This window comes from Arachis stenosperma, chromosome 10 (genome assembly GCF_014773155.1).
Source record: "Arachis stenosperma cultivar V10309 chromosome 10, arast.V10309.gnm1.PFL2, whole genome shotgun sequence".
In the NCBI taxonomy this organism is placed as follows: Eukaryota; Viridiplantae; Streptophyta; class Magnoliopsida; order Fabales; family Fabaceae; genus Arachis; species Arachis stenosperma.
Genome location: NC_080386.1, coordinates 29974005 through 30046093, shown reverse-complemented (window position 1 = coordinate 30046093; position 72089 = coordinate 29974005). Strand labels below are relative to the sequence as shown.

General features: G+C 36.7%; 3 protein-coding genes across 3 annotated transcripts; 2 read left to right on the top strand and 1 right to left on the bottom strand.

Annotated features, from left to right (window-relative positions):
* Nucleotides 1-31275: 31275 nt before the first annotated feature.
* On the top strand, nt 31276-34661 carry LOC130956947 (uncharacterized). The gene is made up of 6 exons (XM_057883873.1): nt 31276-32213; nt 32383-32449; nt 32629-32830; nt 33361-33460; nt 34406-34424; nt 34539-34661. Exons 1-6 carry the CDS (start codon nt 31276-31278, stop codon nt 34659-34661), a joined length of 1449 nt encoding a protein of 482 aa, XP_057739856.1.
* Nucleotides 34662-39315: 4654 nt separating this feature from the next.
* On the top strand, nt 39316-45985 carry LOC130956055 (anthranilate synthase alpha subunit 1, chloroplastic-like). The gene is made up of 11 exons (XM_057883077.1): nt 39316-39653; nt 41911-42095; nt 42181-42370; nt 43402-43553; nt 43792-43907; nt 43989-44235; nt 44329-44385; nt 44515-44667; nt 44928-45008; nt 45118-45204; nt 45365-45985. The coding sequence occupies exons 1-11, from the start codon at nt 39452-39454 to the stop codon at nt 45686-45688; spliced, it is 1794 nt and encodes a 597-aa protein (XP_057739060.1). The 5' UTR covers nt 39316-39451; the 3' UTR covers nt 45689-45985.
* Nucleotides 45986-46104: 119 nt separating this feature from the next.
* LOC130956054 (uncharacterized) lies at nt 46105-51361 on the bottom strand. The gene is made up of 5 exons (XM_057883076.1): nt 50480-51361; nt 50223-50346; nt 48730-48844; nt 47019-48131; nt 46105-46642 (listed from the first exon to the last, which is right to left on the bottom strand). Exons 1-5 carry the CDS (start codon nt 50679-50681, stop codon nt 46376-46378), a joined length of 1821 nt encoding a protein of 606 aa, XP_057739059.1. The 5' UTR covers nt 50682-51361; the 3' UTR covers nt 46105-46375.
* Between the last annotated feature and the right edge of the window lie 20728 nt (nt 51362-72089).

The window sequence follows — 72089 nt, the reverse complement described above, 5'->3', positions numbered from 1 at the left end:
TGAACCTCACAGCTTTATAGTTTGCAATATCTGCAAACCAAGGAGCTTCCTAAATGGCAAAGAGTTGCTCATCTGGGAAAGTCTCAGAGATCTCAGTAGAAGGGAGGGACGCCCCAGCTACTGGTTCTATTCGGGACAGATGATCAGCTACTTGGTTCTCTGCCCCTTTTCTGTCTCTTATTTCTATATCAAACTCTTGCAGAAGCAACACCCATCTTATTAGCCTGGGTTTTGAATCCTGCTTTGTGAGTAAGTATTTAAGAGCAGCATGGTCAGTGTACACAATCACCTTGGATCCTACTAGGTAAGATCTAAACTTGTCAATGGCATAAACCACTACAAGTAATTCTTTTTCTGTGGTTGTGTAATTCTTCTGTGCATCATTTAGAACACGGCTAGCATAATAAATGACGTGCAGAAGTTTGTTATGCCTCTGTCCCAACACTGCACCAATGGCATGATCACTGGCATCACACATTAATTCAAATGGTAATGTCCAATCTGGTGCAGAGATGACTGGTGCTGTGACCAGCTTAGCTTTCAGGGTCTCAAATGCCTGCTGACACTGTGTGTCAAACACAAATGGTGTGTCAGCAGCTAGCAGGTTACTCAAAGGTTTTGCAATTTTCGAAAAATTCTTTATGAACCTTCTGTAGAATCCTGCATGCCCCAGAAAGCTTCTGATTGCCTTAACATTGGCAGGTGGTGGTAATTTTTCAATTACCTCTACCTTTGCCTTGTCCACCTCTATTCCCCTGCTTGAAATTTTGTGCCCAAGGATAATTCCCTCAGTCACCATAAAGTGACATTTCTCCCAGTTTAAAACCAGGTTAGTCTCTTGGCACCTTTTCAGGACAAGTGCTAGGTGATTAAGACAGGAGCTGAATGAGTCTCCATATACTGAGAAGTCATCCATGAAGACTTCCAGAAATTTTTCTACCATATCTGAGAAGATAGAGAGCATGCACCTCTGAAAGGTTGCAGGTGCATTGCACAGACCAAAGGGCATCCTTCTGTAGGCAAATACGCCAGAAGGGCATGTAAATGCTGTTTTCTCTTGGTCCTGAGGATCTACTGCAATTTGGTTGTAGCCTGAATAGCCATCCAAAAAGCAGTAATAATCATGACCAGCTAGTCTTTCTAGCATTTGGTCTATGAATGGTAAAGGAAAATGATCCTTTCTGGTGGCTGTATTGAGCCTTCTGTAGTCAATACACATACGCCACCCTGTGACTGTTCTTGTAGGAACCAGTTCATTTTTTTCATTATAAACCACTGTCATGCCTCCCTTCTTGGGGACAACTTGGACAGGACTCACCCAGGGGCTATCAGAAATAGGATAAATAATCCCAGCCTCTAGTAATTTAGTGACCTCTTTCTGCACCACCTCCTTCATGGCTGGATTTAGCCTCCTCTGTGGTTGGACCACTGGTTTGGCATTATCCTCCAACAGGATCTTGTGCATGCATCTAGCTGGGCTAATGCCCTTAAGATCACTTATGGACCACCCAAGAGCTGTCTTGTGTGTCCTCAGCACTTGAATCAGTGCTTCCTCTTCCTGTGGATTTAAAGCAGAGCTTATAATCACTGGAAAAGTTTCACCCTCTCCCAGAAATGCATATTTCAGGGATGGTGGTAGTGGTTTGAGTTCAGGTTTGGGAGGTTTATCCCCCTCCTGAGGAATTTTCGAAAATTCCTTTGTTTCCTGTGGTTCTTCTTGATCAGGCTGAGCATCCTTGAAGATGTCTTCAAGCTCTGATTCTAGGCTCTCAGTCATATTGATCTCTTCCACCAAAGAGTCAATAATGTCAGCGCCCATGCAGTCATTTGGTGTGTCTGGATGCTGCATAGCTTTTACAGCATTCAACTTGAACTCATCCTCATTGACTCTCAGGGTTACTTCCCCTTTGTGTACATCAATGAGAGTTCGCCCAGTTGCTAGGAAAGGTCTTCCTAGAATGAGAGTTGCACTCTTGTGCTCCTCCATTTCCAGCACCACAAAGTCAGTTGGAAAGGCAAATGGCCCAACCTTGACAATCATGTCCTCTATTATGCCTGATGGATGTTTAATGGAGCCATCAGCAAGTTGGAGGCATATCCTGGTTGGTTTGACTTCTCCAGTCAACCCAAGCTTTCTGATAGTGGATGCAGGTATTAGATTGATGCTTGCTCCAAGATCACATAGGGCTGTCTTGGTGCAAGCGCCTTCTAATGTGCAAGGTATCATAAAGCTTCCAGGATCTTGAAGCTTTTCTGGTAAGCTTTTCAGAATGACTGCACTGCATTCTTCAGTGAGAAACACTTTTTCAGTTTCTCTCCAATCCTTCTTATGACTTAAGATTTCCTTCATGAACTTAGCATAAGAAGGTATTTGCTCAAGTGCCTCTGCAAACGGAATCTTTATTTCAAGAGTCCTTAGATAGTCTGCAAAGCGGGCAAATTGCTTATCCTGTTCCGCTTTGCGGAGTTTCTGAGGATAAGGCATCTTGGCTTGATATTCTTCAACCTTAGATGCTGCAGGTTTATTCCTTACAGAAGTGGTTGAAGAATCCTTTTTAGAGGGATTACTGTCAGCACTCTCAGGTGTCTGATCCTCTCTTGGCGTCTGAACGCCAGGATTGGGTGGAAAATGGGCGTTTAACGCCAACTTTTCCCCCTTTTCTAGCGTTTGAACGCCAGAACTGGGCAAGGAATGGGCGTTTAACGCCAGCTTTCCTTCCCTTTCTGGCGTTTGAACGCCAATAACATTCCTCTCTGGGCTCTTACTGTCCTCAGAGGGATTTTGAACAGTGGTTTGGTTATCCTCTGTCAATTGTTCCTTGATTGGCTTTTTGCTCTTTTGAGCAGTGTTATTCAGTGTCTTCCCACTCCTCAGTTGAACTGCTTGACATCCTTCTGTTATCTGTTTAGGGATTTGCTATTTTGCTTGATTCAACTGCAGTTCTATGTTCTTGTTAGCAACTTTAGTATCATGGAGCATTTCTTTAAATTCTGCTAACTGTTCTGTCATCAGGAGCAATTGTTGATTAAGCTCAATCATCTGTTCTTGAGGATTAGAATCAGTGACTACTGCCATGACTTCCTCTTTTGGAGAGAACTCATTGCTAGAGTACAAATATTGGTTTCTAGCAACAGTGTCTATAAGCTCTTGAGCTTCTTCAATCGTCTTCCTCATGTGTATAGATCCACCAGATGAGTGGTCTAAAGACATCTGAGCTTTTTCTGTAAGCCCATAGTAGAAGATGTCTAACTGTACCCACTCTGAAAACATTTCAGAGGGGCATTTTCTAAGCATACCTCTATACCTCTCCCAGGCATTATAAAGGGATTCATTATCCTCTTGTTTAAAGCCTTGGATGTCCAGCCTTAGTTGTGTCATCCTCTTTGGAGGGTAAAAATGATTCAGGAATTTGTCTGATAACTGTTTCCATGTCTTTATGCTTGCTGTAGGTTGGTTATTCAACCACCTTTTAGCTTGATCTTTTACAGCAAATGGAAACAGTAATAGTCTGTAGACATCCTGATCTACCTCTTTATCATGTACTGTGTCAGCAATTTGTAAGAACTGTGCCAGAAACTCAGTAGGTTCTTCCTGTGGAAGACCGGAATACTGGCAATTTTGCTGCACTATGATAATGAGTTGAGGATTTAGCTCAAAGCTGCTTGCTTTGATGGGAGGTGTACAGATGCTACTCCCATATGCAGCTGTAATGGGGTTAGCATATGACCCCAGAGTCCTTTTGGACTGATCAATCCCACTTAGGTCCATAATGGACAAAAGGGAAATGATAATGATTGCAAACAGATAAATTTTGTTTTTTTTTTTTTGAATTAACCGAAAAATAAAATAAAAACAAAAGGAAAATAAAATAAAAAAAATTCGAAAATTAAAAGAAAATGAGATCAAAGCAAATTGAAAAGTGAATCAATTAGTTAATCAAAAAGATTTTGAGATTAGCAATTAGAAAGATGTGATTGAAAAAAATTTTTATGAAAAAGATTTGATTTTTGAAAGGAAAGAGAAAAACAACAAAATGACACCAAACTTAAAATTTTAGAAAATCAAACACAATTTTTTTTCGAAAATTTTAAAGGAAAAACACAAAGAGGACACCAAACTTAGAATTTTTACGGATCAAAAAGGGACTAAAGACATGCAAATTCGAAAATTAAAAGAAAAACAAAAAGCATGCAATTGACACCAAACTTAAAATATGAAACTAGACTCAACTACAAGACTCTAAACCAACAAAAATAAAACAGTCATAATCTAAGCAACAAGATAGGCCGTCAGTTGTCCAAACTCGAACAATCCCGGCAACGGCGCCAAAAACTTGGTGCACCAAATTGCAATCACACTTTTGCAACCCCGCACAACTAACCAGCAAGTGCACTGGGTCGTCCAAGTAATACCTTACGTGAGTAAGGGTCGATCCCACGGAGATTGTCGGCTTGAAGCAAGCTATGGTTATCTTGTAAATCTTAGTCAGGATATCAGAAATTATCAGGATTGATTGTGAAAAGCAAAAGAACATGAAATAAGTACTTGTTATGCAGTAATGGAGAATAGGTTGAGGTTTTGGAGATGCTCCATCTTCTGAATCTCTGCTTTCCTACTGTCTTCTTCATCAAACACGCAAGGCTCCTTCCATGGCAAGCTGTATGTAGGGTTTCACCGTTGTCAGTGGCTACCTCCCATCCTCTCAGTGAAAACGTTCCTATGCTCTGTCACAGCATGGCTAATCATCTGTCGGTTCTCGGTCAGGCCGGAATAGAATCCAGTGATTCTTTTGCGTCTGTCACTAACGCCCCGCCTACTAGGAGTTTGAAGCACGTCACAGTCATTCAATCATTGAATCCTACTCAGAATACCACAGACAAGTTTTAGACCTTCCGGATTCTCTTGAATGCCGCCATCAGTTCTAGCTTATACCACGAAGATTCTGGTTAAGGAATCCAAGAGATATCTACTCAATCTAAGGTAGAACGGAGGTGGTTGTCAGGCACACGTTCATAGTTGAGAATATGATTAGTGTCACAGATCATCACATTCATCCGGGTTGAGAACAAGTGATATCTTGGAACGGAAGCAAGCATGATTGAATAAGAAACAGTAGTAATTGCATTAATCCATCAAGACACAGCAGAGCTCCTCATCCCCAACCATGGGGTTTAGAGACTCATGCCGTGGAAGGTACACAAAGAAACGTGTAAAGTGTCATGAGGTACCGATACAATGTCAAAAGATCCTATTAATAGTCAACTAGTAACCTAAGGTTTTACAGAAATAAGTAAATGACAGAAAAATCCACTTCCGGGCCCACTTGGTGTGTGCTTGGGCTGAGCATTGAAGCTTTCATGTGTAGAGACCTTTTCTGGAGTTAAACGCCAGCTTTCATGCCAGTTTGGGCGTTTAACTCCAAGTTTTATGCCAGTTCCAGCGTTAAACGCTGGAAATTCTGATGCTAATTTGCCACGCCGGTTTGGGCCATCAAATCTTGGGCAAAGTATGGACTATCATATATTGCTGGAAAGCCCAGGATGTCTAATTTCCAATGCCGTTGAGAGCGCGCCAATTGGGCTTCTGTAGCTCCAGAAAATCCACTTCGAGTGCAGGGAGGTCAGAATCCAACAGCATCTGCAGTCCTTTTCAGTCTCTGAATCAGATTTTTGCTCAGGACCCTCAATTTCAGCCAGAAAATACCTGAAATCACAGAAAAACACACAAACTCATAGTAAAGTCCAGAAAAGTGAATTTTAGCTAAAAACTAATAAAAATATACTAAAAACTAACTAAATCATACTAAAAACATACTAAAAACAATGCCAAAAAGCGTACAAATTATCCGCTCATCACACTCCAAAGAACTTAATAATCCAAGCAGATCCTAGTACAAAGACACCACAGGCAAATATTCTAAGGTTCAAGCTATTGGTGTCTAGCTTTATTTCTTCTTTCTTTTGTTCTTGCTGCTGCCATTTTTGGCTTTTCTCATTCTACTTTTTCTTTTCTTTTCAACCAAGGACTTTTATTTTTTTTTTGAAATTCATAGACAGTGAACTACTTTCTACTTAAAAAGAGAACAGTCTATTCCTTTTATTCACTAAAAGTAAGTTACCACACAATCACACATACATGCCACCACTTACTATTATTTGACTTCTAGCTAGCAATAAACCATCTTACTTCATGTTTCAAACATTTCTTTTATTGAATTGAAAAGACTTAGGGGACAGAGCATGCATTAGTTAAGTGAAAGTAAACACACAAGCACACTTAGACTAGCTTACTTATTTCAAGAAAGATAAACATAATGCAAAGATTACTAATTAAAATAACCACTAAAGATGCAAAGACTTCTTAAACAGAAAATGATGCATGCTTCTTCTTTAGAGTGATGAACAAGGAGCAGATCCACCTTTCATTTATCTTGCTTTTTCTTTTTCTTTTCATTTGGTTGATTGCTAGTGTTTCCTGTATCCATCTCTGTGTCTGTTGATCCTCGCCAGAACCCAGCTTTGTTCATTGTCTCTTCCACTCTATCTTCAAGTCTCATAGCCTTGGTTACTTCTTGTTCACTCCTCCCCTTGAAGTATTCATCGAAAGTTGGAAATGCTGGCTCCATATTATGTAGATGATCCCTAATATAGTTCAGTTTGATTTGACTATTTATGTTATAGTCGGCTTGGACTTTATACCTTGCATCTTGAAGAGTTGTGAACTCTTTAAGAGCTCTCCTGTTTTCAGCTTGCATTTGTGCCAACTTTCCAAATGATTCATGAGATTGAAAAGCTTGCTCCTCGTGCATCACTACGAATTTTGACTCAAAGTCTCTTTGTTGGTTTATCATTTGCATCTGAAGTTCCTCTTGTCTTTGTTGATATCTCATGTACTGTGAATGGTATTCTTCTTGCCTTTCTTGAATCCCCATGTATTATTGTAACAATCTCTCAATTGCTTCTTGCATCTGGGTCATGTTCATGTTGCTATGTGGTTGAAATTGATGCTGTTCCTCTTGTGACTCTTCTTCCTCCATTGGTTCTTCTCTTTGCCTTCTTCTTTGTGGTCTTCGGCTTTGTTGAGCTTCAGTAACAATCATCATTCTTTCAAAGGTTATAGGTAAGCCCGAATTCACCCATATTGGGTTTGCATCCTCCATTGGCACTTTGGCTTTCATGCATAAACGCATAATGGTGCTTGGGTAGTGTAGCCACCCTTCGGCCGAATTCTTCTCTGCAATCCTTTGAATGTCACTTGCAATGATCTCATGAACCTTCACTTCTCCTCCCATTGTTATACAATATAACATGATAGCTCTCTTCTTATTGACCTCCGAGTTGTTCACTGTGCCTAAGATTGATCTCTTCAATAGCTCATACCAACCTTTTGCTTCAGGGGTGAGATCTCCTCTTCTCAAGTACTTGTACTTGTTTTTAGTAGTTCCTACCCACTCCGTGTTGACCACACATATTTCACTGGCAATCTCATCATAGTCTTGCTCTTCATTTAGCCTTTGATGTTATCCTGGCTCATCAAAATGGGCTGCCCTCAACTTCAATACTTTCATGATAGTATTTGGGCTAAAATCTACTTCAGTCCCCCGTACATAACTCTTGTAAGTTGGAGCTTGATTCATCTCAATCCTTGGGGTATTAGCATAGAATTCCCATATGATGTTCGCATTGATCCTGGCAATTGGTGAAGTGAGCTCTTCCCACCTCCTCTTTCTAATCTTGGCTTTCATTTCTTGGCACTCTTCGTCCGGTAATAGAAGTGGAACTTTCGGATATATCTTTTTATCTCTCATCCATCCCCATTGTGTTTGATGGTACCATGTTCTGAATTTCCACTGATCAAATTCAGGGATGCTTTCTTCAACCATGGGTTCCTTTCCTCTCCTTCGTTTGGTTCTTGAGGAAGAGGCCATGCTTGATCTTTTTGAAGTTAAGGTTGTGTGTGGAAGGTTCAGGGTTTTGGTATGCTTTTGGAAGAAGAGATTTGTGAGTTTGAGATTATATGATGAGTAATGATGAAGGGAATGGAGTTTGAATGGTTGGAATGCAAGGAGTGTATGACTTCTTCATTCATGTGCATGGTTTGAGGGTGGTGCTTTATAATAACTTATTTGAACAATGGAGGGTTGGGATGCAATTGGACATCTTGCAAATCAAAAGTGTGCATGCAAAGTTGAATAAGGACAAAGCTTGTCTCCTTAATGGTTTTCAACATTCTCTTTCCAAGGGTGTGCAGAATCACACCTTGAAGCATGTGATGCATCTTTGTCTTCATTCTATGCCCCTCCTTGTCTTGTCCCTTTCATTGAATATTCCTTTGACCACCTAACCATCATCACAAAACAACAAATATAACTATGTTTAAGTAATGGCAAGAGAGTTTCAAAAAAAAATATATGTAAACTATCATTCCTTATGCTCAATTAACTATGACTTCTTTATGCATGGCCACGGATGACACCAAACTTAATGTTTGGTCATATGGTCCAAAATATCACTTCCTCAAACCATTGTTCTTTGAAGTTCCTACTTTATTTTTGGTTAAATCTTCATAAGGAATGCTTTATTAAATTTCCTTCTAACAATTATAACCATTGTTAGACCTCCATGATATTCAAAACTTAAAAGACCATTAACTTTCATGACTTGTTCCCACAATTTGTTTAGTGTGCCCCATGGGCACACCAAACTTAGAATTCAATCATATGCCCTCCAATGTCATGAATAGTTGTCAATTTTGTCCAAAAAGAGTTGAATTCATATTGGTGCAACAATTATTATTCATATTGAAATATTAAAGACAAGAAAATTAAATCATGGGTTGCCTCCCATGGAGCGCTCGTTTATTGTCACTAGCTTGACATTGATCCTCTTAGGGTGGTTGATGGTTGAAATGTCGCAGCTTATCCCCCCTCACTGTGAGCCTTCTTTGTGTGCCTTGGTGCTCAATTTCAACGTGCTCAAGAGAGAGTACTTAGTTAACAGTGTAGTGATCTTTTGTTCCCAGCTGTTGATATACTAATTGCACCTTGTCACCTTTGGAGAATCCTTTAGTTGCGGTTCTTTTATTCCTCCACCCTTTGTTAGCCTTCTTGTTTTTCTTCCTTTTTCTTGTTAACCTTTCTTCCATGACAGTAGCTTTAGTTGTGGCACTTTCCTTCTTGTTTATCTTCCAAATTTCTTTTTGAGTACCTTCTTTTCCTTGCATATGTTCATTCTTCTGCTTTACTGTATTGTTGATTACTTGCCTTGGGAAGCAGTCATTGATTACTTGGCTTCTTTCTTCAGAATTTTGTTGTTCTGGAAACACTTTCAGAGTAATGCTTTCCTCATGCATCCTGAGAGTTAGTTCTCCTTGCTCTACATCTATGATGGCTCTGGCGGTAGCTAAAAATGGCCTTCCCAAGATAATCAAATTGTTTCCTTCTTCTTCTGTTTCCAAGATTACAAAATCCGCAGGATAAATGAACTTGTCAACCTTAACTAAAAGGTTTTCGATCACTCCTTTGGGATGTACTACTGACTGGTCCACCAATTCCAATGACATCTGTATTGGTTTCACCTTCTCTATGCCAAGCTTTTTCACTAAAGAGGATGGAATCAGATTTATGTTTGCTCCTAAATCACACATCCCCTTGTTGATAAATAGACTTCCAATGGTGCAAGGTAGGAAGAAACTTCCTGGATCTTCCAACTTGGAAGGGAGTCCTTTTCTGATGAGTGCACTGCATTCTTCAGTGAGAAGTACAGTCTCCTTCTCCAGCCAGCTTCTTTTCTTGTTAATGAGTTCCTTCAAGAACTTGGCATATAAGGGCATCTGTTCCAATGCCTCAGCCAGGGGAATGTTGATTTCCAGCTTCTTGAAAGTTTCCAGGAATTTGTGGAAGTGTTGATCTTTGGTTTCTTTGTTGAACCTCTGTGGATATGGCAGCAGTGGAATGAAGGCTTTCTCCTTTTTCTGTGCTTCTTCCTCTCCCTCATGTATATTGATTGGCTGGTCTTCTTTTCTTTTGGGGTTCTTTGTGTTCTTGTTTGGCACCATATTTTGATCATTGGCTTCCTCTGCATCTGTTGGCTTTTTGCTGCTCTCCACTTGTTTCCTTGTAGTGTCATTGTTGCTCATCAATGTTCTCCCACTTCTTAACTGTATTGCCTTACACTCTTCCTTATGATTTGGAATTGTGTCACTTGGTAGTGAACTTGATGGTCTCTCTGTTGCAAAGTGTTTAGAGAGCTGGCCTATTTGTCTTTCCATGTTCTTGATGGAAGCTTCTTGATTCTTAGCCGTCATTTCTTGGTGTTTCCACATTTTGTCTATCAAGGTTTTCAGGTTAGTGATTCTTTGAGATTCTGGTGATGCTTGTGGTTGGTTGTGAGATGTGGGTGGTGGATGATAGGTATTTTGGTTGATGGGTTGGTTATGGGTTGGATAATGGTTAGAGTTGGGGTAAGTATTTTGTGGTTTTCTGAATGAATTTTGGTTGTTGCTTTGCTGGTTGTTCCTTGGGTTATTTTGGGTTGTGTTTCTTTGCCATGGCTGTTGGCCTTGATTATGGTTATCTCCCCATCTAAGGTTGGGGTGATTCTTCCAGGAAGGATTGTAGGTATCACCATAAACTTCATTCTGTCCAGAGTTTTGGTTATGCATGTACTGCACTTGCTCCTGTTGTTGCTCTTCTTGGCTTTCTTCATTCTGCACCCATACAGTTGATGGTTGGCTTGTGTTCACAGCTGCTACTTGAAGGCTGTCAATCTTTTTGGCCATTTGTTCAAACTATTGTTGAATTTGTTGTTGCATCATCTTATTTTGAGCCAAAATGGAGTCCATTCCTTCCAGTTCTAGTACCCCCTTTCTCTGTGATGGTTGGCGGGTTCTTTGATGAGCAAAGAAGTATTGATTGTTGGCCACCATGTCCACAAGATTCTGGGCTTCTTCAGCAGTTTTCATCAGTTGTAATGAACCTCCAGCAGAGTGATCTAATGCCTCTTGAGATTTCAATGTCAAGCCTTCATAGAAATTCTGCAGCACATCCCATTCATTGAACATCTCTGGGGGACACTTTCTGATTAAGGCTTTGTACCTCTCCCATGCTTCATACAAGGATTCAGCATCTAATTGTGTGAATGTCTGCACCTCAGTTTTCAGCCTGATGATCCTTTGGGGTGGGTAGAATTTGGCTAGAAATTTAGTCACCAAATCATCCCAACTAGTGATACTTCCTTGGGGAAAAGTTTCAAGCCATTGTGCAGCCTTGTCCCTTAATGAGAATGGGAACAACAAAAGCTTGTAAGTTTCAGGATTCATGCCATTGGATTTGACAGTGTCACAAATCCTTAAGAAGGTAGATAAATGCTGGTTAGGATCTTCCAATGGGCTGCCTGGTGGACGAAATTGTGATCACTATGTTCTTCTATCTTTTGAGCTTTAGTATGAATATACCCTTAGGGCACTGTTTATTTTCATAACTTGAATTCACAACTCCGTTCAACTAACCAGCAAGTGTACTGGGTCGTCCAAGTAATAACCTTACGTGAGTAAGGGTCGAATCCACAGAGATTGTTGGTATGAAGCAAGCTATGGTCACCTTGTAGATCTCAGTTAGGCAGATTAAAATAGTTTATGGTTTTCGAATATAAAATAAAAAGAAAATAAAAAGGATAGAAATACTTATGCAGATTCTTTGGTGGGAATTTCAGATAAGCGGAATGGAGATGCTGTAGAGCTCTCGGACGCCTGCCTTCCTATGGCTTCCACTCAATCCTTCTTACTCCTTTCCATGGCAAGCTTTGTGTAGGGCATCACCGTTGTCAGTGGCTACATCCCATCCTCGCAGTGAAAGCTAATGCTCACGCACTCTGTCACAGTACGGCCAATCACCGGTTGGTTCCTTCCCCTACTGGAATAGAATCCCTCTTTTGCGTCTGTCACGAACGCCCAGCAGGTTACAGGTTTGAAGCTCGTCACAGTCACTCAATCCTAGAATCCTACTCGGAATACCATAGACAAGGTTTAGACTTTCCGGATCCTCATGAATGCCGCCATCTATCTAACTTATACCACGAAGATTCTGTTGGGGAATCTAAGAGATACACATTCAAGCCTTGTTGCATGTAGAACGGAAGTGGTTGTCAATCACGTGTGTTCATAGGTGAGAATAATAATGAGGGTTATCTAACTCATCATCATTCATCATGTTCTTGAGTATGAATGAATATCTTGAAATAAGAATAAGATAGAGAATTGAATAAGAGAAAATAGAACTTCATTAATCTTTGAGATACAGCAGAGCTCCACACCCTTAATCTATGGTGTGCAGAAACTCCACCATTGTAAATACATAAGTGAAAGAGGTCTAGGCATGGCCGAGAGGCCAGCCCCCTAAAACGTGATCACTAGATCAAAAACACAATCCAGGATGTCTAATACAATAGTAAGAGGTCCTATATATACTAGACTAGCTACTAGGGTTTACATGAGTAAGTAATTGATGCATAAATTCACTTCCGGGGCCCACTTGGTGTATGCTTGGGCTGAGCTTGATCAATCCACGTGTAGAGGCATTTCTTGGCGTCAAACTCCAGGTTATGACGTGTTTTGGGCGTTCAACTCCGGATAATGACGTTTTTCTGGCGTTTAACTCCAGAAAGGAGCATGTACTTGGTGTTCAACGCCAAGTTACGTCGTCATTCTTCGAACAAAGTATGGACTATTATATATTGCTGGAAAGCCCTGGATGTCTACTTTCCAACGCCGTTGAGAGCGCGCCATTTAGAGTTCTGTAGCTCCAGAAAATCCATTTCGAGTGCAGGGAGGTCAGAATCCAACAGCATCAGCAGTCCTTTTGTCAGCCCTTTTCAGAGTTTTGCTCAAATCCCTCAATTTCAGTCAGAATTTACCTGAAATCACAGAAAAACACACAAACTCATAGTAAAGTCCAGAAATGTGAATTTAACATAAAAACTAATGAAAACATCCCTAAAAGTAGCTTGAACTTACTAAAAACTATATAAAAACAATGCCAAAAAGCGTATAAATTATCCGCTCATCACAACACCAAACTTAAATTGTTGCTTGTCCCCAAGCAACTGAAAATCAAATAGGATAAAAGAAGAGAATATACTATAAAGTCCAAAATATCAATGAATATTAATTTAATTAGATGAGCGGGACTTGTAGCTTTTTGCTTCTGAACAGTTTTGGCACCTCACTTTTTCCTTTGAAGTTTAGAATGGTTGGCTTCTCTAGGAACTTAGAATTTCAGATAGTGTTATTGACTTTCCTAGTTAAGCATGTTGATTCTTGAACACAGCTACTTATGAGTCTTGGCCGTGGCCCTAAGCATTTTGTTTTCCAGTATTACCACCGGATACACAAATGCCACAGACACATAACTGGGTGAACCTTTTCAGATTGTGACTCAGCTTTGCTAAAGTCCCCAATTAGTGGTGTCCAGAGCTCTTAAGCACACTCTTTTGCTTTGGATCACGACTTTAACCATTCAGTCTCAAGCTTTTCACTTGGACCTTCATGACACAAGCACATGGTTTAGGGACAGCTTGATTTAGCCGCTTAGGCCTGGATTTTATTTCCTTGGGCCCTCCTATCCATTAATGCTCAAAGCCTTGGATCCTTTTTACCCTTGCCTTTTGGTTTTAAGGGCTATTGGCTTTTTCTATTGCTCCTTCTTTTTCTATATACTCTTTTTAGATATTTTTTTTTTCGCATTTCACTGCTTTTTCTTGCTTCAAGAATCAATTTCATGATTTTTCAGATCTTCAATAACATTTCTCTTTGTTCATCATTCTTTCAAGAGCCAACAATTTTAACATTCATAAACAACAAGATCCAAAGACATATGCACTGTTCAATCATTCATTCAGAAAACAAAAAGCATTGTCACCACATCAATATAATTAAATTAAATCCAATAATAATTTCGAAAATTATGTACTTCTTGTTCTTTTGAGTTAAAACATTTTTCTTTTAAGAGAGGTGAAGGACTAATAGAATTTATTCATAGCTTTAAGGCATGGTTACATACTAATGATCATGAAGTAGAGACACAAAAAATAGATAAACACAATATTAAAAACCGAAAAACAAAAAGAAATAAAGAACAAGGAATGAATCCACCTGAGTGAGGGTGGCGCTTTCTTGAAGGTCCAATGGTGCTCTTTGAGCTCCTCTATGTCTCTTCCTTGCTTCTGTTGAATGATTCATAATAATTTTGGTGCTCCTACCCTTAGTTGCTTCCAGTATTTGTGTGGAGGACAACTTATTCCCTGAGGTATCTCAGGGATCTCTTGATTTGCAGCCACATGTTCTACCACTGAGCTATGATGGCTTATATTTTTCTTTCCATCTCCCATAACTCAGAGGTGGAAGCTTTTTGTCTTCCCTTTTGAGGTTTTTCTGGCCTTAGGTGCCATTAATGGTAATGGAAAAGCAAAAAAGCTATGCTTTTACCACACCAAACTTAAAATATTGCTCGCCCTCGAGCAATGAAAGAAAAGAAGAGTAGAAGAAGAAGAAGAAGAATATGGAGGAGAGTGAGGTTTATGGGAGAGAGTGAGTGGTGAATGAAAAACAGAAAGAATGGCCATGAATGGAGAGAGAGGGCGAGGTGGGTGGGGATCCTGTGAGTTTCACAGATCCTGAGGTGATCCTGTGGGGTCCACAGATCCTGAGGTGTCAAGGAATTCCATCCCTGCACCAAATAGGCATGTAACATGCCTTGGCACATCATTCTGGCGTTCAAACGCCCATTGATGCACGTTCTGGGCGTTAAACGCCCATGTTATGCATGTTTCTGGCGTTGAACGCCAGTTTCAAGCTTGTTTCTGGCGTTCAGCGCCAGATTGTCCTTTCTGTGCGCATCCTGGCGTTTAACGCCAGGATGTAGCTTGTTTTGGGCGTTCAGCGCCAGAATGGTGCACATTCTGGCGTTTAACGCCGGCCAGATGCACCTTCTGGGCGTTGAACGCCAGCCCGTGCGTCCTCCAGGGTGAAAAAAAATTTTTTTTTCTTCTGTTTTTGACTCTGTTTTTAATTCTTTTGATTTTTTCGTGACTCCTCATGATCATGTACCTAATTCAACACAAAAATAACACCAAAACAAAATAAAATAAAATTAGATAAATAAAATTGGGTTGCCTCCCAACAAGCGCTTCTTTAATGTCAGTAGCTTGACAGTGACTCTCATGGAGCCACAAGGTGATCAGGTCAATTTAGTGTGTATTCCCAACACCAAACTTAGAGTTTGGATATGGGGTTTGAACACCAAACTTAGAGTTTGGTTGTGGCCTCACAACATCAAACTTAGAGTTTGACTGTGTGGGCTCTTCTTGACCTTGAACTGAGAGAAGCTCTTCATGCTTACTCTCTTTTGTCACAGAGGGATGGCCATGTGCCTTAAACACAAGGTAGTCCCCATTCAATTGAAGGACTAACTCACCTCTGTTGACATCTATCACAGCTCCTGCTGTGGCTAGGAAAGGTCTTCCTAGGATGATGCATTCATCATCTTCCTTCCTAGTGTCTAGGATTATGAAATCAGCAGGGATGTAAAGGCCTTCAACCTTTACTAGTACGTCTTCTACTAATCCATATGCTTGCCTCACTGACTTATCTGCCAATTGTAATAAGAACAAAGCAGGTTGTACCTCAATGATCCCCAGCTTCTCTATTACAGAGAGTGGCATAAGATTTATCCCTGACCCCAGATCACATAGAGCTTTTTCAAAGCTCATGGTGCCAATGGTACAAGGTATTGAGAACTTGCCAGGATCTTGTTTCTTTTGAGGTAGAGTTCTCTGAATCCAAGTTTCTAATTCACTAATGAGCAAGGGAGGTTCACTTTCCCATGTTTCATTACCAAATAGCTTGGCATTCAGCTTCATGATAGCTCCTAAATATTGAGCAACTTGCTCTTCAGTCACATTTTCATCCTCTTCAGAGGAAGAATATTCTTCAGAGCTCATGAATGGCAGAAGGAGGTTCAATGGAATCTCTATGGTCTCTAGATGAGCCTCAGATTCCTCAGGATCCTTAATAGGAAACTCCTTCTTGCTTGAGGGACGTCCCAGGAGGTCTTCCTCACTAGGATTTTCGTCCTCCTCCTCCTTAGTGCATTCGGCCATTTTGATTAAATCAATGGCCTTGCACTCTCCTTTTGGATTTTCTTCTGTATTGCTTGGGAGAGTACTGGGAGGAGTTTCAGTGACTTTCTTACTCAGCTGGCCCACTTGTGCCTCCAAATTTCTAATGGAGGATCTGGTTTCATTCATGAAACTGAAAGTGGCCTTTGACAGATCAGAGACTATATTGGCTAAATTAGAGTTATTTTGTTCAGAGTTCTCTGTCTGTTGCTGAGAAGATGATGGATATGGCTTATTATTCAGCCTATTACGTCCACCATTGTTAAAACCTTGTTGAGGTTTTTGTTGATCCTTCCAGGAGAAATTTGGATGATTTCTCCATGATGAGTTATAGGTGTTTCCATAAGGTTCACCTAAGTAATTAACCTCTGCCATGGCAGGGTTCTCAGGATCATAAGCTTCTTCAGAAGCTACTTCTCTAGTACTGTTGGATGCATGTTGCAATCCATTCAGATTTTGAGAGATTATGTTGACCTGTTGAGTCAACATTTTGTTCTGAGCCAATATGGCATTCAGAGCATCAATTTCAAGAACTCCTTTCTTCTGAGGTACCCCATTGTTCACGGAATTCCTCTCAGAAGTGTACATGAACTGGTTATTTGCAACCATGTCAATGAGTTCTTGAGCCTCTTCAGGCATTTTCTTCAGGTGAATAGATCCACCTGCAGAATGATCCAATGACATTTTCGAAAATTCAGAGAGACCATAATAGAATATATCTAATATGGTCCATTCTGAAAACATGTCAGATGGACATCTTTTGGTCAGCTGCTTGTATCTTTCCCAAGCTTCATAGAGGGATTCACCATCTTTTTGTTTGAAGGTTTGAACATCCACTCTCAGCTTGCTCAGCTTTTGAGGAGGAAAGAATTTATCCAAGAAGGCAGTGACCAGCTTATCCCATGAGTCCAGGCTATCCTTGGGTTGTGAATCCAACCATACTCTAGCTCTGTCTCTTACAGCAAAAGGGAAAAGCATGAGTCTGTAGACTTCAGGATCAACTCCATTCGTCTTTACAGTCTCACAGATCTGCAAGAATTCAGTTAAAAACTGATAAGGATCTTCAGATGGAAGTCCATAGAACTTGCAGTTTTGTTGCATTAAAGCAACTAGTTGAGGCTTAAGCTCAAAGTTATTGGCTCCAATGGCAAGAATGGAGATGCTTCTTCCATCAAACTTGGACGTTGGTTTTGTGAAGTCACCAAGCATTCTCCTTGCATTATTATTATTATTTTCGGCTGCCATCTCTTCCTCTTGTTCGAAATTTTCTAAAAGGTTGCTTCTGGATTGTTGTAATTTAGCTTCTCTTAATTTTCTTTATTTATTCTTTTTACTTCAATAATCCAAGGTAATGGCTCCCAAGATTTGGTGCACAGAACCTGGTCCAAAATCAACTTCACAGTTTGTTTCAACAAGAGTGCCTTTATCCCTGTTCCTGCTCATATGAAAGAGAAGAAAACAAGAAAAGAAAAGAGGAATCCTCTATGTCACAGTATAGAGATTCCTTTATGTTAGTAGAAAAAGAAGGGGGTAGAAGAATGAAGAGGGAGATTTCGAAATTAATTTTGAAAAAGAAGTTAGTATTTTTCGAAAATTAGAGATAAAATGTAATTAAAATTAAAACATGAAACAATTAATTAATTAAAAAGAATTTTTGAAAAAGAGGGAGATATTTTCGAAAATAGAAGAGGGAGAAGTAGTTAGGTGGTTTTGAAAAAGATAAGAAACAAACAAAAAGTTAGTTAGTTGATTGAAAAAGATTTGAAATCAAAAATTGAAAAAGATAAGAAGATAAAAGGTTAGATAAGATATTTTAAAAAATCAAATTTTGAAAAAGATAAAATTTTTGAAAAAGATAAGATAAAAGATAAGATAAAAAGATATTTTGAAAAAGATTTAATTTTTTAAAATTACTTAACTAACAAGAAACTACAAGATAAGATTCTAGAATTTAAAGAATGAACCTTTCTTAACAAGAAAGTAACAAACTTCAAATTTTTGAACCAATCACATTAATTGTTAGCTAATTTTTGAAAATAAGATATAAAAGATAAGAAAAAGATTTTGAAAAATAATTTGAAAAATTTTTGAAATTTTCGAAAAATAATAAAAAATGAAAAAGATATGATTTTTGAAAAAGATTTTGAAAAGATAAGATTTTTAAAATTGAAATTTTGACTTGACTTGTAAGAAACAACTAATTTTGAAAATTTTTGACCAAGTCAACCCAAAATTTCGAAAATTTGGAGGAAAATAAGGAAAAGATATTTTTGATTTTTAAATTTTTAAAGAAAAACACAAAAATGACCCAAAACATGAAAATTTTGGATCAAGACACAAGATGCATGCAAGAATGCTATGAATGTCAAGATGAACACCAAGAACACTTTGAAGATCATGATGAACATCAAGAACATAATTTTGAAAAATTTTTGATGCAAAGAAAACATGCAAGACACCAAACTTAGAAATCTTTAATGCATAGAAAATATGAATGCAAGAATGCACATGAAAAACAAGAAACAACACAAAACAAGAAATCATCAAGATCAAACAAGAAGACTTGTCAAGAACAACTTGAAGATCATGAAGAACACTATGAATGCATGAGATTTTCGAAAAAATGCAAGAAAAATTTTAAAAGCATGCAATTGACACCAAACTTAAAAATTGACTCAAGACTCAAACAAGAACACAAAATATTTTTGATTTTTATGATTTTCTAAAAATTTTTTGTATTTTTATTTTAATTTTTTCGAAAATAAAGTGAAGAAAAACGAAAAATAAAAGAAAAATTTTGAAAAATATTTTTGAAAAGAAAATTACCTAATCTGAGCAACAAGATGAACCGTCAGTTGTCCATACTCGAACAATCCCCGGCAACGGCGCCAAAAACTTGGTGGACGAAATTGTGATCACTATGTTCTTCTATCTTTTGAGCTTTAGTATGAATATACCCTTAGGGCACTGTTTATTTTCTTAACTTGAATTCACAACTCCGTTCAACTAACCAGCAAGTGTACTGGGTCGTCCAAGTAATAACCTTACGTGAGTAAGGGTCGAATCCACAGAGATTGTTGGTATGAAGCAAGCTATGGTCACCTTGTAGATCTCAGTTAGGCAGATTAAAATAGTTTATGGTTTTCGAATATAAAATAAAAAGAAAATAAAAAGGATAGAAATACTTATGCAGATTCTTTGGTGGGAATTTCAGATAAGCGGAATGGAGATGCTGTAGAGCTCTCGGACGCCTGCCTTCCTATGGCTTCCACTCAATCCTTCTTACTCCTTTCCATGGCAAGCTTTGTGTAGGGCATCACCGTTGTCAGTGGCTACATCCCATCCTCGCAGTGAAAGCTAATGCTCACGCACTCTGTCACAGTACGGCCAATCACCGTTGGTTCCTTCCCCTACTGGAATAGAATCCCTCTTTTGCGTCTGTCACGAACGCCCAGCAGGTTACAGGTTTGAAGCTCGTCACAGTCACTCAATCCTAGAATCCTACTCGGAATACCATAGACAAGGTTTATACTTTCCGGATCCTCATGAATGCCGCCATCTATCTAACTTATACCACGAAGATTCTGTTGGGGAATCTAAGAGATACACATTCAAGCCTTGTTGCATGTAGAACGGAAGTGGTTGTCAATCACGTGTGTTCATAGGTGAGAATAATAATGAGGGTTATCTAACTCATCATCATTCATCATGTTCTTGAGTACGAATGAATATCTTGAAATAAGAATAAGATAGAGAATTGAATAAGAGAAAATAGAACTTCATTAATCTTTGAGATACAGCAGAGCTCCACACCCTTAATCTATGGTGTGCAGAAACTCCACCATTGTAAATACATAAGTGAAAGAGGTCCAGGCATGGCCGAGAGGCCAGCCCCCTAAAACGTGATCACTAGATCAAAAACACAATCCAGGATGTCTAATACAATAGTAAGAGGTCCTATATATACTAGACTAGCTACTAGGGTTTACATGAGTAAGTAATTGATGCATAAATTCACTTCCGGGGCCCACTTGGTGTATGCTTGGGCTGAGCTTGATCAATCCACGTGTAGAGGCATTTCTTGGCGTCAAACTCCAGGTTATGACGTGTTTTGGGCGTTCAACTCCGGATAATGACGTTTTTCTGGCGTTTAACTCCAGAAAGGAGCATGTACTTGGCGTTCAACGCCAAGTTACGTCGTCATTCTTCGAACAAAGTATGGACTATTATATATTGCTGGAAAGCCCTGGATGTCTACTTTCCAACGCCGTTGAGAGCGCGCCATTTAGAGTTCTGTAGCTCCAGAAAATCCATTTCGAGTGCAGGGAGGTCAGAATCCAACAGCATCAGCAGTCCTTTTGTCAGCCCTTTTCAGAGTTTTGCTCAAATCCCTCAATTTCAGTCAGAATTTACCTGAAATCACAGAAAAACACACAAACTCATAGTAAAGTCCAGAAATGTGAATTTAACATAAAAACTAATGAAAACATCCCTAAAAGTAGCTTGAACTTACTAAAAACTATATAAAAACAATGCCAAAAAGCGTATAAATTATCCGCTCATCACTGCCTCCATAGGAACAATTGTTCTGGACAAGTGTAATGAGTTGTGGTTTTAGCTCAAAGTTGTTTGCATTGACATTGGGAGTGAGAATGCTACTCCCACAATGTCTTGGATTTGCAAATGTGTAAGAAGCTAGGACTCTTCTTTGAGGGGGGTTATTGTTGGCTACTCCCCCTGTTGCATTCAGATTTGAGTGGTTCCCTTCCATCTCGTGGTACTCTTCTTCCTCAGAGACTTCTTCTTCTCCAACAACACTTTTTCCTCTAGCTTCTCTTCTCAACCTCCTGAGAGTTCGTTGGTCTTGCTCAGAGAAGTGAGGAGTCTCTCCTCTTACCTGTGTCATACACTCAACCACAAAGAACAAACAGCAGCACTCTTGAGAGTTGAGTGAAATTAGTTGAGACAAAGTCTCAAACAGTTAGTGGGTTAATCAAAATTAAAGAAAAAGTGCTTGATCTAAACTACCACCTCACTTAATTATTGTCCATCTATTCAATCCCCGGCAACGGTGCCAAAAACTTGACGTGCGGAAAACGATCCGACACAAAACTCACCGGCAAGTGTATCGGGTCGCATCAAGTAATAAAACTCACGGGAGTGAGGTCGATCCCACAAGGATTGAAGGATTGAGCAACTTTAGTTTAGTGGTTGAATTAGTCAAGCAAACAAGTGTTGATTGTGTGAAATTGTGTTAGCAGGAATTAAATTGCATAGAATGTAAAGGGGAGTGGGTGATTTGCAGGAAATTAAAGGGAACAAAAAGAAAAAGAGCTGAATCTTAAAGTGCAAGTAATGTAAATTGCAGAAACTTAAAGTGCAAGAAATATAAATGACTTGAAAAATAAAAGGGGAATGGGAATTGGATCTGCAGGAATTAAACAAGGAAAAGCAAAACTCAACAGAACGAAGAGTAGTTGATGGAATTAGTTGAACCGGATCTCAAACTAAAAGGAAAATAAGCTTGGTGTAGTAATTAAACAAGGAAATTAAAATGGAAACCAATAGATCTCAGGACCCAAGAGACTAGATAACTAAGTCTAGATCTCAATGCCTTCCTAGATCTAAATTCAGAGAGCAAATGCAAAATTAAAGAAGAGAGCAATGTAGAAATGTAAATCCAAGTTCAATTTCCAGAAGTTGCAGTAAGAAAAATAGAGAGATCTCAAGGTGAGATTGAGACAGAATTTCCTCAATTCTTCAACACCCAAGACTCAAGACAAGTGCAATTGAAATTGAAAACAAGAAAACTAAGAGGAAGAGAATTCAATTCTCCTTCCTAGGGACTCCAAAATTCTGAAGGCAATAACCAAAAATGTAAAAGCGAGCTCTCTGTAACTATTCTGAAAATTCTAAAAAGAAAAGCTCCCCTAAAACTTCAAATCCTAAGCTATTTATATACTTTCTTCAAATGATCATAGAGCCTTGAATTTGGGCCTTGGCTTTGATGGAATTGGGTTGATAGTAGCCTCCGTTGATTGCTCTTGGTGTTGGGAAGAAATCCACTTGTGAACCGGGCCATGAACCATTCACGTTTGAGTCAACGTTTGAGGCAAACGTTGACTCAAACGTCCCTTGTGTGAGGCATTATGCAGATAGCCCATTTGCTGTCATCCACGTTTGAGCCAACGTTTGAGGTCAAACGTGAGCTCAAACGTGGGTCTTCCCAAGCTCCTTTTTGGCCAATGTTTGGCCTAACGTTTGAGGCAAACGTTGGCGCAAACGTGGCTCATCTAAACCATCAATCAGGGGTGCTCTTTCATGCTCTTTCTTGCCAAAATTTAGCCAACATTTGACCTCACATTTGAGGCAAACGTTGGCTCAAACGTTGCTGTGCCCAGGAGTGCTATTTCTCTTCTTTTTGGCGCCAACGTTTGACCTCACGTTTGAGGCAAACGTTGGCGCAAACGTTGGCTCCTTCCCCTGCTTCTTCTTCAGCCAACGTTTGCCTCAACGTTTGAGGCAAACGTTGGCGCAAACGTTGGCTCCTTCCAGGGTATTCTTCATCTTCTTTTCAACGTTTGAGTTAACGTTTGAGGCAAACGTTAGCTCAAACGTTGATCCCTCTTTTCAAGCCCATTCTTGCAACCTTCTTCCAAGCTTTATTCCTCCTGTCATCAATCAACAATTGTATCAAAGCTATGCCATAATCATGAGAGTTATTCTTCTTCTTGTCATATGAGCAATTATGGCACAAAAACTCATGAAAATGCATCAATTTATCCATGGTTGATTGAATCAAAGGAAACATGAATTTCAACCCAATTGGCTTACTTATGGCTTAAGATAGTGCATAAAACCTATTGAAAACAAAGGAAAAAGACTAGTGAAACTAGGCTAAGATGACTTGTCATCAGTCGCCACTTCTCTCCTCAGATTCTAAAGTCAGTGCATGAGTTCTTGGATGATATGAGCAATGCTTGACCCTGTACCTCTAAACGGTCTCTGACTCGAGGGCATGTGTGAGTTTTGACTGTGACTCGGGGTCGCGCTAGTGTGCATAACACTAGGAATGCACGCACCATTAGCAACTCGATGGATTGGCTGAGGAATGTAGTCCCCTCTATCCTCAACATCATTCGCGAACGGAAGGGGCTTGTCGTCCATCCTATGTTATAGTGTCAGTCCCTACAAACAGTGCCAATGTTCGTAAGCTTATCGATAACAACATGATGGAAATTGGGACTAGCAGCTCTAGCATCAGACGGTTAGACGGTGACCGGAAGATGGTGAGGGTGGTGCCTGCAATGACACTCCGATTCTCAACTCAAAGAATATTCAAAGAGGTGAGGGACATTAGGGTTATGTTCATACCTCAAAGGAGCGGAGTGCCCGCTCTTATATTGATTGGGGGAATCTGTTAGGATCTCCTAATCTTATGGATCATCATGATTTTTTCCATTTTCATTTATGAAAAGTTAGTAATACGGCATCAAAATTGATATTAAGTTATCATTGACCTTCTTTGAGCCTGGCGACCCTTTTGGATGGGCCACAGAGGTAGGTCGACACCGAGAATCCCAAACGAGGCTAAGGTTGAGTCCGAAACACAATCTAAAAGTCCTTCTAAAACAAAGTCTTTCCACCATTTCTAATTTTTCTAAAGATGCCGTTATTGATGTTCTCCTCTATTAGGCTTTGACTTTACTATGTTAGAAATATTCCTCCATGGTTTTATAATAACCCTTAAATATTACCGGATGGCATTCTCAATTCATGCCTTAGATTGATTATTAATACGATTTACTTAATTATTTCTTAGCTGGTCTAGTTGCCTTGGCCATAATATAGACACTTCATCAACTTAAAGGATTTGCTGGTAATAATTTTGTAAACTTACTGATGCATGAGCATCTTTAGTTGTTTTTAGTTATATTTATTTGAATAAAGTTAGTAATTTCCTTGTTTTGATTAAGATTCTTATGATCTTTGTAGGAAAAGATTAAAAAAGGAGGAGCAAAAGCACAAAAACAAGGATCAAGAGAAGTAAAGAAGAAGCTTATGTTTCAAATAACAAGCCTTGGCCACATTTTGAAGCTCAAATTCAAAAAAAATGAAGCCCCTGTCAAAGCTTGCTGTCCAACACCAAATAAGAGCCGTCTAACGTGAGATGCTGGCAGCCCTGATCTCTTCATACACCAAAGGACATAACTTGAGTTAGAGAAGTCCAAAGAAATGGTTCTAATGGAGTTAGAAAGCTAACTTCTAGAGATTTTCAACGATATATAATAGTCCATAGTTGACATTAGTTTAACACAAATTCTCTACCAAATAAAGCCCTATCAAAGATTTTTGTTCAACACCAAATAAGAGCCGTCTAACGTGAGATGCCTGACAACCCTAATCTCTTTATACTCCAAAGGACATATATTGAGTTAGAAAGGTCCAAATTAAGTAGTTTCAATAGCGTTAGAAAGCTAGCTTTCAGAAATTTTCAACAATATATAACAGTCTTTAATTGACATGAGTCCAACACAACTTCCTCATGCATTGAAAGCACGCCACAAACGAGCCAATTTGGACCAATGTTTAGAAGCATGCACATGCCATTTAACGGTACTCCTAGCCGTTCAACGGTGGAATCAAACAAGGGCAATTTTCTAGAATAGAAAACATGTCATTCAATGGCAATTATTGGGCATCCAATGGCAAAATGAGGCAAAGGCTAATTGGGGAGCAAAGTAGCATTGTCGTTCAATGGCTATGATGGGCCGTCCAACACCAACTTTCCACAAAGGCCAATTTTTGGAGCAGGAAGCATGTCATTTAACGGCACTCTTGGGCGTTCAACGGCAAATTCAACAGAGGCCAAAAACTTAGAGAAATGAGATTTCTTTTGGACTTGACTTTCTTGGTGTACAACGGATAACAATAAGCCCAACTTTCAAATGCTCCAAATCCTTCATTAATTCATCAATTCTTCAAGCTTCCCATTGCTTCACTAATTCCTCAACTTCACAAGCCCATGAGATCAAGTTGAATTTAACTTGAATTTACATTTGAATTTGTAATTTAGAATAGGTTATAAATAGAAATTGAGAGAACACTGAAAAAAAAAAGGAAAGAGAGGGAGACACTTCACTACACACACTTTTCTTTTCATTTTTTTTCGCTTTCATTTTCTTTCTATCTTTGTATTTTTGTTTTGTGCTCTCAATTTTGAGGCACTAATTATCCTTTGTTGAGGAAAAAGGCTCTATTATTTCTAATAGATTAATTGTTTTTTCATTTCTATCTTTAATCTATGCATTATTGTTTTTTAAGAGAAAATGTTCATTCTTCATTTCAAGGATTTAAATCTATTGAAAAATAGTTTAAATCTAATTTGAAATTCATGATCACTTAAAAAATTGAATCATGGAAATTGAGCTTGACGATTCTCTCTCTCAATGCTTATGGTTTTGAATCTAGATTTGATAAGTGACATTGAATTAACCAGATTTAGTTCTAAAAAAATTGTGTAGTTATGAAATCAGAGAATGTACTTCATCTCTTCTCATGAGCAATTATTTAAGAAATTAGCAATTGATTAGGTTAAGAGAAATTGAATCACTAAGCAATTGAGATTCAATTACCTATGATTTGTGAGAGATCTATAATTACATGATTGAGATAGAGGTGAGATTCAATGATCTAAAGGATTTAACATTTTTGATCCTTAACATTCTCCCTCATCTTATCTTATTTAGTTAATTATTACTGCTTGTCTTTAATTCATTATTTAATTATGCAATTGAGATTAATTCACTACTTATGTTCTTAATTCCTTTATCAGTTTTATTGTTATTTTATTTCTATTTCCAGTTATTTCATTTCTAGTTCATTTACTTTATTGCCAAGTCATTTAATTTTCTGTTTATGTTCTTTGATTAATCCTCATTCAATTATGAATTATCTAACTAGACTAATCAATTAATCATTGTTGTTTAATCCATTAATTCTTGTAGGAACGATAATTTACTCACCGTAGTATTACTTGATGCGATTCGGTGCACTTGCCGAGTTGTGGATTATCCAGTATAACTTACCTTTCATTTTATTATTTCTTTAGAAAGTGTCTTTTAATTTTTTTTGGTTGGTCGAGTGGTCAGTTCACTCATCTATTTAAGTATGTGTTGGGGTTTCGAATCCTGCTTTGTGTATGCAGCAACTCATTGGCCAGCAACATATTTGGTTGGTCTAGTGGTTAGCTCACTAGTCTGCTTAAGCAAGTGTCGAGGGTTCGAATCCCGCCTTGTGCATGCAGCAACCCATTAGCCAGTGACAAACCTTTAAATGGAGCTTAGTACCGCGACAGATTAATCATTAGCCTGTCGAAAAATATATGTAAAAAAAATTCTTATTAAACATCTTAACTAATATTCTTAAAATATTTATTAATAGGTATTTTATATATATATATATATATATATATATATATATATATTTATGATAGTCAAATAATTTTTTATTTTTATAATTTATATAATTTTTGGGAATCAAAATTTTTTTAAATAAAAAATTGATAAAGTGATAAAATAAAAAATTAATTATTACTAAATTAAAATAATGAGATATATATTTTATAAAAATTATAAAATTAATAATACTTAATTTTTTTTATTATTTAACTAACTTTCTCACGTTCGGAGACAGTGTTTAAATGCCGTAGGTATAAAATAGAAGAGAAAGTATTGGGAACCAATACTAATTATGTACAATGTGTACAATAAATTAAAAAAAAGTAAAATTAAAATTAAAAATTAGATTATTAATTAATTATTTAATTTTAAATTTTAAAATTTAAAAAATTAGGATTAGTATTTAAACTCATTCACACTACGTACGGTTATTTCTAATCTTATCGTAACCTCCAACACACATCCAAAACTCGTCATCATCTTCTCCGGTCCTCACCTCGCATCGCTGAATTCCTCGCCGGCCATACCGACGCCACCGCATCCTCCCGTTGCGCCTTGCCCTCCAACGCTGCTGCCGCTGATTTCGCGCTACTCTTCCAAACCGGCTTCGCTTTCTTCCATTCCTTTAAGCTTCTTCTCACCGATACCACCATGCTCTTATTCTTTTTCGAATCCAAACATGGTTAGATTCTTTCAATTCATGAATTGAGCCCTATGCTTCTCAATAGTGTCGCTTTCGTTATTTGTAGTTCTTTAAACTATGTTTCACCACAAATTCCAACTATAGAATTATTCAACTACTTTCCAGATTGATTATTAGATCTTACTACATACATACAATTTATTCATTAAATGGTTGGATGATCATAGCTGTTTTTTTTCTGTTTATTCATTTTCTTCTTCTATTTTAATGGTCAATTTAATATGGTCATTTTAGTAGGTATGCAGATGGTTATTTTAATTTTTATGTAGATGATTATTTTGATTGGATTGAATTTAGTTATATATAATTAAAATATGTTAGATGTTCAATTCATTAGGTAAGTGGATGATTATTTTTATTCTTAAGTAAATGGTTATTTTTACTAAGGATGAGTGGCGTATGCCAAGCAAGGTTCTGAAAACTGGACCGGACCGGCCGGTTCGACCGGTTTAACCACGAACCGGCGCTTCAAACGGTCCGGTCCTTATATGAAAACCGCTGGGAGAATAACCGGTCAAGAACCGGCGAACCGGTCAAAAACCGGCCGGTTGGACCGAACCGGTGACCGGCCGGTTACGTTAAAACGACGTCGTTTAACGTTTTAGAAAAAAAAAAATACACCCGACCCGACCCGCCCGTGGAGCACCCCCCCTTCTTCCCCCGAGCCCCGACCCCATTCATTCATCAATCATCATCTGAATCATCAATGGAGGAGAACCCTAGTCGCGCTGCCTGAACCATAGCCCCCTGTCGCCACCCTTCGCGCCCGTGGTGTCGCCATCCTTCGCGCCCGTGGTGTCGCCATCCTCAGCTCCATCGTCTTCATCTTCTCAAGTCTCAACACCAGCACGCAGTAGCCTCTCATCGGCGGTCCTCAACAGTCAACACCGGTAGCCTCCATCGACCCCAGGTGAGTGACTCGTCCTCTGCTCATTTCTCTTTGTCCTTCGCCTCTGCTCATGTTCTTCCATGGATGTGAACTGTTCAATTTCTGTGCACTTAGACCTCGGCTTAATTTTCTGTGAACTGAATTGAACTTAGACCTCTGCTCATGTTCTGTTTCTCTTTGTCCTCAATGTGAACTGAACTTAGACCTAGGCTTAATTTTCTGTGAACTTCATTTGTGAATTTCAGTGCTCATCTATTTTTTTTTGGCTGTTTGTTGGTTAGCAATTAGCATAAGAAATATGAATATGATCAATTTCTGTTTGGCTGTTTGTTGGTTAGCAATTAGCATCAGAAATTAATAATCTGAAATGTAAGTGGCTGTGTTTGGTCCTCTGCTCAATTTCTCCTCTATTTTTGCTTTCATGTTGCTTGTATGTAATGTACACAAAAAGGAAAAGTACTATAATGAAAATGGGCTAGGAAGAGTTGAAAGCATTTCTAAACCTTCCTTTCTGTATTTGTAGTGTGCTAAGTTGCTAATTACACACACTCCCCTTCTCTCAATGCTTTCATTTACTAAGCAAAATCTAAGCAAACCTTTCATGTAAAATGTTTATATATTGAAAATGCAAAATACTGGATATACGATACCTTCATTTTGTGAAGACAAATAAATGTATTATAAGTTTATAACTAGTGATATCCTTTTTAACAATCCTAATTTTGTTCCTTGATTTCTTGTGGGTCCTGTGCTGAACTGTTGACTGCCCTGACCAGCACTTCGAGCTGCTGTGCAGGCATATCGGCGTGAAGTGGAGTCACAATTTTACCGGTCATCTAAAAGACGAAGAGAGAGATTTGATCAGGTGTGTTTTTCCATTCTGAACTATGTTTCTGTCTCTGTAGTTGAGAAAATGGGATGAAAGGAGATTAGGATCTTACCTCATTTTTAGGTATATATATATGCTGCTTTGACATTTTCCTTATCTTACCTCAATTTCTGTTTGCTGCTGAGCATAAGAAATAAAAAATCTGAATGTTAAGCTAGCTGGTCTTCTAATTTTCTGTCAATTTCATTTGTGAACTGTTTAATGTAAGTGGCTGTGTTTGGTCCTCTGCTCAATTTCTGCTCTATTTTGCAGCTTAATTCCTCTTTGTTGCACAATTTCTATTTGTTGGTCAATTTGTGTTTGGTCAAAATCTGAATGTTAAGCTGGCTGGTCTTCTATTTTGCAGCTTAACTTTATTTGTGAACTGTTCAATTTCTGTGAACTTGCTTTGTGAACTTGCTCAGTGAACTGTTCAATTTCTGGAACTTCATCTGTGAACTGTTCAATTTCTGGGTATGTTCATTGTGTTGTGTTGTCTTGTGTTGTTTAATTTCATACATGTTTTACTAATTTCAGTTATCCAAGTGGCGGTGGTAGTAGTGGTCTTTATGCTGCATCTCTTTCTTCTGCTGATCAGGGTGTGAATGAAGGTGAAGATCATCCCACCGAAGCAGATTTGCAACAAGTTCTTGTAGATTTTGATAATTGATAAACCATGATGTTGGGATTTAACATTTAGATATGCTTTTATTACTATTTAACTTTTGAGTTTGGATTTTGATAAGATCATATGTATTTGGTTGATGATATTTTATGTAGTGTTTTTAATTTCGAAGATATTTTAATATTTGTATCAGACTATAATTATATTTTAGGATGTGTATTTATAATTTATTTATTATTTTACTCTAAAACGGTTTTTTCGATTGGACCACCGGTTGAACCGGTTAGACCAATGAACCAGTGAACCAGTTACTAGAGTGGTTTGATGACCGGTCCGGTTTTCTGAACCTTGATGCCAAGTCAAGTAATTATGGTGAAATGGGATGGTGAAGGTGGCGGTGGCCACCGATTGAAAAAAAAGAGAGTGAAATGCTCTAGTAAATTAGGATTTCAGATGGTTATTTTTTTTGAAATAACTAATTAGATTTTTTAAAAATTTAAAATTTGAAATTGAGAGATTTAAAATTTAAAATTTAATGTTAAATAATTGAACGAAAATTTTTGAATTTCGATCATCTGTAAAATAATTTTTATTATTTATTTTTATTAAACTAAATAATCAGTCCATTAGACATATTGTTAAAATTTTTTATTGGCTCCCTGATAGAATTTATAGAAGAAATATTTTTCAGACACAAATATTTGCAAAGTGGTACCATTACAACTGTTCATCCACAGCTCGTCATCAATCCTTGCCGGCTCCAGTGCACTGCATTAAACATTTAAACCACCACAATAATAAATTTTCGTACCTGGCTATATACATTCATTTATTTATGCTGCTGAAATCATTCCGTACCAAGGTATTGTCTCATTCGATCTGTTAATTGTAATAAAGAGAAACAAGCATATTAAAATAATAATAATATTACATTAATTTGGGTAATATTTGATCTTATATAATGGTGAATTGTAGCATGATTATGTTTTCTTTGTCTATATTAGTTATATTTGTCTGACAACGTATTTGTTATAGTGTTTAAAAATTTGATGTCTAATTATAAAAAAAAATTAAATAATTAATATTTAAATTAAAAATTAATAAATTTTAAATATTTTATTATAAAAATAAATTTAATAAAAATTTAACACCAAATAATGAGTACCTAAGAATGGAACATTATTGAGACATATAGCAACAATTTAAATGTTTTCTTTTTGTTTAGTTGTATTAAATATAGTATTCAGGTAAGTTAAAAGAATTATGAATTAATTATAGTATTTAGGTGAATTAAAAAGAATCTTCTTAGGGATAATTGGTTACTACAATGTGGTATTTTAAAAGATATATATACTTTTAAAGATTTTTTTGATATCAAATCAAGAAGAATTTGTCATAAGAAATTATAGTTTTTAATATGAAATAGAGTGGATATATATAGGATTTTCAATGAAGACGAAAAATATTTTAATCGAAATAGAAACTAGTAAACCGGTTTTATGAAATTTTACAGTAAGTCAGGGGGAGGCAGTTAGAAATAGCAGAATATCTCCACTAATGGTGGGAATGGATAATGTGGAATTGTCGCATCTCCAGTTTGCAGACGATACCATTTTATTTTGTCCTCAGGAAACGGAAACGCTAGTGAACTACAAGAGGCTCCTGCGTTGTTTTGAGCTAATGTCTGGCCTGAGTATCAACTTTGAAAAATCGAGCCTAATTTCAGTCAACTGTGAGAAGGAATGGGTGACGAATATGTGTGGTCTATTGGGTTGTGGAGAAGCGGTTTTACCTGTTAGGTACTTAGGGATTCCTCTTGGTGCTAATCCTCGATTGGTGAAGACTTGGAAACCTATCATAGACAAGGTTGAAGACAGGCTGAGTTTATGGAAAGCTAAATTCCTCAACAAAGCGGGTAAGTTGGTCCTTATAAAATCTGTCCTCAATAGCCTGCCGGTTTACTACTTAAGCTTGTATAAGATGCCAAAGGGGGTTGCAGACAGGATTATTGGGCTCCAAAGAAGGTTCCAGTGGAGTAAAGAAGATGGGAATAATGGGATACCAATGGTGAAATGGGAGGTAGTTCAGGCTCCGAAAAAACTAGGAGGATTAGGGGTGGGAGATGCTCTAATTAGGAATGCAGCTCTATTGTTCAAATGGTGGTGGCGTTTTTCAAAGGAGGACTGTCCGCTTTGGAAAAAGATTGTCTGCTCTTGTAATCAATTGGACCCAACTGTAATGTTATCAAACCAACCTGTGCGACCAAGAGGGGGGCCGTGGAAAGATATATGCCAGCTTAATATTAAGGACCAACAGGCAAGAGATATGATGATCAGGGGTCTGTTGATGGAGGTGGGAAATGGCAGAAACATTCGCTTTTGGGAGGATGCGTGGCTACAAGATGGCTCCTTGAAAGAATGTTTTCCAAGACTCTTCTCGGTTTCAAATCAACAAGGATCCGTAATAGGGGACTGTGGGTTCTGGGATGGGATAGAGTGGGTGTGGAACTTCTAATGGAGGAGGGAACTCTTCCAATGGGAGTTAGAGTTGCTAAATCAATTACATGACCGGTTGAGGGTCGTGAGGTTATCACTTGATAGAGAGGATTCAGTGAGTTGGAAATTTGATAAAAATGGAGTGTTTTCTACTAATTCTTTTGTGCAGGTGCTACATAATGAGACGCTCCCAGCAGACATCACAAGATACAACTTCACAAGCACCATATGGACAGGTTTGGTTCCACCAAGAGTTGAACTCTTTGCTTGGTTTGTGCTAATAGGAAGGGTAAATACGAAGGAGAGGCTGAGCAGACTTGGAATTATTAATCATCATGACAACATTTGTGTTTTGTGTAAAAAGAATATAGAATTTGTACATCATTTATTTTTTGCATGTGAGTTCACGTGGCAGGTATGGTGTGCTTGGCTGACATTTTCGGATAGAGCTTGGGTCATCCCAGGAACCACTAAAGAGTTCTATGAGAGCTGGATTGAAGCAACAGGTGGGAAGTCAGAGCAAAGAAAATGGCTGATAGGATTTTGTGCGGTTATTTGGAACATCTGGCTGGAGCGAAATAGCAGAGTCTTCCAGCAGGTAGAGACAAGTGTTGAAGGTATTAAGATCATGTCCTTCTTGAGCTACAAGGAGTGGTGTGGAGTTGATCCGTTTGGTTGTTGATGGCAATGCCGGAGATGACAACGGATACCAGCTTTTCAGTTATGTCTGTGTTTATTGGTTATCTTAGTCCCTTTGCTCCACTTTACTGTGTTGAGCCTCTTTTGTTCAAAAAAAAAGTCAAATTAATAACAAGAGAAGATCGAGTAATGCGAAAATTCTGGAAAAAAAGTGTGTACTTTACTAATTTTTTTTTTTTGGGTGTAAATGTTGCAAACAAAACCTCTTTCAAAGGTTATAACCAATTATAGTTCCACCAAAGTTAGGTGCGTTTAAAATCAGCTCAAATGTTTTAAATTTATCTGATATACCATAAACTTTGAAGCATTAGATTATATTGATAAATGATTTAATGGTTTATATTCAATTTATTAATAACTTATTAAAAATTACACTAAAAGATAATAAGATTTTTGATATTTTAAAATTGTCCACATATAAAATTTGAGAATCAAACTCTCATTTCAGCTGCTATCTGCCTCATTATTGGTCTCTTCGCGATGATCCTGCCGCTTCTTCCTCTTCGTGATGACCTTGTCACTTCTTCCTCTACCCTCTTCCTCACCAGGTACCTTCCTACTGTTTCAATTCAATTTCTCGATTTCATCCAAATTCCTTTGAATTTGTTTTAGATGTGGTGCCTCTTCAATTCTTCCGGGATTCTCCTTGGCGCCATGATTCTCCCTTCTCTTCTACTATCCAAGTTGACACAATTATCAAGAGAATTCTCACTGGCACAAATTAATCTTCAAGATTTTATACTTTCGCAATTTTAATTCTGTGTATTTTACAATTAACGTACGTTGATGATGATGATTGTTTTGTTTTGATTTGTGATTTGGTGAATTTTTATTTAATCTACAACCAACTTCGTATTTCTCATGTTTCTCAATTTAGTCTGCTGCACCGCACTCCTCTTCGCGTAAGGATTGGGGTTTAGGATTTGGCTTGTGCACCCATTTTTCACGGTGTCCATTTTTAACTGAAAATTTTTTCTTTTAATTTTCTCTTTTTTCATAATTCAAAGTTTCATCGTATGCTTTTCTCTGCTAATGGCTTGTCGGCTATGATTATTGTTTCCAATGGAGGAAAATAGATTACTTTTGGAATTGAAGTTAGTTTTAGCCATGGCTCTTGATAAGCTCCTAGTTAGAGGAAATTGCATTAAAAGTGTCGACTTCCTCTTTTTTGGAGAGAAAGGAAACTGCAATCCAAAATTGAAGAACTGAAGTACAAGGTTGAGGAATTCAGTCAAAGCATTGCATTACAAAAGGTATATTACTTACAAACATAGAGCAACAATTGAGCAATTTAACAATATTAAAAAAAATTAGCCTTTGTTATGAACTATATAATCTTATTCATGATATGTCTTAGTAGATAAAAGTTTCTTCACATATTTGTTTGGTATCCGGATCATCTTTATAATAGGACACTAAGTAATCTTAAATATTGAACACTCATCTAAATTTATGTCATTGTTTTGTAATGATCTTGAATTAACTGTGAATAGAAACATGGCACTTTTGAAGGTATATGATTTATGATTTCTCTATTTTACATTTTCTTAGGTTCAGGTGGCATTCCTTAGTTAGTACTTGTTTAAATGCGAGAAGCTCGCACTAGAGATTGATTAATTGATGTAGACAGCGCAATGCCAACCAATGAAAAGTTTTAGAAAAGTTTTGTTATATACTAATGACAACGACACTGACTCGCTGAGACCCATGCCACCATTGCTTACTAAGGACGACGCCACTGAGGAGTGAGAACGATGATATTGAGCAGTGAGAATGATGACTCAAGCGGCAATGGAATGATGCAGGTGCCACGACGATAGCAAAGAGAACGACGGCGCTCTGAGGCTGAGAACGAACGACTCAAAGAGAGAAGAGAGATACTAAGAATGAACGATGGGAAGAGAGAGGCTAAAAACGACGCTAGGAGATGGGTTGAGACCGGCAGCAAGTGCTGGACTGGACGGCGACGGCAGAGACCAGAGAAGAGTGGAGTAGGTGATGGTGGTTCTGTGGATAGAGAGGAGAGCGTAGTGAGTTTACAGGGAAAAGAAATTAGGGTTCTACTAGATGAATTTTAAAAATATTTGTGGTAAATATAAAAAAATAATTATTATTATTATTATTATTATTATTATTAAACCCCTATATGGATTATATTTATAAAGTATTCATTATGCACATCAGAAAAGTTCAAAAGACTTGAACTTATTAAAGACACACCCACTAAAGTTATATGAAAAGGACTGGCGTCACTTAGGGGTGTTCATAGATCGAATCATATACGCAGATCCATAGTAAATATCCGCATCCGATCCAAAAAATGCAGATACAATCCGATTGGCATATTGCTCGGATCAGATAGGATCTGATTCGCATCCTTTACGGATCGGATTGCGGATATCTGCTCTACATCCGCATATACGGTCCGCGGATCCGCAGATCCGCACAATAATAATTGAAAATAAATAAATATATATATATATATATATATATATATATATATGTTTGGTATTATATTTACTTGTTTGTATGTTTTAGTTAGTAATTATTATTCATATATTGTATTATTTTATTTTTGTAATTTAAGAAAAGTTTGATTAAAAATATTTTAGGAATAAATAAGTTTAAAAATATGAAAGAAATATTTTTATTGAATTTTTTACATAGAAATATGATTAAAAAGAAAAGGTTCAATTATGCGGATATATCTGATACTCGATACGATCCGATCCACACATTTGCGAATTGGATCGGATCGGATCCAACACTAAAAATCGCGGATATAATATCCGATTCGATTCGATGGAAATTGTGCGGATCGGATCGAATTTTCGACTATATCCGATCCGATCCGATCCACATACACCCCTAGCGTCACCAAGGATTAAATTTTTTACTTGGCTTTTCTTAGTTGACAGAATAAATACTAAAAAAAGATTGTATAGATTAGATGTTATTGAATAAAATGATAATATTTGTGTATTATATAAAAATGATGTTGAAAATTTATATCACCTGTTTTTTTTTGTTGTGAGTGTTCTTGACAGGTATAATGTGTCTAGTTATAATGTGTTTAGTTGAGTGCCTCTAGTAGATTTTTTACTGTTTTAATATAATCAAACAACCATTTAAGAATTGGACAAAATTACCATGTAAAATGGATGAACTCAAGAAATGACTGATTGGTTTCTTTATCATTATTTAAAACATTTGATTAAAAAAGAATCAAAAAATCTTTCAAAACAAAAAATAAAGTGTAACAGATATTATCAACAGATCATCTAGAAACTACCAAGAATAAAATGGTGTTAATCTATTTTATTATTAATGACACTATTAGAGATAATAATGGATTATGTCTTTTAGTTTTGGTTTAATTTGTTTTCCTATCTTTTATAAGATTAATAGTAAAATTAGCCTCTAAAAAATGAGTCGTTTTTTTTTAATTTGTTTTTAAAAAATTTTTATCAGTCAAATTAATCTTTCAAATATTATAAATTAATTTTTTTTATTCTTCAGTCACTTTACTAACAATTTTTATCAATAATTAATAATATAAAATATTAACTAATAACAACATATATAATATTTAAGGGTTAAGTATGATTTTGGTCCCTAACGTAGGGAGTTGAAAATTTTTTTCGTCTCTCGCCTTTTTTTCGTTCCAAAATGGTCCCCAAAGTTTGAGTTTTTTTTTAAAATGGTCCTTCGGACCAAAATGCCCCTATCCCTTCTTCCCCAAAATCATGCCACCACCACCACCACCAGAACCAGAACCAGAACCACCACTCCCCACCCACTGTCACTCCATCACCATCTCCATCACACCAACCAAAACTTAGAAAATCAACATCATCATCGTCATCCTCATCAGAATTCAGATCCAGATTCAAACTCAGACAAACAAAAACTCAACTTAGAAAATCATCATAAAAAATTCAGAACTCAACTCAGATAAACAAAAATTCAGATCCAGAAATTTCACAAAAAAATTCAATTAACAGAATTCACAGAAGAAGAAGAAGAAGCGGCGGGCGGCGGTGGGTGCGGCGGCGAGAAGAAGAAGAAGAAGAAGAAAAAGTGGGGGCGACGGTGGGTGTGGCGGCGGAAGAAGAAGAAGAAGAAGAAGAAGAAGAAGAAGAAGAAGAAGAAGAAGAAGTGGGGGCGGCGGGAGGAAGAGGAAGAAGAAGAAGAAGAAGGCGGTGCAGCGGCGGGCGGGGGCAGCGGCGGTGCATGGGTCTCCTTTCTCTCCCCCTCCCCCCTCCCCCCTTTTCTCCCCACCCACCCCCGCTTCTGTATCCCCCCTTTCTTTCTTTTTTTTCTTTTTTTATTTATTTATTTTATATTTATTTTATTTTATAATTTTTTTAATAAAGGATAATTTGGTAATAAAAAAATATAATTGGTAAAAAGGACGATTTTAAAACAAACTGAAACTTTGAGGACCATTTTGGAGCGAAAAAAAGGCGAGGAACGAAAAAAATTTTCAGCCCTTACGTTAGGGACCACAATCATACTTAACCCTAATATTTAACATATCTAATTAGATATTAACTAAATATATTTATAAAAATTTATCAATTTAATTTTTTTTTTCAATTACATAAACTCTAATTCCAATATATATAACTTAACCACTATATTGATATAGACTATAGTATGTTCTATTTAACACTAAATGGGTTTTTATATATGTATGTTCACATAAGGATAATGACTTGTCATTATTATTTTGAGTAGGCAAAGAGATTTAGATCTAATCGAAGCTTACTGGGGCTCGACAAACACCATACAACTATGCAAACATAAACGAATAACATAAGAAAGAAAAAAAATTAAAACTATTAAAATCCAATACGTTTATTAATATCGATCAGATACGTTTGTCTACTTTTCAAAAATGTCACAATTTCACGTATATACTAAAAATTAATTATTATTAACTATTTATATATAATATCTATTAAAATATAAAATATATATTAAAAATAAATTAATCAATACATATATAAAAGTTTAATAAATAATTTTCTATATATATATATATAAATAAAAGAAGAGAGAGAAAAAAAATCTCGTACTAAAATAAATAATTTTGAACTTTCTCAAATTATGTATAGGAGTGGCAACCAGACGGATAGAGATGAGTTTTTACTTTATCTGACCTCGCTTCGATGTACAACAATTCACATAAAACCTGTTTCGTTTTTACTCGCAAGTAGTAAAACGTTGAACCCTAATCCACTATTGCGGATATCCGTTTTGCCCCTACCCGCTCCTATAATTATTAAAATCTAATAAATAAAATTAAATTTTAAAATTTATATAACCATCATCACATACATAACATAAATTAAAATAAAAATTTAAATATAATATAATATTATTAATCATTTACTAATTATTTTACATATATTATATATATAACGGGACAGGTAGAGGCGAATGTTACCTAAATCCGATCCCGTCCCGTCCCTCCCAAGAACCTGTCCCGCTAAAACTCCGTCCCGGTGTGGGATAAATAATTACCCGTCCCAAATAGATAAAAACAAGGTAAATACGCACAAATTTGAATAATATTGTCATCCCTAATTATGTAGTCAAATACATTTATGAATAACAGTGAAAAGAAACCCAAAAAATTAATTACATAAGATATACATTGAATTTCTCAAATACAGCAAGAAATCGTTTAAACTCTTGAAAAGATGCACGCACCAAATTGAATAATTGATAGAATAAATCGTTTTCCAGGAAAAAAAAAAAGGAAATTAATCTTATGGAAATTATTTTAATGCATTCTCTATTCCTACTTTATTTCTATTTCTAAGAGTAAGAGTCAGCGCCTCACATTTGAAATGTGCCTTCTCTCTCTTTTAACTTTTTCCCGTGGAATAATAACAAACAACAGCAATAATATTATTATTATTATTATTATTATTATTATTATTATTATTATTATTATTATTATTAAGATTTTGCTATCCTATATCTTAAGAGTATAAGTTAAATATATTATAAAAAAAATAATTTTATTGATTACAAAAATAATTTTTTTTACGTTTTTAATACATAAAAATAATAAATATTAAAATTTTTTTATGATATGTTTAATCTATATTTTTAAGGCATAGGATTACATAATAATAATAATAATAATAATAATAATAATAATAATAATAATATTGCTGTTGTTTGTTATTAATGTGTGGAATTAAATATATTTGAAAAATATCATGACTGGAATAGAAAATCACTGAAAAAAATAATAAAGATTCATTACCTAAAAAAGAAATGTGAAAATTCCAATGTACTAATAACTGATAGACCGATAGATATAACTTCTAAATGCTTCCATTGGAACTCTGCAACTGGTACTTGCTCTTCTTCTTTTTTTTTTTTTTTATCATCATATTATAGTTATCTGAACTACCGATCCATTGATTCTTGTATTCTTCAGTGTCATAACTGAAAAGAGAATAACACCACCACCACCACCAACAACAACAACAACAGAAGCCTCAGTTCATTGAAAAAAAATGCTGTCTGCAACAGCTTCTATGTGTCTGAATTTGAAACCACAACCAGTAATATATGCAAATGCCAATTATCCAATGCATTCCCTAAGATTCTCTCGCCGGTTGGTTCTCTCCGGCGGCCGGAGTCTCACTAGGCCACTTCCCTCAGTTTCTCTTACATTGAGGTGTTGTTCTTCACTCTCAAGTTCATCATCATTCTCTGGTAAGTTGGTATTTGCTTCTTATTTTTTCCCCTGTGTTTTTTACCTTCTTGTTGAATTCTCTCTTATTTTTTAACAATAAAAAAATGGGTAGATGATTTGATAGTAAAGTTCTAATATTTACTGCATGTTTAAATAGAATCTTGTGATATATGATATAGCTGGATTTTTATTCTATCACAAAGTTGTCATCTTTATTGCTGCATGAGTGTTTTTTTATTTGAAAAGAAGTAATATCTCAAATCGATGCTTAATAGAGATTTTTATTAGGATCATTTAATTATCAACAAATTTTAACCACCAAAGTAACCTTTTAACATTTTATTTTTTTTAGACAAATTAATTTTTATGTCAAATTTTTATAAAAAAATTAGATAAATTAATCTCTATTATTTAATAAAAATATAATCATCTCAAAAAATTTAAAATTTTTTAGATTAATTTCTCTATATAGACGAATAATATGATATGAAAAATAAATTGTTTAAGAAAATAAAAGTTAGTTTAAAATTGATTTAAAATTTGTTAAAAAATAAAATATGGGACTAAAATTGTTTTAAAAACTGATTTGAAGTATTTGAGGGATGATGGCATGAAAATGGGTGCTGTAAAGTGTTGAGTTTGGAGGCAACGCCAAATTTAAGTATGAACAGTTCTGGATAACTGAATGAATCCCAGCAAATTCGATTTCTTTGGTGTATTTGGTATGGGGTAAAAGAGTAAAAACGCTGTAATTTCTGAAAATTTAACCCGGTTTTCATACATGAAATTTCGTCCGTCGTGATTTTACTGCCATAGCGAAACACGCTATACTTACTATTCAGTTCAGTAAATGGTCAAATTAATTTTTAAAAGATCATTTATTTTTTAAAATGAGTTTTTGAAAAAAAAATTTTAATTAAATTTGTTTTTAAAAATTTTTAATTAGTTATATGAGTCATTTTATCACTTTTTTGTTAATATTGTCAAAATTTATTAATACAATACATTAAATAATATCTCAACACATACTTAGAGTCTTAATTGACTATTAACATAATAAATTTATAAATTTATATCAAATTAACTTCAAATTGAAAGATTTCAATGTCTCAAATTTTTTTTTTAATTAGGTTTTGACTTGATCTAATTTTATAATAAATTTACGAAATTAAATCAAGTCAAAACATAATTAAAAACCTAAAAGTTTTAATTAGCTATTAATATAATAAGTTTATAAATCAAGTCAAAACCTAATTAAAAAAAACTTAAGACATTGAAATCTGTCAATTTAATTTGATCTAATTTTATAAATTTATTATGTTAATAGTCAATTAAGACTTCTAGATGTGTGTTGGGGTGGTACTTAATATGTCACATTAGTAAATTTTGATACCATCAATAATGACTAGTTTAAAATCTTTAAATGACGAATTTGATTAAAAAAATTAGAGATTAATTTGGAGAACATGTAATCTTTTAAGAATTAATTTGATCATTTATCCTTCTTTTAATTAGGATTCGACTCTTCTAAAGTTATATTGTCACTTTAGAAAAAAAAGTACATCATTAATCACCATTAAATTAAGATAGTGAGACTCATAAATAATAAAGAGAAATGCTAGAGACCCAGTAAATTTTGTAATTTATAGTCATCAATTAACTATCATTAGTATTTTTAATGGTGTAAGATTTTATTCAATGGTGTGAGATTATTCACTTTTCTTTTGCTGATTAAGTACAGACAATATTTTAATAAAAATGTTCTCTAAACTTTCTCAATAATAAATAATAAATTTAAAAAGGATTAAAACAATACTTTATTATTTTATTAGTATGGTCACTTTAAAAAAAATTTAATTAATATTGTCAAATGTGACTTTTTATTCTCTTACCTAAACTCACTAAATAGGACAAGAAAGAAAATACACGTAAAAAGATATTGTCACACTTGAAAATTTTGGAGGATTTGTTTCTAAAAATTTGTGTGGATGAACATTATTTTCATCCATAAAAGTTTCTGTCTAATCTTTATCCCAACCAAATACACCAACGCTTATATATAATTATACTAAGTGTACACAAAAAATTTAATAATCGCTATAAGATATATATCAAAATATAATATATATATTTATACTAATTTAGTAATTAATTGTTTATATACACATAGCATTTTTGCGATTGCGAATGACATGTCCAATGGTTTTGGTTTTGTAACTCTTCACATGTACAATTTTAACATTTTAGTATTTGAGTAAGCATGTACTACTTTTGCAGTTGATGAAGCAAGGGAATTTGTTGAAGCTTCAAGAAATGGGAACTTGATTCCTCTCCAGCAATGCATATTCTCCGATCAACTTACTCCGGTTCTTGCCTACCGGCTTTTGGTTAAGGAAGATGATGGCGAGGCTCCCAGCTTTCTTTTCGAGTCTGCAGAGCCTACTCTTGATTCCTCGAATATGGTGAGTGTGTTTTGTCATGTTCATTATTTTTTCTTATAGTTCTAATTTTGTCTATTACGCAAAGTTATGGTTGGATTGAATACAGGGGCGCTATAGCGTTATAGGAGCTCAACCAAGTATGGAAATTGTGGCGAAAGAAAATAGTGTTACAATAATGGACCATGAATTGGGGAAGTTAACAAGAGAGACTGTTGATGATCCTATGACGATTCCTAGAAGACTCTCGCAGGGTTGGAAGCCATGTCTTAGTAATGAACTTCCAGATGCCTTCTGTGGTAAGACAGTCTATACTATCAAATGTGTTATATGATATCATCTTGTTAAGTGTACACCAAAAATTATCTCTCCATATAAAATATATATTGAAATATAAAATATACATTAAAAATAAGTTAAATTAATATATATTTATATCAAATTATATAGTAATTGATTTAGTAGATGATTTTTTTGTGTATATAATATTTTCGTATATTCATTTATTGATTGCATTTAAATTATTAAAATAATATCCTAAAATTTATATTATTGGTAAAAATATCCAGTGAAATACAAAGAATAAATAAATTTGAAAATATTTAAAAACATAAAAAAAATTATAGCAATGCTATGTATAAAATATATATTGAAAATGAGTTAAACAATGAATGTATCTATACATAAATACAAAGTTTCTGATTTTAGTGTATAAATAGTATTTTTATAAAAATAATCTAATATTAAATATATTTTTTCAAAAAAGTTAAAAAATTAAACTTTAATGCAATTTTTTTCCGGCATGATTAGAAAAATGATACCTATTATCATTAAAATTTGATAATTTTAGGTTAAGTTTTTTTTTTTATTTTGAGTAACCGAAAATTTAAAAAAAAAATCAAAGAATAAAATTCTGTTCTAAATTTTTTCATGCACATTTAAATGCAAATATCCTTTGCTAAATATAAAAGTCGTCTTCCACATATAAAACAAAATATTTTTTTCTTTTGTTATTTTTGTCATATTTTAAAAACTTTCTAAGATTTATTTGTCTTTGACATCTGTGGGATTATTTTTGTCACAATATAAACTCGGGATACAATGTTGGTAGTTTATCCTATTTCAACATAGATTGATCCTTTTGAAACCAATGTGTTCTTCCCGGTCTCGGCAAGCGCGGCTATATTTCTTGAAAAAGAATAGAGAGCATTATATCAGGCATTCCTTTCTCTTGGAGAGCTGAAATTGAAATCTTGGTTTATAGACTTTGTTCTACAAATGCTTAAACTGCATCATGTCAATATCTAAACTTCTTAAGCTGCTCTTTTAGGTGGCTGGGCAGGTTATTTCTCCTATGACACAGTTCGTTATGTGGAAAAGAAAAAACTACCATTTTCGAATGCTCCGGAGGACGACAGAAACCTCCCGGACATACATCTCGGCCTCTATGATTCTGTGGTTGTGTTTGATCATGTAGAGAAGGTAGCAGCCTTGTTTGCTTGCTTCACAAGTAATATATCATGTAGCAAAATTTCTTCCTTATCTTTTTGTTAGAATTTTGTGCATTTATTCAAGAAGGTAGAAAAAAGTCTTCAAGTTCATTGTTCTTGTAAATTCCTTTTCATCAGCTAATACTGATGAGAAAGAACATGAAAATACTGATTCATAACTAAAAATTGTTCACTCTTCATTCAATTTTTACTTTTTCTATGCTCAACAGAAAACATATGTGATTGTTTGGGTGAGAGTTGATCAATTCCCTTCGGTGGAGAGTGCTTACAACAAGGGAAAGGAACGGCTTGCGAAATTAGTCGCCAGATTACAGGATAGTAAACCGTAAGTAATTCATTCTTGCATATCATCATGCGCCGGTTTTTATGGTCCAGTAGAAATTAATTTGAAATTTGGATTTGCTAGTCCGAGGCTGGCTTCAGGCTCAGTGAATTTGCATACTCACCATTTCGGTCCTCCTTTAAAAATGTCAACCATGGCACCTGAAGCATACAAGGAGGCAGTCCTTCAGGCAAAAGAACATATTAAGGCAGGGGATATTTTTCAGATTGTGTTAAGCCAGAGATTCGAGCGAAGAACATTTGCTGATCCGTTCGAAGTTTATAGAGCCTTGAGAGTTGTGAATCCAAGTCCATATATGACTTATTTGCAGGTTTATATGCAACATCCTGATATAATTCTTCATGTAATTTAATTTTTTGAAGTTCAGGTCTTTCATGTCGCGCTCTATATATTTATCAAACAGGCTCGGGGATGTATTTTGGTCGCTTCAAGTCCGGAGATTCTTACGCGTATAAAGAAGGTATGTTTTTCACAATACTTGATCACTAAGTTATTTGCTGTAAATCTTAATTGAATCATCTTAGGTTTATTGAATTACACTGTCATTTTATGTTATAGTGGATACTTATTTTGGTCTTGTTATGAACAGAACAAGATTGTGAATCGTCCGTTGGCCGGGACGTGTAGAAGAGGGAAGACACTAGAGGAAGATAAACAGTTAGAAATGAAGCTCCTGAGTGATGAAAAGCAATGTGCAGAGCATGTCATGCTGGTTGATTTGGGACGCAATGATGTTGGAAAGGTTTGCAAAATATATTCACTTTTGTAGTGGAAAAATTCCAGCCTCGTTTCTTGCATTCTCTTAATCTATAATCTCCTCCTCTATTGGAGTTAAAATCTTATTAAACTTCAAAGTTAAATAAACCAATATAACATTATAAAGTATGCATATATGTAACTTCAAGAAAATAACATTTTGTGAATATCAACCTTAGAATATTATCTTGAATCTTGAAGAAGCAATATGTCCGATGGTTCTGATATCGGAAATTCTTTCTTTAGGTATCAAAACCTGGTTCTGTGAAGGTGGAAAAGGTTATGAACATCGAGCGATATTCGCATGTCATGCACATAAGCTCGACGGTGAGAATTGAGAACCATCTCTTGTTAAAGCCAGGATATTATATGATGTTTCATTGCTATTGTGTAGTTTCAACAAATAATATTAACATAAATGCATTATGTATTAAAGGTTTCAGGAGAGTTGCAAGAACATCTTACTTGCTGGGACGCCCTCCGTGCTGCTTTGCCGGTTGGAACTGTCAGTGGGGCACCAAAGGTTCATAGTTTTCTTGATATCTTTGACAATTTACAATTTTTTTTCAAGCCTTGGATGCTCTTGAAATGCATGTTCCAGAAACGTCTACAATTCATGCTTTGGAGGTCCGTTGCTTCTGATGATGCATACTTCATTTTAACTTGATCGCTTGAGCATGCAGGTGAAGGCAATGGAGCTAATTGATAAGTTGGAGGTGGCGAGGCGAGGCCCTTACAGTGGAGGATTCGGATACATATCTTTCACCGACGAAATGGACATCGCTCTAGTTTTGAGGACAATTGTATTTCCAACCACAGCTAGGGATGACACAATGTACTTGTACAAAAACTTGAACCAACGCCACGAGTGGGTCGCTCACCTTCAAGCTGGTGCTGGTATAGTTGCGGACAGTGACCCTGATGATGAGCACCAAGAGTGCCAAAACAAAGCTGCTGGTCTTGCTCGCGCCATCGACTTGGCCGAGTCAGCATTTTTAGACAAATGAGATCTCTGGTGCCTGCTATGACTAGATGTTCTTAGAAATCAAAATTTAATAAACATCCAATAGAAATAGGATTACAGCGTTACAGGGAAGCTCCATACATAATTTTGAAGTTCCTGAACAGTACTATGCATGTTGGATGAGAGCTCTTTCCTTTGTCTTTCTATACAATGCATAGGTGTTTCTTTAAATTAATACCGATAAAATTGCATTACAATTAAGTCATTGCTTTTGATTATTATTTGTATGAAAATTTTGAAGCTCTTAAGAGATGTACGGAATGTTTAAGATTAAAATTAAGAAGTTCGTAAATTCTATTAAAATAAAGTCAAATTTTAAACGCATGGCTATCCAATTCCCTTGCTATCTTAGGCTCTCAGAGAAGTCACCATGCATTTACAAAAGATATAGCTAATGGATTGAAGATAATGAGCCAAATTTCCATAAAATAGAATATTAACCTCAGCTTGTTTCAAAAACTGAGCACTGCCTCCATAACAATGACATACAAGCAATCTACCTAAATCAGAGATACCCATTACATGATGTTACATCACTTTCAATAAGCTTTACATAAGTAGAAGCAATGTTAGCTCCATATGCAAATCCCATATGGCTGAAACTAAGGATACGAACACTGGTACTAATTTGTAGGTATATGCAGTTTCCTATGTGAGAACTTAGAACAGTTTACCTGCCTCTTACACTGGCAGGAGATTGGCCACATCTCTCGCTGCCTATATCATCATCTACTTCACTACTATCTAAACAAAGACCATTTTGGTTTACACTCACTTCAGAACTGGCGTTACTGCTTGTAGCATGAGGAGATCCTGAAATGCCTGAAACACTAATTGTTCGACCACGCTGAGGACCTGACCTCACACTATACAAAGAAGAAGCTGGAATGTTTGTCATTAATGGCCGTAAATTGCCTGGAATTGTTCTCCTTATATCCTATCCAATGAGAAACAAGTAAATTGGTGAGAGAAGGATTATATTGCTAGAAAAAATCTATCCAATTCAATAATTAAGCAAAATCATCATAGAATGGGAAATGGATTCTCTCAATTGTTAAGCATAATCTCTCACTATACACTCTCTTTAAATAAGACTAAGAAAAAACATGAGAGAGAAGATATTATATGGTAAGAAATCGCTTAACAACATCAATTGAGAGAGAATCTATTTCCAAAATAGAATGAAGGTACTTTGATGCCATAAAATCTCTAAATCTTGAAATGCCATGCACTAATTAACTACAGATTGCAGCATTGAAATTTTTAACATAGTTATTTTCATCTAGTGCATAAAATGTTGGGAAGATACATACCATGTGCCTAATAGCCATATCCAAGGACTTCTTTGAAAGTGTTCTTCCAAAGCCCGAGCTATCTGGAGATGAAGTGGACTTGCCAGACAAATTACTAAGGGGAGAGTTTTTGTCATCAGACATTGGTGGTGCTAGTTTTCGCATATTTATTACCCTCTCGACCATTTTGTTCCCTATTACAACAGGACTGACATTATCATTCACTTTGGAATGCCCGCGGCTAACTGCTGGCATAGAATTTCCGCTGATGTGAGCAATTCCATTGGAAGATCGCCCCCTTGAAGGAGAACACGATTGCCGTCTGGGTCTTCCGGTGGAAGCAGGCTCAATAGATGAAGACCGAGAAGTAGGGGCTCCAGGCCTGCCCCTAGTTGCTGACAGTGGCCTATCAGGAAGTGTTGTCCTTAGGTTGGGTGGAGCATCAAGTGAAAAACCTGGCATTTCAGACGGCTTCCATGGTCTAGATCTCACTGTTGGTGAAGTGCCACGTGACGGTACCGGCTTTGATGTCACAGGAGCTGGCTGCCTTGATGTCACAGGGGCTGGCAGCCTTGATGTCACAGTAGCAGGCTGTCTTGATGTTGCAGAAGCTGGCCTGGAGTTTGAAGGAATCTTAATTGAAGACGAAGAAACATTGAGTTCACTTGATGGTGTCAATGGTCGCCGAGTAGGGGTAGATGCTCTTGATGTGGACCTGGAAGGAGGCAAAGTAGGTCGGCTAGTTGGTGTTGATGATCTTGCTGTAGATCTTGACAAAGGGGTAGAGGATCTCGATGGAATGGTGGATTTAGCTGCAGGAGTTGCGATCTTAGTAGCAGAGGTGGAAGTCTTGGTGGCAGAAACTGCCGACCTGTTTGTGGAAATTATAGTCTTGGATGTAGGAACTGTGGTCCTAGATGAAGATAAAGTAGCCCGAGTAGGTGTTGAAGGCCTTGATGGTTTTGAAGTTGTGGTCAAGGTAGGACGGCCAGTAGGAGTTGCAGGCCGTGATCCAGGACCTCCTGACGAAGATGGCCTCCTTGTTCCACCACTTGAAGAGCTCAATGGGGAGGAAGCTGATTGTTTAGATACTAAGTTTGTCCTGCCAGCAGGCTCAGACTGAGGATTTGCCAACTATAAAACCACAAGGAAACAAATATAAGAAAAAAAATACCTGAAACTAAAACAGACAACCAAGCTTTATCCCAGTTCGTGGCATCAGCAAAATAGAAAAATCAATGCAATTGGACTAAAATGTTTCAGCAAATCACTAAAAGAACCCTACTTTATTATTTAAAAAAAAAAAAAACCAGTACAACAATAGAGCATCAACAATTTTCTTATCATTATAAAAGGTAAAAACCAAGACTTATAAATTTACTCGAAGATAACAATGAGATCAATGCATATTTGCCATAGTGCGGCACTCAAAGCAAGGGGTTCTTAGGGAATACATATAATAAGTCATTTCTAGTCAAGCATTTGACTATACGGTAGAAAAACAGAGAAATTCACTTGCACATTTTTAAGCAAATCACCTTTTTCAGCTTAAAGTCAAGTTTGTCAATTGTAAGGATACTGCAAAATAATGACATTCAAACAAAAGTTCACTCAAAATACGAACTTATAAGGAAAATTACAATTTCATTAACAATGTCAAATCAGACACAAATGGTGAATGCCTGCCATTTGATTGATAAGACAATTCACATGATCTGAAGTAGCTGCTTACTCTAGATTTTACTGCTGTGGGACGTGCGGCTGGAGTTCCAAGCTGACTCATAACAGTCTTTCGAGATTCCATCTCCAGAGATGGAAAAAGAGGAGTACCAGGAGGAGTTAAAAGCCTGAAAAGATTAACAATAACCATGATAAGTGTCAATTCAAACAACAATCATCACTAGCATATACATAACTTGAACAGGCGAAGTCAGTTACAAGTGTAGGAGGACAGATACTAAATTACATGTGGTAACAGAAACCAGCAATATTAGTAGCAGGATTACCTATTTAATTTCCAGATAGTTTAACTAATTTTTAAGCTTTTGTTATAAGTGGTAATTTGGTCAGTTTTAGAGTTCTGATGTCTTATTTGTAAACCCGAAAGATTCTTAACTGTGCTAATGGGTTTCGAATTGCATTCTTAACTGTAATTTTGGGACCAATAAAAGAATTAAGCTAGAAGGTCATGTTATTGGAAAGATCTTAGCAAGCATGGTAAAGCCTAAGCGTTGTACCAAATGATTCATCCAGTGTATGGAGACCTTTTTCTTGAATCTTGAATGCAGAATAATTAAGAATCTGTTGCTTTCCAAATTGGCTAACAAATTCATTTCTCATCAAAGCATATAAGTTAGCCATATGCTTCTCAAATTTTCTATTCAAATTTTATTATGGGGACTGCCAAAAAATCGACTAACAATGCCTTTATCATCATAATTATGAAAACTTAAAAAGTGGATAAGCAATTGAAAAAAAGTGTATAGTAAAATAAAGAAAAAAGCAACCACAACCTCATCATCCCAACCTACAACTAATTCTTAACAGTTTTTAAAGATCTTTTTGAAAAAAATTTGAAATTTGTCCATTATTCTACATTATTCTCTATTTCTTTGGGAGATGAACAAGAACTCAGATTCATCTTTTGAGAAAGAGTTGCACAAGCTGTTGTTGCTTCCAAGTTGAATTAATCTTTTTTTAGATATCAAGAGCTTCATTTTATCATTTTCTCAAAGAACAGAATGTGTTCTGACTTTTTGTGAAGAATTTCAAAACTACTCACTTCAAGAAAGTCACTATTTATAATCACATCAAGCCTTGAAACAAGCAGGGTTCAAGGTAGAAGGGACATCACATCTACTTCCCCCAAAAAGGAGGAAACTCAAATAACAAAATCAAAATCCATATACTTATACATATGAAATATCGTTTGGTGTAATATGGAAATGAAAGCAGCCAACACCAACAATGGTACCGTGTATAACTCAGAAAAATATGACAATAGTGAAAATCTATGCAAGACAGGGTCGGATACCGGCAAAAACACTGTTAAATTGAAAAACAATGCTTAGGGATCTAAGGTCCCATAAAAAGGAAAAAGAAATGTCAACAAAAGAAACTTAAAACTCCATAATTGACACTAATAAACACAATGGCAATTGGCAAGCAAGATAAACGCGTTGGATAAAAATTAGGCAAGCCATAAATAGAAAGGTAAGAACATACCAGTCATAATCATTTTTATCATTTTCAGAATTGAGAAAATCATCAGCACCGGTCTTCCTCATAGGTGCCGGCGTTGATGAAGAAATGTTGAATATTGGAGAAGTACTCAGATTCGAATTTGAACCTGCAAACCATTAATCTCGAAATAATAACTTATCCAAGTTCAAAGGCCACTAATCTCAGTCAACTAAAGTCATCTAAACATTAGAAAATAATTAAAAAAACAAACGAAGAAACTCTGAACATGAAATCTATACCGAGAGCTGAATCGAACTCTTCTGAGGTGTGAAGCAGAAGATCGTTGCGCTCCTTCTCACGTTTCTTCATCTCAAGGAACAATGCGAGTTCCTCGTCCTTCTCTTTCGCGGCAGAAGAACCCCTCAAAACCCCAAATTGTTGCTGCCTCTGCTTCAACGCACCTTGCATTTGCGATTCTTGAGCCCTGAAACTGCGATTCATCTCCTAAAATCGAAAACTCCACGAACCCTAGGGGCAAAATAGTAACTACAAAAAACCCTTCTAAAAAAGCCCCAATCCAAAAGCCACAAGAACCTAACTCACTTCTCTTTTTCCTTTTTCTCGGTAACGTCACCCGAAAAGAAGGTTCCAACAACCGAACGCAACGGGAGCTGAACGAGAAAATGAATCTCACTTTCTCGCGCGCGCTCTCTCTCTCTCTCTCTCCCGAAGTTCGAATCTGTTCGAGAAAATCGAAGATGCTCTTTTCTAGCTGGAACAAAACGGCATTGTAGCTTAAAGAAAAAAATAGGAAAAACCGAAACTCTTTTACACTCTAGAGAAGAAGCGTTGGAGCTGAAACCGCCATTGTCGCGTGGCGAAGGTGAGAATGAGAAGCGCGTGCGAGAAGAGAGAGATCGGGAAACGTAAAACTTTAGCTAACCGGTGAGGAGAGAGAGAGATGAGAGTGAGAGAAAGGAGAGAGAGGAAGTGGCACTGTGTTGTAATTGCAAACGAAGGTTGGAGGGCAAGATTGAGAATATAGGATGAACAGAAACTGTAACAGCTGTTGTTGGTCCTGTCTTCTGACGCCACGTTTTGCGTTGGGGTGTGTAATTACGGTAGTACCCCTTATGCTGTATTCCTTGTTTTGAATTTTAGCAATGGTGTGTCTTTGTAGCCATTCGCATTCTTGTTTATGCCCGTGAGACGGTGAGAGAGTAGGCTTTGACGAATGGTCTTAATTAATTGTTTTAAGTAAAACTTTTAACCCCGCCAAAAAAAGAAAATAAAAAATAGACAATTTATATTTATACGAATAAAACAAATAGTCAATTTTTGAATGAAAAATATATAAATTTGGATGTACATGTACTTGCGTTTAAGAATTCGATTAATATATAACCAGTTATAAATCAATTTTAAATTTGTTATTCAGTTTTATCCGATTCAGATCACTCTCTTGGATATGAATAGGGGTGTAAGTTATCGAAACGGACCGAAAATTATCGCAGAACCGAACTGAATTTTACAACAATCGATTAAAAAATCGAAAAAATCGGTTTTTTTATTTTTTCGAACCAAACCGATCGGTTTGGTTCGGTTCTTGGTTGGCTCGACAGAAATCGAACCGAACCGGACCGAACCGAAGAACGAGGGTTCAGTAGTGTGTGTTTTTACTTTGTTGCCCTTTAACCTAGGTATTTAAGGGCCACTCAGCCACAACCCTAGCTTTCTTCTTCTCCCTTTACGCGAATCCTAAACGGCTAAACTCATTCACCCACAAAAAACTTCTCTCTCCCATTCTTCCACGGTTCCACCTCCGACCTCCATGCTTGAGAGAAGGAGAGCCTGAGGGAGCCAGAGAGTGTTGTCCAGTGTCCACCATCAAGGAAGTCGCCAATCCTTGCTCGAAGGCGTTCATTCATCGTCGTCGTAGGGTCGCCGTCGCAACAAAGCCAAAGCCGATCAGCACTCCAACCAGTCCGTCGCCGAGCAGCAATCCATTCGCCGAGCAGCAGTCCGTCGCCGAGCAGAGTCGCCGAGCAGCAGTCCGTCGCCGAGCAGACTCCAGTGGCCGAGCAGTCCAACTCGAGCAACACTCCTGTCACCAAGCCCTCTCCTGCAAAAAGCAACTGAACTGAAGAATGTCTTCTTCGGAGGTTAGAATTTGTGCTTGGTTTTTTTAACAGTAATTAATGTATATATTGTCAACAAAATCCTAGTCTGCAATATTTTTAGTGATATTTGTACTTGATTTAGTGGGATTTATAGTGATATTGTGCTTGATTTAACCTGAATAATTGTTTTTAGAAATTATATTTGTGGTCCTGTTTTTAGAAATTCTGTTTGTGGGATTTTTAGTGAGTTGTACTGTTATGTGAGTTTCTTATCTTTTAATTTCTTCCAATTTACTTTTATTTTGGTTATTTCTTATTTTCTGTGAGTGTTGTCCACTTGTATAGGGTAGCTTTCCAATTTATCAACCATGAATGATATCAATTTTCCTCTATCTCATTTTCTCTCGAATTCTGGTTAAGTGTTTATCAAATCAAGTTCTTGTATCTTTTATTCCTAGCCTTGCCGTAAGTCCATTGGATCCTTTAGGTTCCTTGAGATTCATTTATTTTTTTCTTGATCTAAGTTTTGTATTGCCTGCATCAAGAATTCATAGGATCATGCATCGCTTTCTTTTTTTATTTTCATTTTTTTCCTGGATGAAAAATAAAGACATTCATTGAATACATTGCTTGCGAAATAATAACTTGCCTTCTAGTTGTTAGAATATGTTAGCATTACTTATGTATCCTAAGTTTCAGTTCATAAACACGAATAGAGAAATGGAAAAAAAATAAATTAGTTATGGTTCTGTTTATGAGCTGCTTATAAGCTGCTTTGGTTTTGCTTATGAGCTGTGTATCAGCTGCTTATGTCTTAAATTGGTTTTGCTTATCAACTGCTTTAGTTGTACTGTTATGAGCTGCTGTGGCTTTGTTCTGTATATATATATGGCTGTATATAATTAAAAATGCTAATTTTTCATAAGCTGCTTATGAGTTGTTGTGGTTTTGTTGCTGGAAACAAAACTTTTGGTGTTGTTCATGAGTTAAAAATGCTAATTTTTCATTGTTCTGTTTATATATATGCAGCCAACAAGCAATGAGGTGCCCAATGAGCGGACGCCTGAAGTTGGGGGTGAAAATGTTGAGTCCGTGGTACGTTCTTCAACGGACAGCAGCGTGCTTACCAAACCCCCGCCCCATCCTAGATCAAAGAAGTGGAAGGTTGATTATTCAACTAATGTGGGTGCAACTCCGGGAGCAACTCCGGGAGCAACTCCTACAATTCCAGCTCCAAGCACTGTGGAAACTAATGAAGAGGATGGCAAGGATGAAGCTAATGAAGGTAACAGAAAACCTTCTAGACCTAGATCTTGGACTTGGGAACACTTTACGAAGGATCCTAAGTCCAAGCCATCACATTCTAGGGCTAAATGTAATTGGTGTGGTGCATCATATGCATGTGACTCTCATAGAAATGGTATAACTAATATGCGTTATCATTTGTTGAACCAATGTAAAAAATTTTCTAGGGACTCGGATGACCCTAGTCAAACAATCTTTACCTTCCAACAAAAAAAAAGAGGGTGAAGGGGTATTTACTGCAATTACTTTTGATGCTGAAATGTGTAGAAAAGCCCTTGCTAGGATGATAATTGTTGATGAGCTACCGTTCAAGTTTGTTGAGGGCATAGTTGTCAGAACCGAACCGGTGATCGAACCGGTCAGGTCACTGGGTCACTGGGTTACTGGTTCAACCGGTGGGTCACTGGTTGAACCGGTTAACCCGGTCCCACATAAGTAAAACGTATAAAATAGCTAAAAACTTAAAAATTAACAGTTAAAAAACATATCTCCAATAACATTTTAATAAACATTAAGTCTCAAATCCTAAAAATAAGTAGTAATACGAAAATAAACATAATGTGAATGTGGTAACATGGCCGAGGATTCATGAAGAAAAAGATGGGATCCAAACACTTCAAGCCTACCGCTGTAGTCCCATAGAACATGCTAACATGAGCATTCATAGCCACAGAAACTATTTCATCAGCAACACAGCAAACAATGAGCTGAATCTTAATAGGTATGGCTCCCTACAAGTTGTTCCTTATGGACATACTACCAAGTCACCTGTTTTCCACACACCAAATCACAATCTTGTTTTATATCCCTTGTGAGTCTAACAGTCCTAATTGGAGCTATGAACTCTGACACCTTACTCAAGCTATATGTGACTGCAATCAAAGGCTTAGCCAAACAAGTGCTTAAGAAAACAGGATCGAGTGTCCTATGTGTGCAAACATATATAACACTAATATCCAAGAATAATGCACAACAACAATTCACTAACTACTAAGAATAATATACAACAGCAACCAACATATATAACACTATAACAGATAATCAACAATCAACAATCTAACAAGTAACAACAAAGGATAATCAACAAACTGAACAGAAATAAAAAATAAATCAACATACAAAAATCAAACAAGAGAGATCAAACTGAAAAACATGTAGAAGTATTCATGATCTCATCTGCCAACATACAGAAATCAAACAGAAATCAAACATATGTGAACAATCAACATTCAACAATCTAAATTCTAACAGAAATCAAACAGAAACCAACATACATAATCAATCTACAATAATCAATTAATTCTAACTATCAGTACCAAATTATTGAAAATTTAATATCCTGAATAACTTCAAAAAATTAAAAAATTACAAATACATACCTGGACCTTGGAGGGATGGAGGGACGAGCAGAGAAGAGGGAGACCGGAGGTGACGACTGACGACTGACGAGCAGGATGCAGTAGGCGACGAGGAGGCGACTTGAATCTTCGATGGATGTGCTTCTTGGCAGTGGTGAGTGGCGCACTGGTGTGGTTGCGGTGGTGAGTGCCGCACTGGCTGAAGCTGAACGGGTCTCCGCGCTGGCGACGAGGTGGCTGAAGCTGAAGCAGACTCTCTATCTCTCAGCTCTCATGGTGGTCTCTTGTGGGAAGGGAAACAGGGGATGGAGTGAATGAGAGTGATGCACGATGGAGGCTAGGGTTTGAGCGTTTCACCTTCAGGAAGTAGCTTTTGTTTTTTTTTTTTTAATTTTTAATGAAACGACGTCGTTTCAAGCGTAGGTCACAAAAAAAAAAGAGTTCGACCGGTCCGGGTTAAATGAAACCCGCCGGTTCACCGGTTTTGATCAAACCCGGCCGGTTCAATCCGGGTCAATCCGGTTCGATTCCTTGTCCGGTTAAAAAGCTCACTCGGACCGGTTATAGCACCGGTTCGCCGATTTTCCAGTCCGACCGGTCGGTTCGGTCCGGTTCTGACAACACTGGTTGAGGGTGAGGGATTCAGATTCTATATGAGTATTGTGCAACCTAGATTTCCACTTCCGGGAAGGATTACTGTTGCTAAGGATTGTTGGAATCTTTATATTAGTGAGAAGAATAGGTTGAAAACTGTGTTCAAACAACCGAATCAATCTGTTTGTTTAACTACTTATTGTTGGACTTCTGTGCAAAATCTGAATTATATGTGTCTCACTGCTCATTACATTGATCATGATTGGAAATTACAAAAGAGGATTATCAATTTTTGTCTTATTAAAAACCACAAGGGAGAAACAATTGGTAGAAAAATTTAGAGATGTCTTTTGGGGTGGGGAATATCTAGAGTGTTCACAATTACTGTTGATAACGCTAGTTCTAATGATACTGCAATATCTTATCTAAGAACTAGAATGGAGGATTAGAATTTACATCCTTTGAAAGGAAAGCATTTGCATGTTAGGTGTTGTGCACATATTCTTAATCTTGTTGTTAATGATGGATTGAAAGAGATGCATGAATCTATTAGCAAGATAAGAAATGCTAGTAGATATGTGCGTGCTTCCCCTAGTCGTATGAATAGGTTCAAAAATTTCATTAAGTAAGCTAGGATACAAGACAAGTGTACTGTTCAACTCGATGTTCCCACTAGATGGAATTCTACATACACCATGCTTGAAAGTGGTTTGAAGTTTCAAAAGGTGTTCAAGAGGTTAGGGGAGAGAGATACAGAATATGCTCTAATGCAAGGTGGTATTCCGAGGAACATTGATTGGGACAATGCAAAACAATTTATGAAATTCTTGAAAATTTTTCATGATGTTACAAACAGTGTGTCTGGTAGTTTGCTTGTGACTTCTTCTCAATATTTTCATGAGTTTTGTAAGATTTTGCGAGTGTTCAAGGCTTCTTGTGGTAGTCGAGATCCATTACTTGGGAGTATGGCTGAGAGGATGAAGCTTAAGTATGACAAGTGCTGAGGTAACATAAAAAATATCAATATGATGATTTTTGTTGCTGTAGTTCTTGATCCTAGATACAAGTTGAAGTTTGTGAACTTTAGCTTTGAAAAGCTATATGACAAGGATGATGCTGATTTTTTGGGTGCAAAAGTGAAAGAGACCTTCTCCAAGATGTTTGAATGCTATGTGAATGCAAATAATGGGGGTAGATCTTTTACTTTAGCAACAATGGATGGTGCATCAGATGTGGGAGTACCTGATGGCGACATGACTGGTGATTTTTTCAAGGAGGTGCATTTTCATGAGATCATCAACAAGAATGAGGTGGATTTGTATTTGATAGATGGTTTAGAGAAGCCTCGTGATCAAAATACTTTTGACATATTGAATTGGTGGAAGGTAAATTCTAGCAAGTATCCTATCTTATCCCAAATAGCTAGAGATGTCTTAGCAATGCCGGTCTCGACTGTTGCTTCAGAATTAGCTTTTAGCACTAGTGGAAGAGCGCTTAACAACTATAGGAGTTCTTTAACTTCAAAGACAGTTGAGGCATTGATATGCACACAAAATTGGCTTCGTGCTTCTCCAATGACAACTGATTTTGAGGAGCTTATTGAAGAGTTTGAGAAACTTGAATTAGGATGCAAAAAAGAAATTTGTAGTTCCTTCAATGGTCTATGTTTATAATTTATAATCTATATTATGTTTATAATCTATGTTGATTTGCTAGACGCCAACCTTGATTAGTAAATTTAATATGACTAATTTACTATCCATTTAGTGTTGAACTCATGAGATCACATACTAACAAATATTATGATATTTGCTAAGGTATTATTTAATTATTATTTTAATTTGATCAAATAAATAATTATATTTATTCAAATAAAATATTATTATATTCTTTACTAATACTAAGAAGATAATAATAATATAATAATTGATAATATTAGAATAATTAGTTATTTTATTTCTAAATTTGAATTCTATGTTTGGATGAGATTCTAACTGATTTTGTTTTAACTTGAATTGCGATATGATATAATTCATAAGATTTTAATTTGAAAATTAGATAAGATAAGATTTAATCTCAAAATCAATAACAAATCTTATTATATATATATATGCACGGACACAGGATACAACACGTCATGGGATACGTTGACACATGAATTTTAAAATTTTATAAGACACGAAAACACACACATGACATATATAAAAAATATAAAGTACTTTTTAGTGATATTTTGATATTTTCTTGATATAAAATATAAATTAATTTTTAAAATATTTTTAATGTTTTATTTTAATTATATAAAGTATTTAAAATATTTTTTAATAAATAATAATATATACTATTTCTAAATTTATTTCAAGAATGCATATTAAGAATAAGGTTGGATATACTAACACGTGATGGTATTTTGGTATGTCCAAGTGTGTTCGGAAAAGAATTTTTTATTTTTTATTAAGATACCGTTGAAACAACAGACACGCATATCGAATGAGGGTGTATGATCACGGTTTTAATGCGTGACCTAAAGAGATCTATAGCCACGGTTTTAAAAAGTGACCTAAAAGGGTCTATAGTTACGGTTTTATAAAACGATGACCTAAAACAAATCTATGATTACAATTTTATTGCGTGACCTAAAATGATCTATTTGATATTAATTTGTATTTTGATAAATAAAAATATTATGTGCTTCTAAAATAATTTTATTAGGTTAATTTAATCCTAAATTACTTTTTCAATCTCATATTTTAATCTAATAAATTAATTTAAATATATAAAATAATAATAATAATAATAATAATAATAACAAATTAAAAATGAAATAGAAAAAAGAAATTGAAAGTGATAAATAAAATAGAGAAAAAAAAAAGTAAAAGTGTATGTTTTATATGTTAACTTGTTATTGTTAATTAGAACTACATGTAGGCCAGGGTTTAATATAGAAAACTAAAATTGAAGAGCGGTAAAAAGGAGAAAAAGGTGCGCATTGAACTACAGTGTCATCACTCTTGCCATTCTTTCTCCAGCTTTTCTTGCTCCAACCAACCCCATCGAATCCGTCGTGGCTTATTGCTCGATTCCGTCGCTCAGCTTTCGAAACCCCCTTTCCGAAACTATAATTTTATTCCAAATTTAACCCTATTCATTGTTTCTCTTGTCAGCATTCACTTCAAGCTCATCGTCGAATTCGGCTCCTCGTGTAGAGGATGCTATCGCCGCTGGTGATTACAGACTGTGGGTGTCGTTGTTTCTCTTCTTTTCTGCTCGACCTTATTATCATTATTCATCTTCTCCTCGCCGTCGTGAAAGGTTGCTCGTGGCATCGCCGTTGATGAGCGTAAATTGAATATACTCGGATACTGGCAAGTGCATTAGGTCGAATCAAGCAATAACACGGTGAGTGGATATCGTTCCTACGAGGATTACAGGATTGAACAAGCAAAAATCATATTGAATCACTAACTAAATCAATTAAACCTAGATTATTGAAAGTTGGAACCGTGTCTTACTTGAAACTTTGAATGAATCTTGAATGCTGAACGCTTGTGGAGGCAGTGATGAATGTATACTTGATTGAAAGAAAGCAGTGATTAAGAATGTTAAAGGTTTCAGTGATGTTTATTTTCCAGAAATATTAATCCGTGTGATTATCTATTTTAATGCATGCAAAGATCTTTTCATAATAAACCATATATAATTGAATCCCAATTCCTTGACAATTCAATTTCTCTTTAATTAACTAATCACCAATTCCTTGGTTAACTAATTAAAAAAAAGTTTAGCAAAATTCTGATTTAAATTCAAATAATAATAAAAAAGTAGTTCTAGTTCAAATTATATGTCACATATTCAAAACTAGTCCTAAACAGTTGAGAATTATAAGAATGAAAAAGTCTCACACTCTTTAAAATACTATTCCTAGTCAAGTTAGAAAGTTATGAGAGAACGTTCAAGCTAATTTCGATATTAAATTTTTCAAATTAATAACAGAATTCAAAACAGAATTAGAATATTTTTCAATACTTCTAACCTTTAAAGAATGAAGACTGTAAACTCAATCTTAAAAATAGGTTAATGCATACTTTAAAATAAAATAAAACACTTAGATTAATAATCCATGAAAAAGAAAACAGAGCTCCTAAGCCTTAATAAAAAGGAATTAGTTACTCATGGAAAAAGATGAAAACTATGCTAAAGGGATTCTGATGGAATTCCCTCTCTGTGAACGATGTTCACTTATTTATATCCTATGTCTACCTAAAATTCAAATTCAAAACTAAATATTATCTTATCTTTTAGGAAGAATAAGATAACTAACAACAATAATTCAAATTCTAATTAAAAACCAAATCAAACCAAATATCTTAACAAAATCTTCCATAATCTTGATCGACATTACATCTCTTGGGAGTGGGCCTTGATTGGTGTTGCATTTGGCATTGTGGCGTGACACGCCAACTTCTTCTGGGCTTGGGCTTGGCATTGCACTTGGCATTGTATCGTGGAACACCAACTTATTGTCTTCCTTGAAGGCATTACACGCCTTTTTCTAGCGTTGTATGCCAGCTTCTTCTTGGTTAAAGGTGCTACACGCCCTTGTGGTGGCGTTACACGCCAGCTTCTCTGCATTGTTGAAGGCGTTACATGCTACTCCCTGCATTGCATGCAAACTTGATTTCATGGCTTGCTGGGCTTCATGGCGTTACACGCCATTCTTTGGCAGTGCACGCTACTTCTCTGGTGTCTTCAAAGGCATTGCATGCTAGCTTCTCTGTTTCTTGGGAGGCGTTGCACGGAAACTCCTATGCCTTGGATGGTGCTTCTTGTATTTTCTTGAAAGTACTTAGAAAATATATTAGCAACAGAAAATACCTCAAATCAATAAGTGTAGATGAAAGAAACTGTAATTAGCTTAATGAAAACATAAAAAGACTGCAAGAAAAACTACTAAAGATACAAATGTATCACAACACCAAACTTAAAATTTTGCTTGTCCCCAAGCAAAAAGAAAAGAAAATGGGGTTAAATTTAATGAAGAAGAATTGAATATGTTTGTACAGTCAAGTCCAACTCAATAGTGGAGTTTTTCAATAATCTCTGTGATCATAAATGGTCTTCTCTTATCTTAATGAATCTTGTAATCTTGGGAATCAAGAATTTTCAAAAACTTGAATTTGGATGGTATTATGAGACTCCTCTTAAGCTTATATGATCCTTGAAGTCGTTTACTTTACTTTAAACCGGGAGAGATGTTTGAAGTGTTGACTCTAAGTGCATTGTCTCAAGACAAGTCTTAATGTGGACTTTCAATCGGTAATCCTGAGCCAGTTGACTCAAGTTACCAGGTGATAAAGCACCCCTCAGATTTAATTACCCAAGCCTCTCCTTAACACAGTCACATCACAAGTACATAACTAGGGTTTTATTTTCCCAGAGATCGATGCTCAGAGTTTCTTTGGACTTTTAAGTATTTTGTTTCAAGGTGACTCTTTATTGTGGGCTTTCAATCGATAATCCTGAGCCAGTTGGCCCAAGTTATCGAGTGATAAGGTACCCCTCATATTTAATTACCCAAGTCTTTCCTTGAAACAATAAATACCACAAGCATATAACTGGGCTCTAGTTATTGGTACTCAGAGCCTTATTGCTTTTTGATCTTTTTCTTGCTTTTCTTTCTTTCTCTCTTTTTCTTGCTTTCCTTTCTTTCTCTCCTTTTCTTTTTGATTCAAGAATTTTAAATATTCGAAATCTCATAATACGTCTCTAAATTTTTATTTATGGAGATTCTGTCTCTCCTTTCTTCAAGCTACTACTGACCACCACATTTTAATAAAACTTCTTTATTCATTCAATTCTCTCCATTAAGAGCAACTCCTTTTTATAATCAATGGAGTGCTTTGGAGGACAAGTACAAACAGTAAACACTTGGGAGAAAAATAAAGAAAAATAAGAAAATAGAAATATCATGCAAAAGAAAGAAAAAGAAAAAAATAAAGATAAAATAAAAGAAACGAAAGAGGAAAGAACTAATCACCAGAATAGAAAAAAGTTCATCTTACCAACATTACCTACTTATCATCACTACTATTTTCCTCATCCTCCATTTCAATGGTCACTTCCCACGTTCGAGCACGCCATAATTGTTGTTTTTAGAGCTTTTCTTGTCTCTTCCTTTCAGCTTTCCTTTCTCTATTAGCTTGGTCCAATCTGGCTTTAATCCCTGTGTATGACAGAAGTTGGATGTGAGTCGTGTGCGATTATACAGAGATAGTTGAGTCTAGTCATTGTTTCCAAATGGAGTTATTGGGGGGTCAGCTAAAACTGTTAGAATTTTTTATAGAATTGTTGTAAGTCAATCTCTTGAGCTTGGAATTGACTTCCTTCTTGAAATTCTAGCGCAGGATGAAGAGAAAACTCTGGTGCAGGAGGAGGAGGAGGTTGTTGTTCTGGTTCTTCTTCCTAAGCTTGCTCCTAAGGGTGCCTTTTCCTTACTCTCTTTATGCTTGTTGTAGAGATTGGTTTGTCTCATGAAATAGGAATATCTTTCTCAATCACTACTCTCACGGCTTGACAAAGACGGTGAATTAGGCTTAGGAATCTGAGCCTTGTTCTGGTATCTAGGCTCCCAGCAATGTGATATATAACTTTGGGAATGAGCCTATCCACCCTCACTTCTTCTCCTTGCATTATAGATGATATCAATATTACTCTCTCAATAATGACCTCCGAATTGTTGGTTGGTGCGGAATTTACAACCCACAAACTAACCGGCAAGTGCACCGGGTCGTACCAAGTAATACCTCAGGTGAGTGAGGGTCGATTGAAGAACTGAAGATTGATGGTTTAGAAATTATGGTAAACTCTCGTTGCAAGTATAGTTACTAAACCAAGCAATCAACCTTTCTTGCAAACGTTTTGGATGTCACAAGTAACAAACCCCTAAATAAATTGATAACCGAAGTATTCAAACCTCGGGTCGTCTTCTCAAGGAACTCAGTGAAGTATGTTCTTATTGTTGGTTATGGAGATTGTAAATTTGGGGTTTCAAGAATGAGGAACGAGTAATTTAATGACGAGTGAATTAAATGGCAATTAAAATAAATAAATAACTGTAAAATAGACTTTTGGCAAGGTATGAGAAATTGGAAGTCCAATCTTAGTTATCCTTATCAATGATGATGAAAATTGAATCTTAATTCCACTTTGTTAACCCTTACTAAGCAAAGGAAGGTCCAGGGATTAATTAGTCTGATCTTCGGATCCTATTTATTTTCGGAGAAAAGATTGGGATTATTGAAGAATAATTCAATTAGCAAAGATAACAATTATCAAGCATGTTTGAGTTTGATAACTCCTGAGTTACTGATTTCTTAACCAAGACCAAAAAGGGGGAAAGTAAATCTACTGGAATAAAAATGCCTTCAGATGGGAAGCAACAGTAACATAAATAAAAGAAAGCAACAATAAACTGAAATACCTCAAATAACATTAATTCAAAAGAGTAATCTGTAACATAGAAGAATTCATAAACTAAATTGAGAAAGCAAGTAATGAAAAAGGAATATTGAACCTGATAAAAAGATAATCCTTAAAGCAAATAAAATCCTAAATCTAAATCCTAATCCTAAAGAGAGAGGAGAGAACCTCTCTCCAACTAAACCTAAATCATGGAAAGTGACTAAAATTGGAGACTCCCCTTGAATGGATGCATTCCCCCACTTCATAACCTCTGGTCTATGTCTTCTGGACTTGGATTTGGGCCAAAAAGGGCTTCAGAAATTGCTGGGAGCGTTTTCTGTAATTTCTGGTGTGTGGCCTCTGTCACGCGTCCGCGTGGGTCACGTGGTCGCGTCATTTGGAGTTTTCCTTATCACGCGGTCGCGTCGGTCATGCGTTCGCGTCATATGTGATTCGCTCAAGGCGCGCGGTCGCGTCAGTCACGCGTTCGCATCGTGCTCTCTTCGCACTGGCATGCGGTCGCGTTGCCCATGCGATCGCGTGGATGCTAGTTTCTTCAGAAACTCCGTTTTGTGCTTTCCTTCCATTTTTCTATGTTTCCTTTCCATCCTTTAAGTCATTCCTGCCTTAGAAGATCTGAAACTACTCAACACACAAATCACGGCATCGAATGATAATAAAGGGTAATTAAAATAATTAATTTTAAAGTATAGGAAACATGTTTTTCACATACATCACATAATAAGGAAGAAAAAGTAAAACCATGCAATTAATATGAATAAGTGGGTGAAGGATTGAATAAATCATTCAAACTAAGCACAAAATATATCCTAAAATATGGGTTTATCAATCTCCCCACATTTAAACAATAGCATGTCCTCATGCTATATCCAAGGTAAAAAGTAAGGTTAAAGTGGTGGAATGCCATGCAATGCAATCTAATCTAAATGCAACTACCTAAATGAATTATGCAATTCTAATTTGTTATTCACTTGTATATAAAGCTTACATATAGTTAAATTAATTCACATTCTCAAGGAATATATATATAGCCAAGCCTTAGATAGTGATAAAGTGCCTTTACAATTGAGATGGGAGAGAAAAACATTTTATAAACTTGCAAGACAATTAATAATTTAAGCAGAGATATATGTTAATGAGCTATTGAACCCTCACTAGATTTTGTGTTACTCTCTAGTCACTCAGTGCTTATTGGGTTAATAACTCTATTCTTCTTTTTATCCTTACTTTCTATAACTTTGTTCTTCATCTAACCAATCAACAATTATAGAATATAGACATACCAAAAATCATGAGGTCTTTAATTAAGGTTGTAATGGGGCCAAGGTAAAGGTAAGGGTATATGTATAAGGCTAAGTGAACTAATAAGTGAATCCTTAATTAGTCTAAGATCTCACCTAACATACATACTTTCTAAAGCAAAGCTTCTTTACCTGTTTTCCCATATTTTTTTTCACTTTTGATGTTACATGTTCATGTTTCAATGTTTATTATTTTTACCCCATGTGCATTGCTATATTTCACATTGGGGAATTTTTGTGTCCCCTTTTATTCAACTACTGAAAAATAACACTTTTTTTTAATGCACATGGTAATTCAATTATCTTGATTTTACATGAGCATGCTTCCCAAAACTTTTATTTTGAATTATCTCATTCTTTTCAACTTTTCTACCTTTTGTTTCTATCATCCATGTTCCCAACAGGTTTTTCCACACTTAAACAATACACAATTTCTATCTTAAGCTAACCAAGGATTCAACTTGGGATTTTATTTTGTTTTTCTGCTTAAGGCTAGTAATGTGGCTGTTAGAATAAAAGGGTATTTAAAGGTTCAAGGGGGCTAACAAGGGTGATGTAAAAGGTAGGCTAATTTTGGGACAAGTGGGTTAGAATCAAACAATGGCCTCAATCACTTTCTTGGCATGTATCTATATTCTATAATCGGACATATAGATTAAAACAAAGTAAAGAACACCAGAATAAATAAGAAGGGCGGAACACACAGGAATAAAAATTATGGTTTGAATGTAACCATACAATTAAGCTCAAAACTCACAGGCTGTGTGTTCTCTAGCTCAAAAATCATTTATCAGTTATGTATGTCATGCAGGTTTAGTTAAAAATTCTCATTATTCTCAATGTAAAACTTAAGGTGGCTTTAAAGTTCTATTGTTTCTCCTTGATGAAATGTTGTTAACTAACTAACATGTAATGCTATATATACAAGGTGTGTGGATTGTTTCTATTATGTTCAAGTCTCTAGTTTACTTCCTTTTTATATTTTTCAATTTAAACTAAGCTATCTTATGCTAAAAAGGGTAAACTATACTAATTAATCCACAATTTCTATAACTAATAAGTTAGAATTGCAACTAAAACTAAATGGCTAAAATATGAACTAAAGTGCAACATAGAATAAATACATAAAAATAGCAATATATATAAGTACTGAAAAAATAAAAATAAAAATAAAAATAAAAATACAGAAAAGTAGCAAAATAAATAAAAAGAGTATATAGTGGTTCACCAAAAAAAAAGAATGCCAGAGATGGCGATCTCCCCACACTTAAAATGAAGCATCGTCCCTGATGCTCAGTCAAGCAAGGTGTGAAGGGGTGTCATCACTGGGAGGCTGGGTAGCTGGAGTCTCTGTGGTGGTGGTCTGAGGATCTGGCTGCTGTAGAGGAGGGGCTGTCTGAATAGGGATCTCAGGGTCTGCAGCCTGGATCTGATGCGGGGTCTCCTGTTGGTGTGCTGCCTGCGGGGTGCCTGCCTGCTCTGCCTCCTGCTGTGGATGAGTTGCAGCCTCGGGCGCATCCGCCTCCTCCTCAGATGCCTCGGATGGTGTATCAGGCTCAGAGGGGATGTCGCCAGATCGTATCATCAGCTTTAGGTGCTCATAGCGTCGCTTGTTGCGACGCTCCATCTGGTCAGGCCGTCGAAACAGGCGGTGCACTAGTTGATAGATGGGCTCTGGGGTAGGTGGAGGTGCAGTGGTGGTAGCAGGGGTAGCTGTAGAGGAAGAGGGGCCGGCAGATGGTGTGGCAGACTCAGCAGTATCAGTGAGGAAAGGAGGTTTGTAGCCCAAAGCCAGAAAGTTCCTGCTGTGAGGGATAATCTTCTTGCATTCTGCAGTAGGTGGCTTCTCATCAGCATCCTCCCAAGGCACGTCAGCTCGACGGCCTAGCTGTGTAACCAAATAGAGAAAGGGAAGAGTGCCTCGGACGTGGACCCTGGCCATATAGTACCGGATAAAGCGTGGCAGGTACAGGTCCTTACCCTCCATCACACACCATAGGAGGGTGATCATAGCGGCTGGTATCTCAGTCTCATGAGTACTCGGCATAATGAAGTTGCTAAGTATCTGATGCCATAGCCGAGCCTCATCATTCAAGTAAATCCGCTTGATTCCCTTTGGCATGGTAGTGTTCTGACCCATAATCCAAGGAACGGTCGGGTCAAGGGCTATCCTGGCCTTGACTGCATCCCAATCAAATCTCATGAAGCGCATGTCTTCCTCAACTTTCTGATAACCATTTGTCTGATCAGTTTTAGGCATAAGTTTCAAAACATCTTCTATGGCCTCTTCAGTGACCAGAATCTGCTTTCCCCTAAGGTTCACTACATCTAGGGTAGTTTTGAAGTAATTGCAGTAGAATTCCCGTACCCAAGATGCCTTGACCTCAGTCAGGTTTCTCTCCAGGAAGAACCAACCTCGTTGTTTGATCTGATAAGAAGTGTATTGCTGGAGTTCTTCTGGGATCTTCAGAGTCCTCTCCAGGTATAGGTTCCTGGAGGTTGCAAACACTGGATACTTCAGCTCACAGTATCGGTTTGCAAACTTTACTGGATCATTAGCAGGGAGCAGCTGGTTGGCCTTCTCCTGCGGGGTGAAGTGTTTCTCCCGCCAGGAGGCATCATGCATGAGATCTATGATAGACATAGAAGATTCTCTCTTTTACGTTTGCCAGTAGTTGCCTTTGCTTTTCCCTTTCTCTGGGAGGTAAACATCCTGAAAAATAGAAAACCAGGATATAATAGAAATAGGAAAATAAATAGGCAAATAGTCAAAAGAAACACAAAGTGGCAAAGGAGAAATAGAATGAGTAAAATGAGTTAAGTAAATGTGCATTAAGGATTGTATAGGAGTTAAAAGTTCGAAAGGAAGAATTGACAATCCAAAATGTAATAGAAGGCATGTTAATTAGGAAAAATTATCAGTATGCCATGGTTAGAAGGTTAAAAGAAAGTGAAAAACCAGAAGAGATGTTTTAAAAGGTTAGTTTGGTTAGAATTGAAAAAGAGTTTAGGAAGTTAAAATTAGTGAGTTAGTGAAAAATGGGTTAAGGTAAGTGGCATAAGGATAAGTTTCTAAGTAACAAGCATTCATAATTAGAAGCTACAGGTAACTCATAACCAAACAAGGAAAACAGGTTGATGTTGATTCAGATAGATATAGATATAGCAAAAATTGGAATCAAACATCAAAAATGCAATTTATGAACCAGTAGATCAAAGAGAATAAGAATGCGTGCCCTGGCATTCATGAATTGGTTTGGGGGAATCTAAGGAAAGCACAGTTGAAAATGCCAAAACCAAGACAAGAATGGAAACATTTTATAGAAATTTGGGCAGCATTTCGGCTAAAATTGGATTGTCCCGGAAAATAAACAGCAACAAAACAGTTCATATGAATAAAAATTAAAACATAGCTGCAATCGCAGATAAGGAGTATGAACATGAAAAGGCAATGTAAAAAGCAGCATGAAACAAGAAAGTACAGCATATGAACAATAGCAACATCACAGAAACATCAGAATTGCGAAAATCATAAAGCAAGAAACACGAATAGCGCAATTATCAGGCCTAAATCCACTAACCACATCCTAGGCTACCTAACAACCTAAAATCCACTACAACATGCATATCTAACTAACCTAATGATGAACATAAACAGAAAAATATGAAATTAACTATGAATGATAGAAGGGTGGCGTTCGTCGGAACCTGGTAGGCGAATAAAGGAGAGTGGGCAGAGAGGTGACTGGGGGATAATGGTGGTGGCGTCTGGCGCGGCGGAGGAGGGTGGCGCGGCGGCGGTGGCTGCTGTTTGGGGGCAGGGAGGGAAAGGTAGGGGTAATGGGGGTATGGGGGGATATGGAAAGGAAGGGGTGGGTGGCGTCGGGGTCTGGGTGGTCGGCGGGGTAGCGGCCATTCGGTGATGGTGGCTGGGTGGTGGTGGTGTGATCGGAGAAGAAGAGAGGGAGGAGAGGGGTTTGGGGGGGGGGGCCCGCGAATGGTAGGGTTCGCGTGACTGGGGGTTATAAATTTGAATCCATGCGATCGCGTGGGGCACGCGGTCACGTGGCTGGAGTGAAATGGGGTCGACGCGATCGCGTGAGTGGCGCGATCGCATGGAATAGCTAAAAGAGTGAATGACGCGATCGCCTGGGGCATGCGATCGCGTCGCTGGAAATTGTGCTAAACGCACGAATCCAGCATCGTTTCAGCGCAACTCTCTGTCTCATTTTGGGATTTTGTGTAATCCATGCGACGCGATCGCGTCGCTCACGCTGTCGCGTGGGATTGCTGTTGTGCAAATGACGCGATCGCATGGGGCATGCGATCGCGTGGGCATTTTGTGCAAAACGCACAATGGCCCATGACTCCAGTCCAACTTTATGGGTGTTGGATCCTTACGCCAATTTCCCGATCACGCGTCCGCGTGATTGACGCGAACGCGTGGGTGGTGTTTTATCGCAACTGATGCGATCGCATGAGTGATGCAGTCGCGTCGCACACCCTTTTTTTTATGTAGGTATGCAATTATGCAGTATGCAATGCGAATGAAGAATATTCAGGTTCAATTGAAAAAGAAATAAAAATAAATAACATGAAATAAAACTGAAAAAGAAACGACCATACCATGGTGGGTTGTCTCCCACCTAGCACTTTTAGTTAAAGTCCTTAAGTTGGACATTGGTTGAGCTTCCTGTTATGGCGGTTTATGCTTAAACTCGTCCATAAATCTCCACCAATGCTTGGAATGCCAATAGCCTCCGAGGTCCCAAACTAGGCGCAGAAAGCCTTCAAGCAAGTTAAAGCAAGTGATAAGGCCCCAAGAGTGTTGATTGCCAGAATGAATTCCGGGGTCCCAAACCTTACTTTTGCACCCGTCTTCTTATTGAGCAATATTGTTCCATCCGGGTGGCAAGCAGTCTGAATTCTCACTGAAGCAGCCAAACAACTTCCTAGACCCATTCAGTTGAGTTCTACACCAACCTTTGCGTTTAAAATAAAGATTCCAACCATAATGAACCTTGCAGGACAATTCTTACCACTGACCATCTTCCTCTTACTCTTTATGCCACAAAGAGCTCTAAGTTGACCATCCGTCTCCAGTAGCCCATATTCAAGTGGAATTAGAAAGCTAAGGGATATGAATTTTACCCACTTGAATGTTGTGAAGGATGATGGCAACTTAGGGGGAGGTGTTTTTAATGAACGTGCAAGCTCCATCCCTTATGCTCTTCTTTGATATCTTCCACCTCTTTGCAAGCTTCTTCAATTTCAACCTCTTCCTCTTGGTAGCTTTCTTCCAATTTAATCTCTTTTTCATTGCTCACCAAGGGCATGGGAGGTTGTGCCTCTTCTTTTTGAATCTCCATCTCTTGATCAACCTCTTCCAAGTCTTCAACCATGACATGCCTTGGAGGTTGTACACCTTCCTCAACATTAAATTTGAACTCCTTGGAAGGAGGCCTTATGAATGGACTTTCCAATGGAGGTTCAGCATCTCCTAAGTCTTCAACCACTTCTTCTTCTTCAATAATTACGGCTTCCTCCACTTGTTCCAGTACAAATTCATGCTCCTTACTGTCCACCGGAGTTTCTAATGTCTCTTTCATGCTACGTTCTTCATTAGATTGTCCACATGAAGCCATAGGGGTTCCTTGAGTGTCCGAACGTCGGGAAGCCAATTGATTTATTGCTTGATTCAATTGATGAAGGGTTGCCTGAAATCGATCCACTGTTTCCTTGAGACAATCCGTTGATTCTTGTTCCGCTTGGGTATCATAAGTAGGACCATAAGACTCTTGGATTGATGGATATGGATATGGTACATGTGGAGGTGGTGGTTCTTGGGAGTAATTGGGTTGGAATTGGGGTGGTTCTATATATGGTTCATATGGCTCATAAGGTGGTTGGTGTGGTGGATACGGGTTAGGATCATATGGAGGTGAATGGTGGAAAGGGGCTTGTGAGTATGGTGGTCCAAAGCTATGTTGAGGAGAGGGTTTATAGGCGTATGGTGGTGGTTGTTGATAGTCAAGAGAGTGCTTGCCATAGCCATTGCCTTGATATGCATCACAGAATGGTTGTTGATAGTCCATTGGAGGTGGTTGTTGCCATGAGGGTTGATCAATTCCTTGTGGCTCCTCCCATCTTTGATTGTTCCAACCTTGATGCCTGTTCTCATTGTAATTTCCTCTTCCTGCAACATAATTGTAACCAGACTCATAGCCAAAGGGGTGAGAGTTCATAGTAGTAGAAGAAAATAAAAACAAAAACTAACAAAAAGAAAATATTTTGAAAAAGATAAGATTTTGAAAAAGATATGATAGGATTTGAAAAAGATATGATTTTTGAAAAATGATAAGATAAGATTTTTAAAAAGATATAATTTTTTTTGAAAAATATTTACAATAACCAATAATAAGGCACACGTTTGCAATTCCCCGGCAACGGCGCCATTTTGAAGAACTGAAGATTGATGGTTTAGAAATTATGGTAAACTCTCGTTGCAAGTATAGTTACTAAACCAAGTAATCAACCTTTCTTGCAAACGTTTTGGTTGTCACAAGTAACAAACCCCTAAATAAATTGATAACCGAAGTATTCAAACCTCGGGTCGTCTTCTTAAGGAACTGCAGGGAAGTATGTTCTTATTATTGGTTATGGAGATTGTAAATTTGGGGTTTCAAGAATGAAGAACGAGTAATTTAATGACGAGTAAATTAAATGAAAATTAAAATAAATAAATAACTGTAAATAGACTTTTGGCAAGGTATGAGAAATTGGAAGTCCAGTCTTAGTTATCCTTATCAATGATGATGAAAATTGAATCTTAATTCCACTTTGTTAACCCTTACTAAGGCAAAGGAAGGTCAAGAGATTAATTAGTCTGATCTTCGGATCCTATTTATTTCCGGAGAAAAGATTGGGATTATTGAAGAACAATTCAATTAGCAAAGATAACAATTATCAAGCATGTTTGAGTTTGATAACTCCTGAGTTACTGATTTCTTAACCAAGACCAAAAAGGGGAAAAGTAAATCTACTGGAATAAAAATGCCTTCAGATGGGAAGCAATAGTAACATAAATAAAAGAAAGCAACAATAAACTGAAATACCTCAAATAACATTAATTCGAAAGAGTAATCTGTAACATAGAAGAATTCATAAACTAAATTGAGAAAGCAAGTAATGAAAAAGGAATATTGAACCTGATAAAAAGATAATCCTTAAAGCAAATAAAATCCTAAATCTAAATCCTAATCCTAAAGAGAGAGGAGAGAACCTCTCTCCAACTAAACCTAAATCATGGAAAGTGACTAAAGTTGGAGACTCCCCTTGAATGGATGCATTCCCCCACTTCATAACCTCTGGTCTATGCCTTCTGGACTTGGATTTGGGCCAAAACGGGCTTCAGAAATTGCTGGGAGCATTTTTTGTAATTTCTGGCGTGTGACCTCTGTCACGCGTCCGCGTGGGTCACGCGGTTGCGTTATTTGGAGTTTTCCTTGTCACGCGGTTGCGTCGGTCATGCGTCCGCATCATATGCGATTCGCTCAAGGCGCGCGGTCGCGTCAGTCATGCGTTCGCGTCGCGCTCTCTTCGCACTGGCATGCGGTCGCGTTGCCCATGCGATCGCGTGGATGCTAGTTTCTTCAGAAACTCCGTTTTATGCTTTCCTTCCATTTTTGTATGTTTCCTTTCCATCCTTTAAGTCATTCCTGCCTTAGAAGATCTGAAACTACTCAACAC

Bases quoted from the DNA above. Each gene is read 5' to 3' on its own strand.
- LOC130956947 (XM_057883873.1), top strand. From the start codon at position 31,276: ATGGTGGGAATGGATAATGTGGAATTGTCGCATCTCCAGTTTGCAGAC. The intron at 32,214-32,382 runs GTGGGTGTGGAA...TCTTTTGTGCAG, and splicing joins GGGTTCTGGGATGGGATAGA to GTGCTACATAATGAGACGCT. The intron at 32,831-33,360 runs GTATTAAGATCA...CTCTCATTTCAG, and splicing joins GGTAGAGACAAGTGTTGAAG to CTGCTATCTGCCTCATTATT.
- LOC130956055 (XM_057883077.1), top strand. From the start codon at position 39,452: ATGCTGTCTGCAACAGCTTCTATGTGTCTGAATTTGAAACCACAACCA. The intron at 43,908-43,988 runs GTAAGTAATTCA...TGGATTTGCTAG, and splicing joins AGATTACAGGATAGTAAACC to TCCGAGGCTGGCTTCAGGCT. The intron at 44,236-44,328 runs GTTTATATGCAA...TTTATCAAACAG, and splicing joins CATATATGACTTATTTGCAG to GCTCGGGGATGTATTTTGGT.
- LOC130956054 (XM_057883076.1), bottom strand. From the start codon at position 50,681: ATGAATCGCAGTTTCAGGGCTCAAGAATCGCAAATGCAAGGTGCGTTG. The intron at 48,845-50,222 runs GTATGTTCTTAC...TAATCTTTTCAG, and splicing joins GATAAAAATGATTATGACTG to GCTTTTAACTCCTCCTGGTA. The intron at 46,643-47,018 runs GTATGTATCTTC...CTCATTGGATAG, and splicing joins ATATGGCTATTAGGCACATG to GATATAAGGAGAACAATTCC.